At 32.6% G+C, this 72,089-nt stretch overlaps 1 long non-coding RNA gene across 1 annotated transcript; it reads left to right on the top strand.

Annotated features, from left to right (window-relative positions):
* Positions 1–19,842: 19,842 nt before the first annotated feature.
* Positions 19,843–62,813, top strand: LOC149543364 (uncharacterized). The gene is made up of 4 exons (XR_016355232.1): positions 19,843–20,342; positions 20,493–20,587; positions 55,563–55,814; positions 62,522–62,813. It is a non-coding gene; the product is annotated as an uncharacterized LOC149543364 (long non-coding RNA).
* The last annotated feature ends 9,276 nt before the right edge of the window (positions 62,814–72,089 follow it).

Genomic DNA, 72,089 nt, shown 5'->3' with positions numbered 1-72,089 from the left:
AAGAAACCTTGCAGTATCAAAGATGGTATCATTCCACACTGAATCCACACAGAGAAAGAGTGGGGCTTAGGTTCAAGGTTCCAAGTTTGTAAAATATGGATGGAAATGGGTAGATAGGATAGCACAAAAGTATTAAGGTAAACTTGATTTTTACAATTAGGAGGAAGAGCAGAATGCTAGGTAATGGAGAAGTGGATAGGAAAATGGTACAAAGAGTCACACCAAGGAGTAGAGTGATAAGTAGTAGACTCGTGTAAGAAAAATAAAAAAAAGGACTGAGCATAAATCATAGCACGATCGAACCTTTTAAAGACCTTGTCAACTCCCTCTTGAAAGTTGGACCATGTGTACCAGATGCCATCAATCCAGCAGCAATGAATATTGGGATCAAAAAGACCCAACTTGTTATGCATGTAGAACCAGGCTTCTCGCTCACCAGTTGACCATCAAAAAGGTAGAAGGCCCACTTTATCAACAACCAACTCAACCATATTAAAATCCTCGTATAATAACTAGGTGGCACGTGGCAAAGAATTAGCTAGCCACCTCTAAGTGTGAGTGCTCAATTGAATCATTAGAAGCATAGATATTGACAATGCCAAAAGAATTATTTTGAAAAGATAACAAAATCTAAACTACTCTCTGCATGGGGTTAGAACCATGAGAAATAACAAAAGGAGAAAGGCAAAGGGAGAGGAGAGTGACTACACCACCTCAACCAGCTTCATGTTGAGAAGAAAAACTAACACCATTTGACCATATCACATAGAAAGCTAAGTTGAGAAGGAACCCAAAGACTTTAATTTCTTGCAAACACAGAACATCAATATTTCCAAGCCTACGCTTGGTATCACAAACATAATGCTTTCTAGGGAGATATGTTAGACCTCGCACATTCCATTAGACAAAATTCATCATAAACTAGCTTGCATATTCTCCTTGTCCTCAAGTGAGGAAAAACTATTATGCAAGAAAGCAGAGGGTTCAAACAAAGAGTCACCCAAAGTGATGGCTCTTCACTTATTGCCTTTAGGGCTATGCGAGAAAAAAGGAGACAAAGAAGAAATCATAGAAGCTACTTGAGGTGCTTGAACCCAATCAACTTGTACCTTCGACTTAGTTGCCCCTTGCAATGTAGGGTTTGAAATGGGTGGTAGTGGCACACCTAGAGGAGCCTCTAGTACCAAGGGTACAAGACAAGCTACACTAGAACCGGGTTGGCTAGGTTATTGAGAAATAGGGTTTGGCTTAGCAGTGCCCTTGCCTTTCTTGACAACCGTTGTCCACTCATCCTTTTGAATAGCCTGAGCAAGCTTGGGTTCTTGCACCAGAGAATGATTGTGCTCAAGAAGAGGAAAATCCTTGATCTTGTGACTCACAAATTGACAAAAAAAACAAGTATTCAAGAGATTCAAGTACGAAAAATTTTGAGAAAAGGTGGTAGCAACAATTTGAATTTCCACAGTCTCTTTAAGGTCTCTAGAAAGTTTGACCTCAACATAGACCATTCGCTAAGGATAGAGATTAAAAAAATTGTTTGATTCCATGCAAATGAATTTGCCCACAATTTGAGCAATTTCAGTGAGAAAAGAACAACAAGGGATGGGTAACCCAACTAAATCTACCCAAACTATAAGCCTAAGTTTACAGTCATCCAAGATGTAGAAGTCTCAAGACAATCTCTAGAAAACAAGAAAAGACAAGCAAACTATCCATGGCCCATGGCTGAAAATACTCTCATCCTGGAAGGGGTTACCAAAACAAAAAAAGAAAATACCCTTAGTAAGGTTTTTAATCCCTTCAAGATAAACCCCTTGGGGAGACCAGGCTTTCAAAACCTATTCACATAGTGTGCTTTCAGATGGAGTGCAACCCATAAAATACCCAATAAGGGTTTGGGTTTCTAGCCATTGGCAAGAAGATTCAAAAGCAAAAATATTCAAAACCAAGTCAGGAGCGGAATTACCTTGTGAAATACCTTGGGCACAAATTTGCACGAGCATTTGCTTGGCTAGGCCATTATCGCATGTAGCAGCAACTCCAAGACTAGCATTAATTGCTGGGACGGAGAGGGCCAAGGCTATTATAAGCTAAAATAAAACCTCGCACTAAATTCATAATGATAGGTAGTAATGTAGAAAGGGCTAAGATGCAGACCGTACAAGTATGGTTTATAAAATAGATTTTTTCACAAAGCTACAATCCTCATTCCTCATGTAAATAATATTTACTATGTTTAATTTAGAAAAAGTAATATTTATAATATAAGATCAAATTCCCAACAATGTGCATTTTACATTTGAAAGTTGGATAATCAACTAAATTTTGATTTGAAAAAAATTTCCATTACCATGTTCATCACAAATTTGTAAAGTTCTTTGCGGGTCGCCTTCATTCTGGAACTAATTGTGAAACTGGTATTGTAGTTAGTGAAACTAAAATGGGATAGAAACAAAAGAGAAGTATATCTATTTCCCCAAATTTCTGATAGGTTCAATTTATAGCATGAGAAAATGAAAGCATGATCTTTATCTCTTGTTCACCTAAATAGCATCGACCTTCCTCGGTATCTTCAGATCTATGTACTTGTATGAAATTTGTAACTAGTACCAAACCTCCTTCACAAAAGGCCATTGACACCCATCAAAAAGTAATGGAATGTGTTGAACTAATTAAAAACAATAGTATTTCTCTTCTCCATGAAAATTTCTTTACAACCAGCAATTTGGTAATTACAAAACTTTAGATTTGCAAACAAGTCAGAATTTCACATAACAACAAGAATAACATAGCCCATGAATCATAATATGCCCTGATACCATGTTGAACTAATTAAAAACAACAACATAAAGAGTAAAAACAAAGCTAAAAAACAGAGTAGCAAAACAAGACTGAATATATCAAAGATGCACACTTTATTATTAAAGCACTATAATTTTTCTTCATGCACTTACAACTGAGAGGAATGCTCTATTTATAGAGCGTATACATATTTCTAGAGACTTCTTAAGAAGCTTCAAGAAAGGAAGCATTCTAGAGATTTCTAAGAAGGAAGCTTCACGAGATAAGTAGAAAGTTCTAGAGTATGCATTAAATGTATTCCTACCACTGAATAAATAAACATTATTCCAACAGAAGGATATATTTGTGAGATATTACAAATCATTGCAAATGCATGGAAAATGTAGAAGTATTGACAAGGAATATCAATCTATGCAAGGTGAAGACCACAACATAGTTTCATGTATTCTTACCAAACACTAAAATCTTAGATTTAACATTGAGCACATGAGATAAAGAGCAGACCTTGACATGGTAGATCACTACACGTTACCCTATTTCACTCATTATATTTGCATAATTTGAGATGGCCTCACTTGTACGTTGTTATTTACATTATCATTATCTTTAGCTCATCAAACCATATACACAGTTGAAACGTGCCAATCACAAAGAATTATAAAATCATTAGAAAGAACATATCCATGAAAACATTGGCCTCCTCTCCACATGCGCGACTATCTCTAAACTACCAATGGGTGCTACTGTGTAAACAGTGGACAGGAAGATTTCTAGCCTTTCATTGATGTTGTAAACAACATTTTTTAACCCACTTAACCACTCCTCCATAATTACAACATTGCACAGCTCAACTATGTTAGATTTGGTAACTCAAGATTTAAAAAGAAAGGAAATAAAAACCATAATAATGTCACTATCAGTTCTATGGGTGTTATCATAATTAGAGTACTTCTCTGAAGATTGTTTTGATAGCCTGCCATGCCATATCATCCATGTGGTCCAATATTCAGATCCTACTTTTGACTATATGAAAAACTTTGATATTTGTTTCCATGGTAAACATAGGTCTCAAATATTCAACCAGACAAACATTACTAGTCGAAGCTCAAAGAAAGTTTGTGCAAAATTACACTTTATGTTGAATACTCATTAAAGAAATTGGAAGTTACTCAAAGCTAGTGAGGGAGCATAGACATAAAATCAATTCCAAAATCTTAATAGGTAATGATTTCGATAAATGGCTCAGAGTTCATTTGTCTTAAGGATAGAGATTGGATAGGTATGAAATGGTTTTATAAGACTAACTTGTAAATGGAGGATTTGAAATCATTAGAAGTGATCAATTGTAAGTCTTAATCAACCAACTTTATATTGCAGTACTACAACTTGTGGGTATCATCCCCACCCTAGTTTTACTTTATATTTGAAAGGTTTATGGGTCACCATATCTTGTGTCAAAGTGTTATGAATGTTTTATTGCTTTCATTCTTTCATGCATTCAATTAGATAAGAATATTTTATGAAGGATCAATTGGTGATATTAGTTGAACTTTTATTGGTTCTTAATTATCCCCTCCCTCTCAGTAACCTTGCCCACCTCATATTTCCAACACCTTAAGGGTAAATTTGTTGCTTTTCATCTATTTAAGTAATATTTAGCTAGAGTTGAAAAAGAAACATAGAAGAGTTTGAAGTGCTTGAGATCTAACAAAGGTGGTGAATTCATTTCTAATGAGTTCAATACATTTTGTAATGACAAAGGAATCAAAATATAGATGTCAACACCAAGGACCCCTTCCAAGAATGGGATAGCTGAAAGAAGAAACATATCAATAATGGACTGTGCAAGAACATTGATGATGGAGAAGAATGTATCAAAGAAGTATTGAAGAGAAGCTATATGTACTACTGTCTATACCCTGAATAGCGTACAAGTCAAAAGAGGTACAAATGCTACATCTTTTGAACTGTGGTATGGATATTCTCCTAACGTGAAATATTTGAATATCTTTGGAAGTAAATGTTATATATTGAAACATAGTAAGAATGGAAACTTTGATGCAAAGAGTGATGAAGGTATATTCCTAAGGTATTCCACCAAGAGTAAAGCTTATAAGTGTTTAAATTTTAACACTAACAAAGTTGTAGAAAGTGCAAATGTGAAAGTTGATGAGTTTATAGAAAGAAGTGCCATTACATGCAATCAAGAACTTGAAGATTATACTACATTCATCTATGTGGATAACAATGCTCCCAACACTCCAAATAGACTAGAAAACCAAGCTATAGTTTCCCAATAGAAAGGAAATGATGAAGTACAACAAGAAGTTGCTAAGCATTAGATAGTGGGTGTCGTGAAACAATGTGAAGATGTCAAGTCATAGATAGGTAATGCCAATTGTTAGAGAGAGCATGTTGAGTATATTGAACTTGGACCTGAACCTAAACAAGCAAGAGTTAATGAGCTTGAGATTATTTTTCAAGATGAACCTATTGAGGAATAGAGAAGGAAACTGCCTATGCTAGGAAAATTTGTGAGAAGACATTAGAAGCTTGAAAAAATCATTGGTGATGTTGAATCAAGTGTTATGACAAGAAGAAGACTCAAAGATTATACATGCCTACTTTTTGAATTCAAGCCCAAATCACTAAAGGATTCTCTAGACAATGAAGATTGGATTCAAGAAATAATTGAAGAAATTGAAGAAATTGAGAAGAGCAATACTTGGACTCTAGTGCCAAGACCTAAAGACAAAAATATTATTGGAACAAAATGGATTTTTGGAAACAAACTCAATGAAAATGGTAAAGTTATAAGGAACAAGGCAAGACTAGCATGTAATGGATATGCTTAGGAAGAAGGATTTGATTATGGAGAAACTTTTTCTTCTTTGGGAAGCCTTCAAGGGGTTAGAACCCTGCTTTCATATCCATCTGACAAAAATTTCAAGGTATATTAGATGGAAGTTAAATCTACATTTCTAAATGCTATACTTGAGGAAGAAATATCCATTCAACAACTTGAAGGATTTGTGGATCTAGAAAAGAAGAACATGGTATGTAAACTAAACAAATATCTCTATGGATTAAAACAAGCCCCAAGAGCATGGTATGAAAGACTACATAATTATTTGGTGAAGATTGGTTTTGAAAGGACAAATCATAATAGTAACCAATATTTGAAGATGGGTAAATGATGAAGTACTACTATCTGGAATATTTTTTGATGCCATTATATTTGGAGGAAAAAAAGAACTTTGCAAATCATTTTCTAATGAAATGAAGAAGGAATTTGAGATGTTTATGTTTGGTGAAATCAAATTCTTTGTTGGATTGCAAGTATATTAAATGAAGTTTGGTATTTTCATTACTCAATCCAAATACATCAAGGAGATACTAAAGAATTTTGGAATGGAAAAATCAAGACTAGTAAGAACACCTATGTCTATGGGACATAAGTTATCTAAGAATGATGAATCGTCTAATTTGTGAACCAGACATTATATAGATCAATGATTGAAAAATTATAATATGTTGTTCATAGTAGACTTGATATTGCATTAGTAGTTGGGAGAGTTGCTAGATTTTTAGAAAATCTTAACGAAAATCACATGATAGTAGTGAAAATGATATTAAGATTTCTAAAAGGTACAAAAGGCTATAGATTATATTACAAGAGAAGTGATAGATTCAAACTGAAGGTATTCACTAATTTTTGTTGGGTAGGAAATATTGATGACAAAAAAGAAAACTAGTGGAGGTGCATTCTTTCTAGGAAAGAGATTGGTGTCATGGACAAGAAAAAATAGAATTGTATTTCCCAATCAACATCTAAACTTGAGTATGTGTTAGCTGTAGTAAATTGTTCAAACATTATGTGGATCCAACAATTACTGAAAGGAATGAAATAAGAGATTGCATATCTAGTGGTTATCTATTATGCTAACACTGGTCCTATTAACATTTCAAAAAATCCACTGATGCACACTAACACCAAGCACATTGCTATTAGTAACACTACTTGAGGGAGCTAGTTCAAGATAAAGAAGTGAACTTAGAATGTGTGCACATCGAGGAAATTTTTTTTGAAATATTCACTAAAGCCTTATCTAAAGATGCTCATGAATATCTTTAGAGGTAAATTAGTGGTGATTCCCCTAAGATGCTCATGAATATCTTTAGATGTGTATTGCATCAAATGTGCCAATTAGAATATCATACACATTGATATAGATAGTTCTAACCTAGGTGGTGCCTAAGGTAGTGAAGTTAAGAAGAATACTAGCATAACATATCATTCATAGCCAAATGATAGAGAACTCAACCAAACATGCAAATATCTACATAATCTAGATGTATGAATTAATTGAAGGCGAGAATTCTAAATGTCTTTGGCATTTTTGTCAAAGAGGGAGAGATAATTGATACACTAATGAGGGAGAAATTCATTGAAGAAGAGGATAGATATACCAAAAAGGTAGAAATGTACATTAGAGAGGGAGAAAATCAATGATGGGAATTAGAATGAAACTAAGGATAATGAAAATGAAATATTTTGGATTGCATGGTAAGAAAGAGGGAGATTGTTGTAAAAAATGAATTGTAAGATACATTAACCTATTAAGATATTGAGGTGTTTCCATCAATGTGAAAGAGGGATATTTTTGGAAACTTACAATTGGAATAATTGTTATTTTTTATTGATGTCAAATCTACTTATGAGACATGTTGCTATCTGATAAAAATGTCATATCTATTTGATTGATGAACAGGATTTGAGAGATTTCTCATAACAAAAGCACCTAGAGGAAAGGTTTTTGTATGGAAAGGAAGCTACAATAGACATTTGATTAGCTAGACTTTGACAAGACAAAGTGGTTTTATATATTATGAATTTAAAGTTTAACCAAGAAATAGAGTAAAATATTAAGGAATGCTAAGTGATGCTATAGTTAACTAAGTTCCAGTGGGAGCCAAGAAAATCTAGTGTTGACCGAGCATCAATATCCCCCATGTAAGTTAGTTGATTTTAGCCAAGAAGTTCTACATTGACTGAGTGATTAAGTAATGACTGACTGTTAGAAATTAGTGATTCTCAAGTGACAATATTTTAAAAGTGTTTGAGAAATTATGATTTCTAGTTGACTTGGTTAATTTCTTGATATATGTAAATAGTCTTGAAGATAAGATTGATGAGTTGGATGATAAAAATCAAGATAAGGATTAAGTAGAATACTTATGATCAAATTCAATAGATGAGAAGTTTCTAGATGATGATCAAGAAGATTAATCGATATAATGAACCAAATGAACCATATCATAAACCCTAAGATCTATGGTGATCATGGAAAATGGAGAAGTAAGAATTAAATACTTAAGGAGGTATAGAGACAATCTTTGAGGGTATCTACACAAAGAAATGTGAAATAGAGGAGCACAAGTGTGAATAAAAGTGTGTAAGGGTGAGAGTGAAGTAAACTGAATTGCTTGTGCAAATTTTACTGAAGTTGATAACTGAATCTAAGCAGAAGGCTTAAGTTTTTATGTGAAGGAAGATGACTTCTTAAAGATTTGTCAAGCGAGTTAAGAGACAAAGTTGACAAGGGGACTTATTAGTGAATTAGTACATGAATTGAACAATGATCTAAACCTACAAAAGTGAGTTGTAATCATACAAATCAAAACCTTACTTATTTCATTCTAATCACTATAAACATTTTCCTTTAAATATTTTTAATCAAAGGTTGACCTAGAAGTTATTTCAAGGATTTAATAGTCTATGTAATTCCTTTAGCATGGTGACATTCTAAAATGGAATAATCAAAATCCTTTGACAAGGCCACTCCTAATAGGGTGTTTAAATTGTCTAATCAGGTCACATTTAACAGTGTGTATCTAACCTTTAATAGGGTTGGCTCCTAAGAGAGCTCACTTCAAAAGAGAGAAATGTGTAGACATGTTACTAGTGGTTTTCTTCCCAAATTGGGTTTCCATGAAAAATCCTAGTGCCAAAATTTTGTTGAATATTTTATGATGATTTACATCTACATGTTTGCAATTTAGCAAAGTATGTTATGTTTAGGACACTAATTTTTTTATTAGTACAGTAGAGACCGAGCAACAATTGGACAAACAAAATAGTGAATGTTTTCATGTTTAATTGTTCAAATGGTACTTATGGACCTTGATTAATTTATTCACCTCCCCCCTACACCTAGTTATTCTAAACATTTCTAACAAACTAGTGGCATAAATGGTACTATATCCATGCTTGGTGATATATCTACATCTTCATTGTTCTTATTTTAATCACTTGATATCTCTTATATCTTAACTTTAGATCATTTAGATCTGACATTTTTAAAAACATAGGATTAATCAAAAAACATGATAAATGAATTGGAAATGTAATTCCTCTAGTCTTGTATTCATTTGCAATAATTAATTGGCCTTTCCCAATCATTCCCTCACTCAAACGTCCATGTGTTGGTGTTCCATCACTTGTAGTAGAAGTATCTACATTGTGCTTCATGGAGTCTCCTCTAGTTTGAGCATTTGCATCATGAATGTTTTCATTTCTAGTATATTCTCTTTTTCCACTTTATTTTTTTTGAGCCTATTTCCTGATTTCTACATTCATTTGTTGTCCCTCAGTATTCATAGGAATTGTTTCTACAAAAATAATTAAAGAACCAATTGGAATGTCACTTAGATTTTGTTCTTATGGTTTGGGGAATGCTTTGATTTTCTCAATTATTGGAGCAAACATAGGAATATATAACATTTTTGGCTTGATAAGAAAAGTCCTTTCAATGTCCAACTTGATTCATACATTGATATATTTATCCTTCTTTAGTTACTCTAGATGATCCACATATATTAGATCTTCAATTATTACATCATCTTATTTCCCAATAATATCAGTAACCATTTCACATATTGAGTCTACAAAGTCTTGTGGGGTTATGTTGATATAATCATCTTCCTTATTTTCAATTTCAACATCTTTCTTAGCTTTGAGTATCATCAATATCAATAGTTTCAATTGGATCCTTAATATTATAGACTTGTGCCTCCATATTCTCTTTGAATCTTTATCTAACAAGTGCAAATTATTGGACAACAAATAAAAGGCTTTGGCCTTTTACTCTTAGGATATAAAACCTTCAATAAGAGAATGAAGCTCTAATACTAATTGTTGGAATAGTTAGGAGAAATAGGAAGCTGAGAGGGGAGATATGAGGGTGGTAAAGCCATGAATTAGCATCTTGTTAAAACTTGCGGCCTTAAATAATTATAGAACTTGTATTTTCTCGTTTGTAACTCAATAAACCCTAATATTTTATTGTAATACTTTGTAAATGAAAATAAAATAGCTAAATAAACATTTATCAACTCAAACACATAAGATCATGAAACATAACACATAACACATTCATTCAGTATCACAGAAATCATTGGTCAAAGGGAAAATTACATTGGGGATGGTACCCAAAAATTCATCACTATTGCAAGAAGATAATCTACCTTATTAGGGCTACAATTTTTAGTCATTTTTGATAACTTACTCAGTTAGTGTTATACAATAAGACCTGTATGGATCTACCTTTTTCAAGGATTTTACAACACTCTTCAAGTGTGCCCTCGATTAAGAGATTTACATATAAGAATATCAACTCCACCTTTTTAAAGGATTTAGAAAACTACTGCAATGATCAGAAGGTAGAAGTGAGTAGAAATTTACTTTTCTTGATTAGATCCCTCTTTTGTTCCATAGTAATCACCATGTGTGATAGATATGCAATTACTCTTTATTCTCCACAATCTAATCTCTTACCTTTGTTCTGACCTCTAATATATCTTTTTCTCTTCAATACCTTATTTAGTAGCAACAAAGTAATTCTTATTCTCCTTTAAAAACAATAAAACATCAACAATAACAAAAATTGTCTTTGATGTATCCTTTTATAGCTTTTGTTTTGTCATTTTGCTCACTGGCCTGATTAAGGATTTGGAACTTTCTAAAATAGTTCATTAATCACTATCAACATTTGGAATTTTATGTCATTTCATTCTTCTTTCATCCTTTATTGTCATTGGTTGTTCCAACCTTGAAAGTATCAACAATCAATTCGCATTCTTCAAGAAAATCAATTCAAATCTTTACCTCAAACATTATAAATATTTTCTTTTGCTCGATATGATCATGTTGCATTAGAGTTTGTGCCAATTCAAACTTTGATGTAGCCTCTATAATACTTAGGAAATATAGCGTTCTAACATATTGTTTCTTGGCATACACTTTTCTCGGTGTCCTCTTTGTAGCTTAGTAGTCTCTATTTTCTTGGTATTCTCTGAGTAACTCTTCTTCTCGGTACAAGTAGAATCACTTGGTGACTACTTGATCTCGGGTATAACAATACAATTTGTGCATCTCCTCCTTCATTGCTTAGGGAATATGGTAGCTTGGTTTCTATGCACATTTTTTATACTAATTATCAATATGATCACTTGTAGGGGTAACAACTTTATCCTTTCACCAAAAATGTGGTATGAGAAGCAGCTATCTATTATCTAGTTATTTTACTAGTTATCAAGGATTATTCTACCTTGTCTTCTATGATGGAAACAAAGGATACTTCATCCTTGTAATTTTCCCCATCACTGATTGAATCTTTACCCATCACACCTTCTTTTTGTTGTTACCCTTCTAGTTGTTGTTTTCCCTCTAGTCATTTCTCTCTTTACACACAAGCTTTATATATTTGGTAGCACAATGTCCAACCTTTTTATAGTTATAACATTGGATATGAATCAAGTACTATTGTACTTCCATTTTCCTTTATTTATCCTTTTGAAAATAGAGCATCTAGATATTCTTGTTCCACTTCTTAAGTATGTAGGCTCTTTAGTTCCTTCTTGTGTCTAGGTGTGCTTAATTATCCTATTTTCATTAGTGCTACAACTCATGCAACCGGGGATTTGAAGGTAGATTTAGCCTTTAAAGGTTGACTATTGTTAAAGTTGCTAAGTTCAAAAGAAGTGAACTTACCTTTCAAGACAGCAAGCGATGCATCCATCTTGTCTATGCTTATCACTTCTTGAATTAGTTGACACCCTTATGTCATACTTGGGTATGAGGGTTATCATCTTCTTTCTTACATGCTCATCTTTTGATATTACTCCAATACATGCTCATCCCTTGCCCTCTTTCTATAGGATTCAATCTCTTCGCCTACTTACATTCTCATGCCATTAAATTTTCCACTCAAGCTCTCAACTTTTTCCCTCATGATATTCTTATCTCCACCATGTACAAATTTTAGGTTCTCTCACATTTTTTATCTTCTTTCTAGCTACTTGACATCTTTATACTCAGAGTATGATAGGGTTCTCACTAGAGTATCCATTGTCGTCATGTGCATCTTCTTCTTCTTCTCATTTACATTGAGTTCATTAGATTATTCAACATATTTGACCTCTAGATGGGTCTAGTAAGCATCCCCAAGACTATTTAAATACAAATGCATCTTTCTACACCATGAGCTATAGTTTTTCCTAGAAAATATTAGTGCATCCCTTTTAAACATCTTGATGTTTTCCTCAAGCTATAAAAGTCTCATCTTCTTTGAACCTAGCCTCTGATACCAATTGTTGGCCACAACCACAAGTTAGTATACTTTGGAGGGGAGGCAGGGTAGGGACGGGTTAATGTGTCAACCTATTAAGGGATTTTTACAAAGAACTTGTTAGGGTCCACCATCAATAGGATTTGTTTTTTTAAAGGCAAGAAAACAATAAAGAAATAACATAACAATTTATTTCCTAATCATGGCTTTGTTTAGATCCTTTATTAAGTCTCTTGGTTAGTCTAGAATTTTGCTCAGCTTTCTCTAAGCATTGTAAATTCAATCTCTGATCACTTGTGTACTTCTCACTCTCATCTTATGCACAAGATACTCTTTTCATTATTTAGGAACACTCTCCTCTTCTTATCACAATCACTTCATGATGATGATCTCTTTCTGATAACTCTTCTTTACTTTATAATATTCTAATTTAACTCAACTCTTCTCATTCTTTGGATATTGTCTTGATAATATAATCTTGACCCTATCATCCTTGTTTTATTTTATTCTCATTACTATCTTCTCTTGAAATATTCTATCTGAGAATTCAAAATTTTAATTATCACCCTACTCACTAGCTCATACTCTTGTTGCAATTGTGATGCAATATTGTTAGGTTATGGCATGTTCATACATTATTCATGGGTGCCATGTGTTCTCAGTGACTTTCTTTAGTTGGAATTAATTTTACATTTAATTCTTTCAACTATTCCTTGATCTGTTCACTCATCACTATTAAATACAATATTAAGTGCAGTCATTCATAACCTCTGCATGACTAGATAATCATGGGTTTCTTGCTTCATTCTCATCATGCCCACTTGGTTGAATCAACTCACTATTTTGTATGTTTTTCCTTGTGTATTGCTTGGTTTTTCTTACACAAACTTTACTTAGCATGTTTTTTCTAAGTGGACCAACTTTTTCATCACTTGTATTGAGCTTTTATATTTTCTCCACTCTGAGTACCTTATTGAGTTAGAGTCACACATTAGTATTATTTTCTGATAGTCCCTCTCTATTGGTTATGATTCTTTTGTATGTATTTCCAGCAATGACAATACCTTTAGTGACTAAGTCTACCAGTGTATCCATAGGTCTACTTCTTTTTGTAAGTAGAAAATAAAAAAAGAATTGATAATCAATATCAAGAAAATGAAAAAACTCAATTAAATAAGGAGGAAAAGAATGATGTCATTGCAAGGTTTTATATATAGAATAGTTATAGTAAATAATTTTACTATGAACCTATGGCAATGAGAGAAATCAATACACAACATCTTACAAATTTTAAAAAGAGTAAAAGAATAACATCTAACATTATAAGTCTCTAAATTGGGCATTTCTATGAAAGAGGGGTAACAACATAGATGATGCCTAAGGAAAAAGGAAAAAATATGTCTCAAGTAGGAAAGCTGAACTTGGATTGTGTTATGGATGCAAATTTTTTTTTTAAAGGATGAAACAAGTTCATCCAAGTTATTAATACTTTATATGATAGAAAGAATGGTAGGATATATTTGTGAAAGGTTTTGGAAATGAAGGGAAATGGAAGGAATGGTAGAATATAAGAATAAGATTATGTTGTAGGTAGGTTTGGATGAAGGTAAAGAAATGTACGGAGCCCTTTAATATGAAGGAATAATAAGATTAGAAATACTAACACCTACAAGATTGATCTACTACCTATATATGGTTATGGTAGGTGGATCATAATTGGGCACACTAGGTATTAAAAAGTAGGAATAGGAAAGGAAGTCTCAAAAATAGTGATAGATGGATTGAAATATAGATAAATTTCATAATCTCTAAGAGGCTTGATATTATTATCAATTATGTACGAGATAGTATGCCACCACATTAACACTACTCTCATCATTGCAAATTATCTTCCTACGAAAAAAAGAGCACTCAAGATCAAATGAATCCATGTACTTGTCTACAACTCCGAACTAAATATTATAGTTAACACTCAATATGATACAAGTCATGCATAAGAAAAAGAATAATACATAGATCTCTAATGTAGATATGAGATTTGAAAGATAAATTTACAAACACTCATTAACTAAGCACAATTGCACACTTAATGCAAAGAACATCTAGTATCAAATCAAACATGTGAATGTAATTCATAAAAGGGGCCTAAATATGAAGTGGAAATGGAAATTTAATATTTTATCCTCATAAAACATGTACATGACGAAAATGGAAGCAATTCAAAGGGCTATTATATATTAGTCCTCCTTCTCAAACTTGCACACCCAAAAATAATACATTTGAATAGGCTTAAGTAGAACTTAAGTGTTGAATGAGAAAATGATCCTTTGTTAAAATGTGTAAATACTGAAATAAAAATATGTAAAATAAAAATGATACTGCAATTTAGAAATCTAAACAAGAAAATTATAATAGATCTAAAATTTATTGACTTGTAACTAACACTGAGAAGCTAGAAATGACCTAAATCAAGATCTAGACTATTGTACTAGCCTAAGATTTCAGTATGATTTGAATTTAAAAGTTTCATGTATTAGATTTTACAACCCTAATACCTTTCTACAAAAATGTGTGATAGATTTTTCACTTGTTCCTTGCCCAAAAACCCTCATGAACAAATGCATAAATTAATCATATTCATGAAGATGGTTTACAAATGTGTGGCTTAGTGAGAACCACTTCTAGACCTTCAATTGGACATGCTTGGTAATCATATGAAATATAGAAAGGAATCATGTAAATGGAAGGAAGGATATTGTTTCCTAATTTTAATCTCTTTTACTTGGCCTCAGGGGAGAGAATATGACTAGAATGCATAAATTTGGATACTTGAAGAGAGACTAGGTCTTGGACGCTTTCCTTCAAATCTTGAATTCACCTTCAATGCTCTTGAAAAACTAGTTATATAGATATGGTCACATGACTAATGGATTGATTGATGCTAAAACAACTTATAATGGCACCTAAAAACTTTTGACCAAATCTCTCTCTCTCTCTCTCTCTCTCTCTCTCTCTCTCTCTCTCTCTCTCTCTCTCTCTCTCTCTCTCTCTCTCTCTCTCTCTCTCTCCTCAATCCTAAATCCTAAACCATATAATTATAAGTCTTAGAACCTTACACTTTTCTTTCTTTTTCTCCTTCTCCATCTCTCATCTCCTATCTCTTACTCTACTCCTCTATCCTCCATTTTACTTCCTTTATCTCTACCCTTACCACACTCTCCTTCCTCCACTCTCTCTATCTGACTAGTTTCCTTATCTCCATATTCTATACCTCTCCCCTATCTCTCTTCACTAAACCCTAACTAATAGATAAAAACTCCAATCTTCTTTAAATAAGCTAAAAAAAAAAATTATCTCTTATCCCTCTCTCTTTAACTCTCTCTTACAATTTTCCTCTATCCTCCACATCCCTCTACCTATTTCTACTTCTCTTCCTCTTTTTCCCTTCTGCTCACTCTCTCTCATTGCCTTCTCTCTATTTTCCCCACCTATATTAGAAAGACTAAAACCTTTACCCTACCCAATCCCATAAACCTAAATCCTATTAATACACAATTTAAAACTTGTACTGGTCCATAAACCATGAGCCTTAAGCCCATAGCCATAAGACCTGAACAATAAATATGTTTTCTCATTCTCACTCTCTATTACACCATCTCTTAGTCTCTCCATATTTCCCTTCTCTCCTGCTCATCCACCTCATTCATCATTTCCACTCCTACAAGATTTTTTATTTTATCTTTGTCTCTAAATATTAAACCCTATATCCTAACCACTAAGCCCTATACCCATTAGCTCTAAACCATAAATCCTTTATTGCTTCCTTATCTCTCATTTCCCCTCTCTTACACTTTTCATATTTATATTTTCTCCTCCCCCCTTCACCTTCTAGATGTCCCATTCTCCCCATCTCTTAATCTATTATTAGTGGTTATAGGCAGAAGCAAAGATGAGAAATAAAGAAATAAAAAGGATAGAGAGAGGTGGTTAATAAAATAGGGAAGGAGGAAGGGACCTAGGGATATAAAGGCAGAGGGTGGTAGTGAGATATATTATTCTAGAGAATAAATTTTGATTAGAGATATATAATAAGAAAAAGAAAGATATAAAGAGAGAGGGAGATATAATAGCATACAAAGAGGGGTAATAAGGGAAGGCAAGGGAGAGAGGGAGAAGGGCTGTGAAATACTTAGAGAGGGTAGAGAATGGCAGAGAAATGATAGAGATAAGATAGTGACATAGATATATGTATACTTTAGGGTAGATAAATAGAGTGAAATAGACAGAGAAATATAGTACTAATTTGAACATGATAATTATTATAATTTGACCAACGTTAAATTTTTATATCTTCTAAATTCTAAATTATACTAAATTATAACTCGAGACATATGAGACCACTCTCAAAAAATTTCACACTATATACATGAAATATAACTTCAAGTATAAGAAAAGAACAATACATATCAAAATATTAGTTAGACACACTTACACACACATATATCTATAAGTACATAAATATATGTACATATGTGCATACATACATAAATATTCATGATTTGAATTGAATTTTAATAAATTGATCGAAGTGGAATAGAATTAGAGACAAAAGGGAAAAAATGTTTTAAATGCAATATTTGGTATGTGCTAAATATGATGCATGGCATATAAGCTTGGTGTGCCCAAGCCTGAGGTGTAACAAAACAACCCTTTTTGTTACAACAAAAAAGTGAGTCATGACATTTTGGCCCCCATCTTTTGGTTTTACCCACTTGAAAAATTAATGATAATTTGTATGCTTGTTATATATAGCCTCATAGTCTCATGTCCTATTACAATTCAAATTGAATTGTCGTACAATTATGATAGCATGTTAATTTGATCATTAACTTTGAGAACTATTCAGTTTGGAGATTCTTTCTCTTGATTTTTATTTTCATTGTAGTAGATGTAGTGGTCTTACAACTTTTATTTCATGGGTGTAGGTAGACATGAATATATTTTGACAAGTAGTTGTGTGGTTCACTTGGATAGGTGGGACAAAGGTTGCTAATGTGTTCTAACTATGTCATTGTCTACTCCAAAACCATTATTTTAGGAGTTTTGTGTTTGATTTACTTGATGGGATATATATGATTGGCTTGACTAAATGTAGAAACTAAATTAGGGTGTTTGAATCTTTTACAATGGTAGCATACCACAATAAGATATTTTGTTATGGTTTTGAAATTAACTTATGGTTATTCATATTTTGATGATACAAAGAAATAATGGGCATTGTAGATTTTGTTAGTGATGTGACAAGTGCTAAATGATTTCATACCCACTTGGTGAAGAATTATGTTTTAAGCACATCATTCAATTATGAATAGTCATCATTATAGTAAGACTTTGAAAATCACAACCATTTATATACATTGAATCAATAAATACAACTATTTTTTGTGAATAATCTCATTCTATTAATATAAATATAAAGTTACATATTCACAAAAAAGAGACTGGGGGATACACTTAACCATTCATAAAAATAATAATAATGAAAGCAACCCTTGGGCTACAAGAGTTGTGCTACCCGAGGGGGGAGGATCACAATCATCGTGGTCTCATACATCAACAAGGTTGGTGGGGGGTTCAAGAGGAGTCCATCCATCAACAACATCATCATTTTTCTCTTTATCTTTATCTCCCTCTGGCCTGGGAGGCAAGATCGCCAGATCTAATTAGGGGAAAGACCGCTTAGGATTATGGATTAGAGGAAGGCAACACAGGGGTAGGAGGAACAAGGGGAGCCATTGGGGACCAATTAGAAGCATGCCTCAGGGGAGGAGAGTGACCTCCAAAACAAAAATTGGGCGAGCAATGATGAGGCTGTGACTTGGGGATTTGGCAGTAGTGAGTTGAAGAGTTGCAGCCTTGTCAACAACCATGGGGAAGCGACAATCTCTAGAAACAACATCAAGCGGTACCTTGACCATTGTAAAGGGTGCATTCCCCCAATAAGCTAAAAACTCTTGAAGATGGGCCACCTCCAAAACCACTGTATTAGTTTTTACTTGAATCTACATCATTACATTATTGCACATGCAAGCTTTAGTATACATTGAAACATTTATATCAAGAGAGTTGTGAGAAAACACAACATCGTTTCTACCTTTCCATATAGTGAATAAAATCTCTATTCTGAAAGCACGCCAAATTTGAGAGTACTTAGAGGGGAGCCTAGGCAAATCCCCCAACAAGATCATATGCCAAGAAAAAGCTTTTGGATGGAAATGTTTGAAAAAGTCACGAATCCAGTGCCAATATTGTTGGGCACATCTGCAAAATCAAAAAATATGCAAAAATGTTTCAGGTTGCCCACAAAAAGTGCATCAAGGGTCAAGGACACCCAAATGCCAAAGCCAAGGGCCCAAAGGCAACCCCTAGATAAGGACACACCAAGCAAAGTGCGCAATCTTCGGCTTAGTGATTGCTTGCCACACAATGGCGAACGTATGACTCCAAGCCTTATGAGGAGAATGCAAATGTTAGCGCTAGTTGAGCACATCCACCATAGGCAGGTGAGGAGCCAACCAATGATAACCCAACTTGGGTTTATAACTGTCATAGGAATGGCGGGATACCACTTCAAATCCTTCCACCAATGTTTAAAAAACTGAATTCCAAACTTGTGTAACAAATGCGGGGCACTGCAGAAACTAGAAGATCAAACATGTGCCAATCTAGACAGGGAAGATGGAACTTCATCTGCATATCTTCCCATGAGCAAAGGTTCATGGTGACTCTAGAAAAATGATCACAAATAAATTAACACATAATCAACATAATCTAATATTTAATATAATAATACAAGTATTAAATGAATAAATGTAATCCACATCTTCAACTACAGCTACTAAAACTAAGTTTCAAGTACATTAGTACATTTCAAATAACACGTAGGATTGCACAAGGGAGAGGCGTTCAGAGACTTTCGTAATAAGCAAGGGATTCCATCAAAGGAGGATCCCAGACTACAGTTGCGGTGAAACACAGTTGTAAAGATACCTTTCTTGAGAAAATCAATAAGTTTTGTACGCTTCAAAATACTGGAAAACGCCTCGGGCAGGGAGAAAAGTAGTGAGGTACGAGAAGTAACTGATATGAAAGCGAAGATAGTTAATACCAATTAATAATGATCATACGAATTACACATTTATTGACTATTTAATGATTGTTAGGGGTGGCGTTGATATTTAAGCAAGCAGATAGAGAGATAAATGAGTTTTGTTCGGAACGGTATTTGGTCTACTAATAATGATCATACGAATTACACATTTATTGACTATTTAATGATTATTAGGGGTACCGTTGATATTTAATCAAGCAGATAAAGAGATAAATGAGTTTTGTTCGGAACGGTATTTGGTCTACTAAAACATGAAAATGGCTCATGCCGTTTTCGAGGAAGAAATTGATAAACTTCCAGGAGATTATAATACATTTAATGATGCACTCCTGACATATGTGGAGCTCGAGGCGAAGCAAAGGTCGACATGTGTGAGCATTTCACATTTAGGGTTTCACCCAGCCACTAAAGATGTGATTGCAATTTACTAAGTATCTTGAATGAGCGATGTCTTTTCAAATTTCACAGCTTTTCAACTTGTTGTCCGGCGATGGAACGCCGCTGTTGCACGTTTCTGCTTTCATCGAATCAATTTTCTTGCTTTTCGCAAAGATGCGTTGTGATTGTCCTCAGGTGCAGACTGTCAGACCAGACAATGATAATAACGAGGTACAATGAGACCATCTCAAATGATACTGCTGGTGTTATGAAAGAAACAGAGCTGAATGTCAGATTTAGCTCTACCATGTCCATGAAACAGTTTAGAGTGAAACAGATGTCCACCGATCTACCATGTCTTGGTCTGCTCTCTATTTCTCTGTGTTCAATGTCAGATTTTTAGGGTTTGATAAGCATACGTGCGACAGTTGATGTACCTTCTCAATAGACATTTTTTGGGTGTTTGCATCTATTTGTAATGTCTGACAAAAATACCCTTCCATAATGTTTAGGTTTTTCATGGATGTCGGAGGCCCCAGATTTGGCACTGTTTTAGGGTAAATGTCGTGCAAATGCAGAGATCTGAAGAAGCCGCGGAAGGAAAGAGGTAAGATCATCCTTACATTTTCCATGAAATAAAATGAAGCTTTCTGAAATTTAGAGCAACGGAGAGCCTTCTGTTACTGTTTGAAAATATATTTCTTTTCTGTTTCTCTCACTTCTTATAAATAATTTAGTTTCATGGACCATGTCTTTTATTTACCCCATCACATACTGCATTACAAGTTTCAATAGTAGCTCCAGAACGAAGTCCCCAAAATTATGCATGGGTTTTTTAATTTCTTATGAACCTAGTAATGAAAATTTTGTTCATACTGTTAGCATCCAACTCTAAAACGCACCTGTACACTAATAAGAAACTTTGTTGTGTCTGTTAGCATTAAATTGGAAAATTCGCTTGCCTGTCCACCTTTAAAATGCACATGTAATCTCTTAAGAGACTTTGTTGCGTCTCCTCGTATTAGGAATATATTAAAACCATAGTTTATAAAATCACAGTAAAGCTGATTTAATACAACCAGACTATGAGATTCAAACTTTTTCCAAACTAAGTATGACACTGTCTTCATTCCATAAGGACAGAATAATGTAGTATAATTATTTTTCAAAGTAATATATAAGTTTTCTTACATAGATTCCATTTAAATTCTTTAAATTTGTTTTATGAGCTTAATATTGGTCTTTTTATAATTTGCTGGAATGTGAACTTTGAAAGATTATTTGTATAAAAGATGTAGTCAAAATGTAGAATTTTTCTATTGCTTATGTAAAATGTGTCTTTTCCTATAAATCATAATTATCATTAAATCTCTTAAAATAAATATAGAAGTTTGTATCATTAATTTAATCAAATTTATAAAACAATATGATACTGACAATTATTTTTAAGGAAGAAACAATCCAACACACTTTAAAGAGAAAATTATCCTCAATCAATACATGACTTTTTACCTATAGAAGGCATTCACCTATATTTCAATCTAAATTTATGGTGTTTTAAATGGATTATCTAAGAATTAGTGGAGCTCATTAATATAGATAAAGGAAGTTTAAATTGAGTTACACGAAAGCTAGTGAAAAACCCCTTTGTAGATTTTAAGATCGTTAAGTTGTAGTGTTTCAAAGACATTTGAAGACACCTTGTAGTAAAAAAATGAGATGACTATTTTTGGAGGGCACTGTACAATTTCCAATTGTTTAGAGGCTTGCAATACTAACCAACTTCATTCATTGTAATGTTCAACAACTTCATTCATAGTAATGTTCAACACCTTAATATCTAAGTGCATAACTATTAGTAAATGAATTTCAAGGTCTTGGTTGTTTGTCTCTTCATTAATATTATCTTGACTGCTATATTTTATTAACTAATATTTAAATTTTTCCATGATTGAAAAACTATCTCTTTTCACATTGTATTTTCTAATGCTTTGTGTTGGGCATCCATTTCTATAATTTGGATCAATTTTCTCCTATGCGTACTTTTGTTTTTTTGGTTGATATATCTCAATCTCCATGATGGTGTATCGCATCTCCTATAAATCAAATTCTTGTCATCTTTAATTGAACAATATAACAGCTTGCAACATCAATCATCTTGTGGTAGTCCTTAGCATGGTCATGATGACTTGCATTGTAGGTACATCAATGAAATGTTAGAATGAGAGACCTATGATAACCCCATACAAATTTCAAGAAAAGAAGAAAGATTGATCAATTTATGTGTTTGGTGGGTGTTTATTTTATCAATAGACATATTTTATATTACATCTATTCAACAATACACAATTTCAGGCACATAAACTACATGAACCTATTAGTATAACCAAATCCAGGTGTCTTAATAAATATCTACTAAAAGCTTACAAAGCAATAAAAATATAATATTTGTTATATTTTTTAATTCAAACATAATAAGACCCAAGATCATAAGCATTTTGCAGTTGGTAATCTTATGACTAAACACATAAATATTTGATTTTTAGTTAGAGTAATATTAATATAACTAATTTATTATAATATATTATAATTTTTTGTTTAAAAATCTTTCTATCATGAACTACTCTTTAGAATAGTCTTTTTATTATATATTAGGTGATCCTATTTATGTTTTTAATATTTATAATGACATCTATTGATGATGATGATGATATATATATATATATATATAGTTGACTATAAAGATTTCTTTCTATCATGTAGATCTAATTAGACTATATGATTTATAATATAAGGTTAATAATCAATTGTAGTCTTAATCTATATTTTTTAAAAAATCATCCAAGTAAAAGAGTATTATAAAATAAACAAAAATATATATTATATTGGTGGTAGAATATTTTTTATATTAAAAAGAAACCAAAATGAGGGCTGGCCCAAAGACATAAAAGTCAATACCAAATGACTAACTAACTCCCTTTCTTAATATAAAAACCCCCTATAGTAAGATATTTCTATGTTTAAACTTACTATAGGTATCAGCTAACATATTCTCATAATTATTTTTAAAAAATCCCTCTTAGCAGTTTTTAGTTAAAACATATTTTGGTGATTAATTAAAAAATAGCCCCATGAGCCAAGTAGAAAGCAGTTAACATAAACATGAAAAAAAAATGATAAGGGACTAGGAGCTATCTCTTCTTTTTTTGTTCAGGTTCTCTAGTAGTAGTCGTAGCCAATCATCCCCTAAGAAGTAATATGGTGAGCAAGTAGTCTCCATGTCCTTAGTGTCATTGTTTTCCTCATTCCTAGTCTATAGAAGATGGAGCATGGTCATAGTGAAATGCATAACATGGACAAAGAAATTTTCCACCTTGTCAAACTTATCCTCCAAGTCCTCATTCCTTTTTATGATGATGGTAATGAATTCCTCCAATTTGGATAAAACTTGTTTAACAAGGGAATTTTCAATCAGCAGTAGCCTATGACACAATATTCTCCTCCTTTTGATTGTCACCTCTCATAAGCTTATCAATCTAGACCTCCATTTTCTTCTTAGTCCTCTAGTTTTGAGCTTCCAAGTTTAAAATCCTAACATGGGCAATAACCATTCCCTGATCACCCATATTACTCTCCTTCGTAGACTCAGTGATATTGGTCTATGTTTTAAAAGTATCTAACACAAAAAAAGGCATAGGATTGTCCTCACCCTGTTGATGATCTCCTCATTCTTGCCTTCGCTAGTCATCTCCTCCTCTTTTTGATGGTCTTCTCATTTTATAATGTTGAAATGAGATATAATATCTTGTTATTATGATACAATTATTTTTAAATTGCTAATTCAAATGAATATTAATGAGGATGTCAACACTATATTTTCTCTTTCATTTAATTGGTCACATATTAAGCCAAGTTAGCACTTTTAGTTTCAACTAATAGATGCCTTTTGATTTTAGGAACCTAGCCTTAAGTTCTTCTCTTTCAAATACTATATATTAGAAATATTTAATTCAAAACTATATTTGAAAAAAAATTATTCTAGTTATTACTATTGAATTCCTCCACAATCTAATTTTAGGTAGATGATAAGGAAAAACCTTTTAGAAATGTTTAGAGTGTGAGTAGGATGCATTTCTAAAATTCATGAAAGATAAATATACGTAACTCTTAAATGACTACATTTAATGAATCTCATATAAAACTTATCATTGTAAATCTAAAATAAAATATATTTTAGAATAAATTTTCAACTATTATTGAACAAAATTCTTATTCACATACATAGATAGTTAGTTCTATTTGCAATTCACATAAAATATTCCATGAATTACCACTAGTTGATAGTTGTTCTTATATATTCCCCTTGATTTGCTGAAGCGTATTTGAAATAAAGATTAAATATAAAATTTCCTCTATTCACTAAAATCTAAGAGTTAGTCTTATTATTAGGTTTCTCTTATAGTACCTAAGTTATAATAAAATGAAATAATATTATTAAATGAAAAGAAATCATAAAAGATTTTTTTTTTTCATATTATTCTTAATTCAAGACACATAATATATAAAAATGTGTAAAGAAATACACATGAATTGATTACATAAGATAGTTTTGAATAGTAAAATATATTGACTACATTAGTTTTGAATAGTAAAATATATTGACTACATTAAACTAAGGAAGATGAAATATATCTATTGAAAATAAATCAAATCATAAAATAATAAAGAGTTGGGTTAATAAACTTGTTATGCATAATATATTTTCATGTCCATCATGATGTTTGCTACACTTTACAAATTGGCAATTTTAGTTTTAGTAAATTGCTCTAATATGTCTCAGCCTTCATCTCACTATTGTATATTCCTTGGCTAATTAATTTTGTTTTGTACAATAGAATTATATCCCAGTATTTTATATTTCTTAGATAATTAATTTTGTAATATACAATAGAATTATAGCCTTAAGAAAATTACAATGAGGGGAATCAACAAATTAGTTGTGTATAACATATTGCCATGTGCATCATAATGCTTCTTACACTTTTTTCAATATTCTAACTAGTATAGTTATGCATCAAATTGATATTCTTATTTCTCTAAATTTTTATACATGCCTTAACCTTTATCTCACTATTTTTTATGCCTTGGTTAATTAATTTTACATTGTATAATAGAATTATAGCCTTAAAAAATGCACACACATACACGTTAAATCAAGAATTGACATTTAATGTAAGATATTAACCAAATTATAGCTATCTATCTACCATCTCGATAATAAAGGGTTACAAAGATCTTTTATTTTGACTATACAATGGGATATGATGTGTTGCATTGGTATTCAACTTGCCTCAAATTTTATTTATTTATTTTCACTATTCAGACATGTTTTGAGGGACCTCAACTCTTTTGCATCCTTATTGATATTGTAGTCAAGATTCAAATCTCATTTGAGCTATAATATTTTTTTGGGATTATGCTTTCAATTATCTAGTTTCATGCGAGATTATAAAGCATTATGCTATTCATATGAATGATTTCACAAATTTTCAATCCTGTGATAGATCTTTTTTGGTAGGTACGTATGAGTATATATTCTTATTAAGGTAACATGGTCATTGATATAGTAATGTGGTCCCTTGTTTGTAGATTAATTTGAATTTAGACTTGGTCAAAAAAATTCCATAACTCATAAGAAAAAGAAAACATTAAAAAATATTCTTATAGAAAAATATAATAATAAAAGATATGATATTATTTTTCTAATTATAATTATCAAAACATGATTATTAATTTTTTATCATCAAATATTTTTTAAAACTTATTTTAAATGATTTAATTGAAACTATATATTTTTCATGCTTTTGTCAATTCCAATCAATTGATTTGAAAATGTAGACAATCGATATCATATAGGAAACACCTTGGACTTACTAAAAAATGACTATCCATATCCTCCCAATTTCTAGTCAATGGATTCTCTATTAAAGGATTATATATTATTAAAGGATTTGGTGTAAGGAAAATACAAAAAATTGGCATTTTTAGATTGTTAGTGACATGCATAATGAAAAAAGTTGATTTATAATGAAATATAATTTCTATAGTTAACATGTACAAAGAAAATAAAGAGGTTCTTTATTTTTATTTTAAATTTTTATTAACAAAATTTAGCTAAATATTTGGTAAGAATATATAATACAATAGTAAGTTTTAAGCATCTCATTATTTTAATTAATAGTTCTTATAATCAAATTTACTTTCATTTATAGATGATTGGTTAATGTGTAATGATTTTTATATAGAGAGCCATATAATCTTTTGGGGGTTGAGGTACTTACGATCATAAGTTAATCTTGGAGTCATTTGAAAGGATTAAACGAATCCACTTTGTGATATTCTTTTAGGATTTAGCTTTGCAAGTTTATTTTAGTTGAAATTTTATTGACTTATGTTTCATGACTAGTGGTACAGAGAACACATTTCTCATAAGGATGAATAAAACACTTAACAATTTAGGGGATGTTTACTGAGGTGAAGCATGAGACACTACTAATCTAGGTTGAGTGTTTTTAACTTCCTAGTTTCATCCATGGTTAAATCCACTTGGATTTCAACCCTATCTACAAAACTTTATGAAGTGATGTGTCTTATTAACCATTCAATATAAAGCCCCTTAAGCTCATTAATTCATAAGTACGAGATATTTTCCACAACAAGTCAAATTGTGATATTGTTTTTGAATTTAAAAAGCAATAAGAGGGTGCTGACCCAAGGTACAGACAAAACATAGTAGAAACTATTAAACAAGAAATTAGTAGCACTAGTGCAAGACATCTATAGAGACATCAACTAAGCTTTACCTCTATCAAAAACAAAGGTTTGAATGCAAAAAATCCACTAACCATAGTCTGCATTGCTAAGGATCAACATGAGACAAGCCCATGTACTAGTTGCAATCTCAACCCAAAAACAAGAACAAAGGACCTAGATGAGCCCTTTAAAACTAACAGCAACCACCTGATCACTGGAGAAAAAGAAACTAAGAGGGAGAGACAAACTCATCCTCAGAAGGCGTAGAGACAAATTATAGTCAACATGTAGCTTGTTCTTCTTACACCCTTATAGCTATAGGTCCACAGCCAATAGAACCACCAATTCAAGTCATCTGTCTCAAAAATCTTCAATCCCCCCCACAAACTCCCTTCCCACCTCAATAGTGAAGGGGTCCTCCTCAATAGCAGTAGGGGGAGAGAAGATTTTGAATTCAAAGTTGGGGGAGAGAAACTCCCAAACAACTACACTATCTCTAGTAGCCACCTAGGTTCCATACCCTTTAATGAAACTAGCCTCTACCACCAAAAACACCAAAATCAACTCCACCTCTATAAGAGTCAATCTCACAGTCAAGATTGCAGAGGATTGAACTAGCAAACTCTACATCCACTTTGGAGGAACACTCCAAATCCACAAGCAAAGCTTAGAAGAAACAACATATTGTTATTAGGATTCAACTTCATAGTTTTTTTGAATCCACATTAATGTACATATTGTAAATCATTGGAAATTTTAGACTATATATTTGGTTCTTAATTTAATTATTATTTATTTTTATTTTGTATAATTATTATTAGTTGTAATTAAATTTGTTTATTTATTTGTTTTTCAGTTTTAATTAGAAATTTAAAATTTTGAATAATTTACAATTAAATATTTTATTGTGTCTAATTTGATAGTATTATTATTAATTTGACAAATGAATAAATGCTTCACATGTTTACTTGTTTCTATACATTCTTATTTTCTCTTATACTACAAACTCATACTTTCTATTACAACTCCCATATTATATTCTATATGTGTTTCTCTTCAAAAGTTATTCATAATAATATCTAAGATTTTACCCATAAACCCATAATTTAACCTTTTAATAAGGTTGATAATGATTATATTACCCTTAATTTGACCTCACTAATGATTTTAGATTAAATCGGAACTTTATCTAAAATCATGACTTGAACTCATCAAATGATCTTAGATTTACTACCTAAACTTAGAAATCCTTTGATCTGATTCACATCTTTTGATTTTTATAAATTATTTTAAAAACCGTAAACCATCATTAAGGGGAAATGACTGAAATACTGGTTATGGCAACCTTGTACTTGGTTCTTGTAGTAAAATTAATACAATATATTTATGTTTTTTTTATTTAGGCCCATGAACATATTGAAAACTTCATTTCATTCGCCCTCTTTTATATTGTTGACATTTTATCACATTGTGCGAACGGCTTAAACATCACACAGTAAGGCTTGATTCCTAGTGCAAGAGTGTTAAATAATCAAAGTTTGACTTACTTTTCTAGGCTTAATTTCTTCTTTAGTGTGTGATGTTTAAAGCTGCTCCACATCGTGACATCATGCCATCATGCTCACCCATTTCGCTAACTTAAAAAAATGACACAGCATTATAGATTTGTGTTATGTTAAAATGTAGAGCTATGCATGTGGTAGTTAGTTTAAAAGAAGAACTCTTGAAGGTGCTGTGATTATTCAACTCCATCCTTTATGAACTTAAAAAATTCTTTAACAATCGATGAACCTCTATAATTAATGACAGTCGATGAACAACCAATCCACAAGTTCTAACTGCTAGAGCTCAATGAAGACTCCAACTAAAAGTGCGTTTTTGTTCGCTACACAGCTGTCTTACCAGAGAGCCCAGAGTTTGAATTATGGAGGGAAATTGACACTTTTAAGACGTTTAAAGTTTAGCAAGAATTCTGCAACTCGTCATGTTTCGAGCTTTTCCCCACTTTGAGCAGTAAAATGAAACCTTTTCTTGTTTTAAAAGTTTACCCAGAACTCTTTCAGGCATGATTTTTGTTTGATCTACGGGTTCATTTATTCTGACCACTTTTGAAAGAGAAATATATCTTATAAGTAAATTTCCAAAATTTATGATTCATGTATATGTTTGTTAGGATATTATCGAGTTGTAATTTTTTGTTATTAATATGTCTGATCATATTCAATTATCCATCAATAGAATGAAAGAGTGTCATGATACAAAATCATATTCAATGATCCATTTTCTATCCTAACTTTCTTTCATCCTAATGATACATCATTGAATAGTTCATGACAAAAAAATGCCTCACAATCATACTCAAACCAATATATACGTATATCTTATTTTATTTTCATATATCTGTTCTTCCATTGTTCCCTTTCTACTCAATTATGGCACCTTTGGTGGAGTGCTTGGAATTGCTCTTGTAGGCATGCTTCCTCTTTGCTTGAGTTTTGAGCTCATTTGGGCAATGCTCCCTCCAAGTCTTCTCCTCTACATGCTACTTGGATTGCTGGCCTATCTTTCATTCTTTGGCATATCTGGCTAGAGAAGAACTATCCAATCTTCCAAGATGTTGAGATTGGTGTTATGCATCGTTTATGAAAGATCTTACATTCTCTTCAGGAAACTATTCAAGTCAAGTGTGCACTAGATGGGGGTATGGATCTGGCTGATCTTGCTATATGCAATCGCCTCAGTTTTTCATCTTCGAGATGGGGTTGCGGCTCAATGGTATCCAAGAATGCCCAATCATCCTCGACAACAAGGGAAAGGACGGGTGAATCAAGAGAGGCATTGGACTTCTCTTCCTCGTGGAGTTTTGAAAATTAATGGTTCTTCCCAAGGGAATCCAGGCCTTGCTGGGTATTTGGTGAGTGGCTCGTTGTAGTTCTGGTGAAGTTAAAATTTTTTTTGAGTGCATAAGGATGACCATACTAACAATCTCATGGAGGCTCAAGCTATTTTATATGTTGTGGAATATTGTTGTTTGTGAGGATGGTGCAAGATTATCTGTGAGTCTGACTCTCAAGTGGTGGTGAACTTGCTTTCCTTGTAGTAGTTTGAGGATGTTAGTTGGCAGCTGGCCACTATTGTTAATCAAATTCTTTTCTTTTGTACCTCTCTTGACTTCATTAAGTTTACTTACATTCTTCATGAATGGAATAGAGTGCTGATTGTTTGGTCAAATGGGCTTCTAGTCATGCTCTAGGCTAGAATATTATGGATAGGAGGCAACTTCCCCTTGACTTGTTATAAGAATTTTATGAGCCTTTTGCTCAGGATAAAAGATCCTTGTTGAGCTCTCCTTGTTGTAATCTTTTTTGTTTTAATAAATTTTCATGCATGCTAATAATCTTAGAATAATAAAAACGAGATTAGGATAATCTCCATCCAAAATGCACTAAAGACTAAACAAAGCCAAACTATTTTTTTTTAATGATTTTTTTTCAATTTTTTTGTTGTTTTTTACGACAAACTATACAAATCATGAAAATCAAATGTTGAAATTTTTAGGAAAAAATATATGATATTTTTTATTTTTAAAAAATTGATCAACTATATAATTTGAATGGAGAATAACCGCATCCATTTTATTATGTTATGCTGTTTGCTTCCTCTCAGGATTTCTTACTGGCTTTTATCCATTATAAATGATACCCTCGTAACTTCTCCATAATTATTTATTAACATCTCAGTTTGCAATTCAGTGCTACACTTTAACTCAACTCATTGATGCTGTACAGATGTCTTCCTGGCCACCCAAAACCAGAGGAAGTCAAATAACCTTTGTACGCTTCAACATAACTTGAAAGTGCACCGTAAATGTCCTCGGGTGGCGATAAAATTTTTCCAGGTACGCAAATCAAACTATTTGATCTGAAAGCGGCGAGGATAAATAATCAAAATCACATCTAGTACGGATATATAGCTGTTATGATGGTCATTGTTCATGCGTGTTCCGGGCAAAATTTAAAGATTATGGTACGATAATTTAAGAACGCACTCCAAAATTATAATGCATTTAAGAATGCACTCTGACATAACGTGTAGTCCAATAATTAGCAAAGATCAACATGTGTGACTATTTAACATGTCCTTCGCCAGTTTTCGAAGTCACGGAGAGTATTTTAAACAAGAGCTCTGTGAGCGCTTGAGTCCCTGTTTTTTGATCAATGTTGAGATTACTAATAAACTTGTCACAGCATTAAAGATGGACGTCAAATGCACACAATTTAATTGGAAAGTTTTTTTTTGTAGCATTTGAACTTTGTATGTTGATCATAATAGATTTCTAGTAGAATAACCCCTTATATTCTTGAAATAGGTAAAGGTTGTAAGAGTTTGGAAACAATGTTGTTGTAATTCATAAGAGTTTGAGGTTCTTAACTCTTTATCTTTCTCATCCATAATTTTAATGTACTTAATTTTTTCCTTACATTTAATTTATATAATCTAAAATATGATGTTCAATATTTGTTAGTCTATAATTATGATGATCATATTATGCTGAATTATATAATAGATAATAAAGTATTATAATAAAAGAAATATAGAAAAAATACAATCATAATTATATATTTTTATAATAAATAAATAAAATCTATGCATAAATTTATTTATTTATTTTCAATAAAATTAAATAAATAAATTCATGCTATATATTAATGTGCTTTACGTAATGTATGTAATTTTTACCATTTGATATTTTGGTAGGCTCAATTCTAAAGGATATAAGAGCTCACACAATTATGATAAAATTAGTTTATTATATTATTGAATTAAGCTAGGAAAACTTAGATTTATATGTTTCTTTTATAATGATATTTATTTAAAAATAGCAATTATTAAACGTCTTGCATATGACACTTGTTGCAAATCTTGTAGATAATATATCAATAATAATATTTTAATTTTTAAAATTTTATAATAATGTGAAATTTAAGCCAATGAGAAAAGAGGAGAGAGTTTGAAACATGATCTACAATAAAAATCTATTAAATTTTAAAATTTAAAAATATGTATGACATGAGTCATATTTATATTTTAAGAATCTAGTAAAAATTCTAAATATGTAATATTCATTTAGATAATTTCAATTGTGTATAAGCAAAATTTAAACAATTGAAATAAAATTGTCCATTTTTGCAATTTTGAAATGTCATTTCCTCTATCATATTTTTCTTTTTTCTTTTGCACCATAATAAGAAAGGATTTTGTTTTGTATTTCGAAAGGAAAATAACTGTGTTTTAGTTCCTTAAATTTGTCGTACTAGGGATCTAGACCGTTACTCATAGGACTGGAGATTGCACAAACAAAATCTTGGTAAAATGGACAACTTGAATGCAAACATCTACATTTACCAGAGGTACAGGTGACGTGAGCTTCATGATGACAGTAATATCATGATTACTATCCTACTCATTGGCAGCACGTAGACAACAAACTAGAAGGTTTTATCCAAACAACTTGGATGGGTAATCTCGATCGGAAATGGCCGTCAAATTCCCTTATTTTGCGCTCGTTGCCCACTGTCTTTTATTTAGAAAAATAGATTTAAGGCACGATGCCCTTTCTTCATGCTAGAATAGCCTTGGGTCGGTGGAGAGAAGCTACTCCAGAAACTTCCTCAGAGCACCGCCTTTTAATTTCCAGATTTTATGTTTGTCAAAAATCATATTAAACCCCAGGAAATTGCCATGAGACGGAAAATTAGAATTAGTATATGATAATATAATTTTTTTAATTAAACCTTATAAACTTTGAAATATGTCATTTGTCTCTCGCCATAAAATTAATTGAGGGGGGCAAATGAGAAGAGTTCCCTGCCTTATAATAAGCATTGTCCTTTCCTTCTCTATCTTTTCAAATAGCTAGATTTAATACAGAGACAATCGTTTGACCTGGAGATTTTGAACTGCTTTCACGGAATGAAATTTCTTGGTTATTCGTGATTATGCTCTTTTAATGTTATTTTAATTCATTGTGACTGTCCTGGTACAACCTGTAGAACTGTTCAGACGAAATAATGATGGTGAAAATAAGGAGGTACAATCTCAAATGAAAGAAATACAGCAGCAGAGCATGTCTAGTTAAATATCAGATTTTTAAGATTTGATAAGAATAGTTGATATGCCTTGTCAATGCTTGCACATTTTTAATGTATTTAATTATCTGTAATGTCTGACGAAAATACCCTTCCATCATGTTTCCAATGGATGTCGATGCCTTTTTCGAAGACGTTTGGTTTGGCACTGGCTGGATTAATTCCATTTTCAGGAGTAATTCCAAGGAAAGAGGATTTGCAGGAGTAAAGAGGTAAGATCATCCTTCCGTTGAAACATTCAAAAATTTAATGAAACAGAGGGTTTTCTTTTACAGTTTGAAAATATACTTCTTTTCTGCTTCTGTCATATTATGAAATCAGTTTCATACACTTAGGCTTTTACTCACCCAATCACTATCTGCCTGACCAGTTTCACAAGTAGTTCCAGAACAATAGAAACACCCAAAATTATGTGTGAATTTGTAAATTTGGGATGAACCTGGCAGTGGAAATTTTGTTCAGATTTACGCTCATACAGTTAGCATCCAACTTTAATACGCACCTGTAATCTTATTTGTTATAACCAAACTATGATATTCCATGTTGCAATTCCATCTGCCTTGTCGCCTTGTACCAAGCCTTAATCGCGTAATACGTCCAACGAATATAAAATGAAATGCACACACATCGCCAAATTTATTATAACAAAAAGTGAACATATACAACTAAAATCTGTTTCAAGGCAGTTGAGTAAAACTATATAAATGGTTATGTGATTAAACTGTCGGAAAACTACTTCTTAAATAAAAAATAAATTAAAGATGATTTCAAATGATTAGTTAGCATTCTCCCTTTAATCTAAAGGGATGTTTGTATACCAAGTAACATTCGGAATTGTTCAAATTTAAAATGTCTCAATGCCTTAGTAAAAATATCAGCAATGTCTTTCAGCTGTATAGTTTTGGCCTTGGTTCGATCATGAAATTTAGGATTCTTGGCCAATTGTATTCCAAAATTATTATCAACAAATAAAGTTGTTGAAGTTATCTGTTTTCATCAAGAATTTTTCTAAGTCGCACGATTTCTTTTGTAGCTTGAGCTGCTGCTACATATTTCACTTCAGTTGTAGAGTCAGCAGAATTGTTTGTTTCTTTGATCTCTAAGTAATAATAGTTGATCCTAGAGTCATCAAATAATCAGAAGTAGATAACCCATTCTCTTTGTCACTATCAAAATATGAGTCAGAATAGCCCATAAGATTGAAGTCTGAAACTTTCGAATATTTTATGCCAAGAGTTTGAGTTTCTTTTAGATATTTCAAAACTCATTCTGCTACACTCCAATGCCCTTCACATAGTTTATGCATAAATTTGGACAAAATTCCTACTACAAAGGTAATGTCAAGACGAGTAGTGGTGAGATAAATCAAACTTTTAACAAGCTGTCTATAATTGGTTGGATCTTCAAAAGCATCTCCTTCATTGGATGAAATCTTCAAATTTTGCTCCATTGGAGTGGAAACAAAATTACAATCTTTCATGCCAAATCTGCATAATAACTCTCCAACATGTTTTTTCTTAGAAATAAAAAAGAACTTAGGATTTTAAATAACTTCAATACCGAAGAATAATGAAGTAGTCCCAAGTCAGTCATATCAAAACACATTTTCAACTCTCTTAATGGATTCTATATAATCATCATTATTGTCTATGATGAGAAGATCTTCAACATACAAACCAAATATACAGTTAATCTAACAATTTTCTTGACAAAAAGAGTTGCATCATCTAGACAAAAATGCTTGCAGTCTAATTTGAGGAGGTGCTCAGTTAATTTTTCATACCAAGCACGTGGTTCTTGCTTCAAACCATATGAATATTTTACCAATTTACATACCTTTTGTTCCTAACCTTTGATAACAAAACCTTGAGGTTGCAACATATAGAGATCTTCTTTCAAATCTCCACTCAAAAAGGCTATTTTAACATCCATATGATGTATATTCCATCCTTTTTGTGTTGCCAAAGAAAATAATGCCCTAATAGTTCCCCACTTTGTCATAGGAGCAAAAGTTTCGGTGTAGTCAACACCTTCTCTTTGAGCATATTATTTTGCTACAAGTCTCGCTTCATGTTTGTCAAGTGAACCATTAGTGTTATATTTTTTCTTATATACCCACTTGCAGTCAATAGGTTTGGTTCCAATTGGAGGGTCCACTAACCTCCAAGTCCCATTATTTATGAGACCATCATACTCTCTTTGCATTGCATGTCTCCATGCATCACTTGTTACTTCTTGAAATGAAGAAGGTTCATGAACAACAACAAAATTTAATTCAAAATCTTCATACCTTTTTGAAAGTTTCTTGGTTTGCATTGATCTATAGATTGATTGCTTTGATGTTTTCTCAATCTCAAGAGACTTTGAATTATATTCTTCATAAGTTGGTTTATATTCATTTTCAATAGGTTCTTTACAAACAATTTCAGATTTTTTTAAACTTTTGTCTTCTCTTTCAATAGTTTTTTCATAAACTATTTCATTCTCTTCTCTTTCAAAAGGTTCTTCACAAACTATTTCAGATTCTTTAGAATTATTCTTTTTCATATTGTTTTCATTCTTTCTGTAATTTCCAAAGATTGACCCAGAAAGGGAATCCCCCTTCAAGAGTTGGAAGTTCATTATCTCATTCGTGATAGAATTTTTTATATTGAAATCTATCAAGATGAGAAAGTTGTTTGTCAATACTATGTGCACCTTTTTCAAATTCAAGAAATATAACATCTCTAGAAATAACAAATCTTTTGTTCTCCTTGTCATATAGACCATAAGCTTTAGAAGTAGCAGAATATCCCCAAAAAATGCATTTTCTACTCCTGACTTACAATTTATTTCTTATTCAACAAGGAATTAAAGCATAACACGTGGAAGTAAAAACCCTAAATGCTTGGCACTTAGAAGATGACCATGCCACATTTCATAGGGAGTTTCACTTTGTAGTACAACAAAAGGACTTTTGTTCTTTATATAGACAACACAGAGAACTACTTCTCCCCAAAATATTAATATACCATTTTAAAAAATTATCATAGATCTTACCGTATTTAGGAGTGTTCTATTCATACATTCTACCACACCATTCTATTGTGGATTACAAGGAACAACTATTGTATGCTTAATACCATTTTCTTGCAAATATTTCTGAAAATCTTTAAAAGTGTACTCACCACCATATCCCTTCTTGGGGTTCCAATATTGATTTGAGTCTCATTTTTAATCTACAAATGGAAATTTTTGAAGGTATCAAAAGCTTGAAATTTTTCTTTTAATAAATAAACCCAACACATCCTGGTATAGTCTTCAACAAAAGTCATTATGTATTTGTTTCCATTTGCTGATGGAAAAGAAATAGGCCCACACAAATGTGAGTGAATGAGACCTAGCTTTCTAGAAGCTCAAAACATAGAATCATGAAAATATTGTTGACTATTTTTCCCTAAAATGAAGCATCAGATTGAGCAATTTGTTTTTTGATAGTGGGAAGTCCTTGAATTCCATTTTGGAGGAAAAATTACCACCATGCTATGAAAAATTTGCATAATTCTGAGAACTTGATGAAGTACCTTTCAAATGTACAACTTTATCATCTTCCACTCTAGTCATTAAAATCACATGATCACCATCTCTTTGAATCTCAATAATACAATCAAACATATGTATTGAATGACCTTGTTGTCTAATATGCATAAGTCATATTAAATTTCTCTTCAATTGTGGAAGATAAAGAACATTAGAAAGTATGTAATAAAAAAGACATGGTAATTTAAATCTAATAGATCCAACGCTTGAAGGTTTTAACTTAGACTTATCAGCAAACTATACTACTCCATCCACTTGATCATTCAATGTCTCAAAAAAATCTCTTCTAAATGTCATAATATGACATGTGGCTCCAGTATCTAACAACTAAGTATCATTCAACGTAGAATTTGAAGTACTAAAAACTTCTTCAATCCCAACATTACAATGTGCTATAACATAATGTACGAATTCAGGAGGGTTACCTCTATCTAATGGCTTCTCATTCTTGTCAGAAATCTTTTCCCATGGAGTTCAACAAAGATTGGCACTATGACCTATTTTTTTACATCTATAGCATTGTATAGATTGTCTCTCTTTTTGTTGATAATCTCTATGCCAGTGTGTATGCATTTCATTTCATTTTATATGCATCACTTGTTGTTGCTTCTTGAAATGAAGAGGATTCAACAACAACAGAAAAATTTAATTCAAAATCTTCTTACATTTTGAAATTTTCTTGGTCCACATTTATCTGTGGATTGATTAATTTGATACCATTATAACAGGCCCAAAGAATATAAAATGAAATGTACACACACCACCAAATTTATTATAACAAGTGAATATATACAACCTAAAAATTATTTAGGAAGTTGAGTAAAACTATATAAATAGTTACATAATTAAACTAACAAAAAATTACTTTCTAAATAAAATAAATAAATTAAAGATGATCTCAAAGGATTAGTTAGGAAATAGAATAATTATTGTCCTATGAGGGAGCCAAGATTAGATCATCCTTTCTTATTTTTGACAAACACTCTTCCCTCTGATTGTAACTTCTAAAAATAGTCCTCTTAATTTGTTGAAATGGACAAATTTGATGGATCTCTCAAAATTGTTTTTCTGAGAAAATTTCAATAGTGGTATCACAATCTATTAAGTAATTACACTAGGTGTCCTTGATTACTTGAATAAAATGCAGCCAACTTATTATTTAAAATCAATGGAGGCATACCTTTCCAAGAATCTTTGGATATAATTTGACATTCTGCTCGTTATTGACTTCCCAAGATACAAATTTTTATCTTGGGTTTCCTCTCTACTTTCTTCCTTATAATTCTTTCCCTTTTTAAATCTTAGTCTCTTAGACCTCCTTTCACTAAAGTTGGTCTCTAAATGGTACACTTGAGCTTTCAAATTCTTGTCACTGCATTCCCCATCAAAATCCTCAGAATCCTATTTATCCACCTCAATAAACTCTCTAAGGATTTTACTTTTCTTAGGGGCACCAATAGGGCTCGGTTTGGTGTCATTTTTTAGTTTAACTTGATTTCCAAGAGAAAGGATTCTAGGGTGTTCTGGAGAGCTCTCTTTACTAGTAAGATACCTACCTAAATCTAGGTAATGGGAAAACACATGGTGGTAAAGAACCGAAATCAAACCCTAGTGAATGGGGGATTATACCTATTTTGAATACTATTGGTCAAAGAGGAGAATAAAAAGAAAGGAGTGAATCTTTTCACCATGTCTTAACATGTTCAAGAGTGGGAAGTGGTAGCTGTAATAAGTGGTAAACTGCCCTTCTAAGGTAAAATAACACATAACCCAAAGGCAAAAAATTGCAAAGAGATGAGGGAGAGAAATGTAATCATACCCATAACCAGACTTAATTCTTACCGGCTATTTGGTACCTTCAAAAAACTTGTGCTTGAATTTTTTATAATCTAATGTCCCTTTCCTTTCCACCTTCTCAAACCTATTGCCTTGCCAATCAGTTGGGAAGTCACCACAAACTTAATACTACCTATGGTACCATCACCTTTGTACCAAGAATTTGGAAACTTTATAGAAACCATGATGTCATGACCTTTCATCACTATAATGTGACTGTTTAGCCCCACCTTCACTAGGTAATTCCATATTTCCTCATTCTACAATAAGTCCTTGCAAATTCTTGGATTGACCCATTTCGGAGGACCACCTATAATAAAATCATTTTCAAAAACTTGGTCTTCTTCAACAATAGTAGTATTAAACCTAACAATTTCCTAACTTTCAATGTCTTTCTATATTTTAATTCTCCTCCTCAAACCTCCTAATACTAGGCAATAATAGTTAATGATAATAGAGAGATGAAGAAAAAAATGACAAGTGCTACAAAATTTAACTCTTTAATCACTTTTTGAAAGGAAAGTACTTTCCAAAAAAGCTACCACATTAATCGACAAAGCCCCAACATAAAAACTTTTAACAACTTTCAAACCTATGAAATGGTAAGGGTCATTATGATGCATTAAATTACATTCCCCATTCCATAAATAGGTGTTGTACTTTTGATGATTAATCAAGATCTCCTTAGCTTTATAAATGATTATAATATCATGTATCAGTGTCTAATTTATTATAGCATTTTGCCACAAAAGTTTCATTATTAAAATGCAAAAGGTGTCACCACTAGATTTAGCATTACAATTTTAAAAAAGCTTGGTAGTTTGAAAAAAATCTTTTCGACTTTTCGACTCACAATTCTATTTGGCCTTCTAACTATGTTCCACTTCCTCTAGAAATCAAAAAACTGATTGAAGACACTAAATCATTTTTCCTCCTCAATATTGTTATTTATGGGGAAAGAGTACGCTTTTCCATTCATTTTGTTTCTAGAATTGAGCATATCTTTGATCATTTAACACTATAGTTTTTAACTACTCATGACATTTAGTATCAGAAAGATGTCTCCACTTTTGAAAAAGAAGTCCCCAATTAGCCATAAAATCACCAACTTTGTTTCCTTCTCTTAAGGTATGTCTTGTTCTAACATTTTGGAAGGATTAGAGATGACTTTTACAGTCATTCATAAGACTCTAAATGCACCAGAAGCACTTAGCTTTATTAAGTAAGATATATGCTATAAGTTTTGAGTCTACTTCCAACTCTATATTTTCAACTTCATATTCATGTAAGAGTGTAACTCCATACCACATAGCAATTCCCTTAGCAAAACTGTTAGAGTTAACTAGTCAGAATTTGATGGGAATAGGAAAATATACCTGTTAAAATTTAGAAATTCAATGTTTGGTTGTAAACGTGAAAAGTGTAATTTGAATTTATTGATTATAATTTTATCCCAAAATGAGCATAGCAAAATTCCTACTTAAAAGGTGGAATAGGAATAACCTATCCCAATTTCATTTTTTAAAACCAAATTTTATATCTCACGGAGTCTGACCCTAGTTGCATAAGCCAAATTATTGGAGGGAGGGTATTTTTTGGTGAAATATTGTGAGACAAGAAACGACAGAGGCATAGTCTGGGAGTTTGAGCAATTTTTTCTCAAATGTATGGAGCAATCACAACTCTGAAAAGACTCATTAATGTCGTTTGATGCTCAAATTATTAAAATTTACAAAAACTTATTCCAATTCCAATTTCAATTCTTGCAACCAAACATAGAATATACATCTTTCAACTCCTCTTCTAGTTCAACCAAATAGGTTCAAATGATATTCCACAAACTATTTTTGTATGTGTGAATTCTAGAAGTGGGCTTATTCTAGCATTACTGAATGTCACATTCGACAATTCCTGCAACCAGATGGACCCTAATGTTCTTAGCATACCCCATGACAAGAAGACCATTGTTATTTCTTATGGTACCACTTGCTCATGCCATGTCCAAATTTCCTTTAGAATAGCCATCCATGTTGCACTTAAACCAATTTTCTTTAGGATGAATATATTTACATTGCATTATTTTTCAAATATTATTCTAGTTTAAATTGATCAAGATTTGTATGACATTTCACTTTGTTTGATTTTATTATCTAACTTGTTGGTGTAAATACATATTTATTATTTATAGTTTACTTAAGTTTACTTAGGTTAATGCATTATTTTCTTATTTTGCATTATTTTATTATTTATTTTGTGAGACACTTAGGAGTTTGCGTACCTTTATGAGTTGTCATGTTGACAACACAGAAGTGCATAACTCTAATTCAGCACATGGTGTCTACAACACTAGAGTTTGTATCATTCACAGAGTTGTCATGTAGACAACACAGTTATTCGAACTCCTAATTTAGCACATGGTGTCTACAACATTAATTTATGTGCTACACCATTGTAGGCTTATCCTCTCATCATTACACTTACTTCCATGCTTAATGGAGGATAACCCATATCTGGTGGACACGTGCTTGGTTGTATGACTTATCATGATGCTAATTCTTAGGCATTCTAGATGCATCTTAGAGGCCTTTATATATAGACACTCCTAGTGTACTTTCATTAATACTGAATTGAATACATATTGATATTCTAATCATACTCTTCCTGATCTACAATTGTGTTTGTGTTTGAGTTCTTAGTTCTTGAGTGAATTTTCCCTAAGGAAAATTCTTACATGGTATCAAAGATTGGAGAATCTCTCTTCAAATAGTCATTCGAGACCATTGTTGCTTTAGCATCTCGACTTAGATCTAGAGTATCGTAGAAATTAAGAGCATCTAGAGCCAAAATGGACCTCGCCATTGCATTCGGAACAATGATTCGGTGAAAATTAGTTATAAATTTGGCTACCCTAGGCCAAAGTGAATTTTGAGGACATTTTTTTGCAAATCAGCATTCGAAGGCCTTGATTTGCAAGTTTGGGTATGATCTTTTAGATTTGCAATTTTAATTTTCAGATCTGATTATTTCTTTGTATTTTTGAATTTCACATTTTTTGAAAAACATTTTAGCTAGGTAGCCCTATAAAGCAAATTTTTTTGTACAGGTACCAAGCAGTCACACCCCGACTTTGTGCAGAATATTTTGCAGGAATATTCTATTTCATTTGGCACATAACACTAAAAAGTAAACTGGCTTCCATTGATTGGTGGGCACCAGCGGCTTACATTTCTGACCACACACATAATAACTGGTGACCGAGCAAACCCACACTCAACAGGTGGCTTGTTTACAGTGCTGTTGCCAGCGTTTTCTTTTATATAACAAAGTATTATTATTTCCCATTGATGTGGGATAATACTTATTAACTTTGGCTGAGCTCCAGACCGTTCTCCTTTTTTAGCCCTTGACAATACACCTCCAACTTGGCGACTGTTGTAGAATTTTTGGTGATGGTAAGGTTTTGAGGCATCACAATATGCTATTTTCCAGTGATGGAAACCTACACTTCTTTGGTGCAGTCCCTGTTTGACATCCTGGCCACACGACAGTTATAGATTTGATCGACCAACATACAGACATCCACGGGACCATCTACAGATGTCCACGCAGATGTAGACCCTGCATGCCACACGTCACCTACATTCCTTGACTAAAGCAACCTCTTTCACCATGCAGACCCATCCAACGCATCTACCACATGTCCCTATTGACACCTTAATCACCAGCTTCTAGCTAGCACAACAAGGACACCTTAGTTGCCATGCAGACCTTGCTAACTGCCACATGCTCAGACACGTTAGACTACCACCTAAGCCATCATGCAGGTTGACTCAAATTTTTTGTACATACAACATTTTCCATGTGTCATGTCCGTAATATCTGTCCTGTCCAGTCAGGTGCCACATCATCCTGACAGGCTATTTTTTGTTGATGTTAGTCGAACATGAGGTTAAATTTGATGGCTATCTCACTATCATTCCTAGTCATTTTTCAACTTATGCAATAGTTGTTTGACCATCAAATTTAAGCTAGCAGTTTCTTGCCCAAACCCCTATTTAGATGCATTTTGATTTGCTAGCCTAACTTTGAGAGGCCATAATTGGGTCATTTGGACTCCATTTTAGGTGCAATTTTTTAAAATTTTGGTTAAAATTTTCTGAAATTTTTAGTGGTGGTGTTCTTTTCTAGTTTTGGTTCAAGGATTTGTTAGAAATTGCATTTTTTGTTGATTGTACCTATTCAATCCTGCATTTCACAACTTCAAACGCTCCGTACGGGCTCATCTGGACACAAAAATAGGTTCCATTTTTTTTTTAAGTATATTATTTTTTGTCTACTTTTCAGATCTATAGTCAGATTCTAAGGTTGTGTGGACAAAAATCTCACTTTCAGAATTAGAGCTTTTTCTACATTGTATTGCTTTGATTACTTTTTAGAATTATTGTACATCTGAGCAATAATGCTTAGTGATAGATTTGGGCCTCAAAAGGCAAATGTAAAAAGAAAAATCAATAGTTCATTTTGTACATTTTGACAAGAGGGGAGGGGGGGGGGGGGGGGGGGGAGGTGTATTGTATTCTGTGTCTCTCTTGTGTGCTCTTTTCATTTTCTGCATCATGGGTTCACCTAAAGCTCCACGTCTAACTTCACACAATTATTGTACATGGAAAGATATTGTATGGAGTAGATTAATGGAAAAAGGTCTAAATCTTTATGTTGATGGTACAATTCCAAAACCCACTGATCCTAAAGAACTCATTGATTAGAAATTTATAGACAATCGAGCTTTAGGAATTATCAAGAGTTGTGTACATAGAGATCTCTTCTTCCACATTGCCAGTTTCATGGAAGCCAAATCTGCATGGGACAAACTTGAATCATTGTATGGTAAGGTGGATGAGGAAAATGATTTTCAGATTGAGGATGATCTACTTCTATTGGATCCAAAGAACTTTGACACAATTCAAGATTACATTAGCAAAGCCAATGAGTATAGGGCACTACTAAAAGATTTTGGAAATCCCATGAATGATGAAAAGTTGATTCATCACATCCTAAAGAGGCTACATTTAGAGTATGCCTCCTTTGTTTCAAGTTATAGTACTCATAGGTTAACCATGGGAAGTGCTTTCCAGAAGCCTACATTTGATGCTTTTGCAGAGATGTTGATTGTTGAACAATCTCGCTTGATAGATTTGGGACTTCTCACGACATCAAAGACAAAAAGAATTGGTGGCTAGTGATGAGAAACAATCAAGTCAAGGAGGAAGAAGTTCTAGCAACAAGAAGAAGAAGTAGTGCAAGCAGAAATCACAATCTGAGACACAACAATCCTCCTCATAGCAAGGTGGATCTTCTTCCACCAAGAAGGGAAATAGTGAAAAGAAGGACAAGCTTTTTTGTGCATATTGCAAAAGGCCAAATCATGATGAGCATCATTGCAAGACTAATAGAATTGATGAGTTGGAAAACCTACTCAAGAAGAACAAAATCCAAGTGTCAAGTACTTCCAAGGATTCAACTCCAACCTCTTCAAAGGGAAAAGGGCAAGCATTTATGGCAAATATAAGTTCTTCATCAGAGTGGAATCTTGACTCAGGTGCCTCCTATCACATGGGTTTTTTAGAGGGAGACTTTTCTTCATTGAAGCAGTCACAGGTACCACACATCTTTGTGGGAGATGATACTAAAATGGAAGTTGAAGGGAAAGGACATGTGGAAATGGAAAATGGGGAACTCAAAGATGTTCTCTATGTTTCAAACCTAAGCTCTAATCTCCTCTGAATCTACCAAATCACTCACTTTGGAGATGGCAACAAAGTTGAGTTCCTTCCAGATTCAGTAATGGTGCAAAGTCTAAAAGATGATTCATTAGTTGCAGTGGGGAAAGTCAATCATGACAAGAGGCTTTATTCCTTCTCCCACTTTGTGCTTAAGTCTCCTTCACATGCCTTGTCAACTCAATCAAATTCACAAATCAAACTATGGCATAAATGGTTTGGTCATCTTGCCTTCTGCCATCTTTAGCAACTTTGCTTGAAACATATGGTCAAAAGTCTACCTAACATCAATTTTTCTAAGGGCGAGTGTTCATCATGCTCAATGGCTATGCATCTTGAGGAGAAGTATGATAAAGGGAAGTCCTTTAGAGCACCAATTGTTCTTCAGTTAGTTCACATGGTTTTAGTAGGATCCTTTGAAGTGACATCAGTCAGCCAAGGCCGCTACATCCTTACTTTCATTGATGACTTTTAACACTTCACATGGGTCTACTTCCTTCATCACAAAATTGAAGTGGTTGATAAGCTTCAAGCCTTCAAGAGTCATATTGAGCAGAAATCAAGGAAAGTCATCAAGGTTCTACGGATAGACAACGAAAGCAAATATATGGATAGAAGACATAAAGACTTTGGCAAACTTGAGGGAATTGATCTTCAAAATCCAACAACATTCAGTCTACACAAGACAGATGTTGCAGCATTGAGGATTAAAACTCTTAAATCTGTGAGAAGTTGCATGATACAAGCCAAGTCTCTTGATCCAACACTCGAAGTCGAAGCCATTAGCAGTGCCACTAACATACTTAACAGATCTCCTCATAATGCCTTAGATAGCAAGACTCCTTTTGAGGTATGGTGCGACAGAAAACTAGTTGTGAGTCACTCTAGAGTCTTCAATTGTCCAACATGGGCAAACCTATCTTCTAGGGGATGCAAGGCACTAGCACCTGGGCCTTGTATTTTCATCGGTTATGAAGACAGTGCTAAGGGATACAGAGTTATGGATCGTAAGACTCATGAGATCTTTATGGAGAAGGATGTTCACTTTGAGGAAAGTTCACCTAGCTTATCCTCTACTCCTCTCCACACTTCATACATAGTGGAAACTAATAGTGACACTAGCGATAGTGCTTCAACAGATTCAAAAATGTGGGGTACTATCAATAGTTGCAATGAGAGCTCATGACATCAGTATAGTCCACATGCATACATTGCCACAGTGATAGGTCCAACAAAGAAGGGTACAACTCATCTTCCAGTTACAACATCAGTTGATGACTACATAGCAGCCATTTCAAGTTTTTTCGTGGAGTCACACACCATAGATTTGGGAGACAACCTTGATGATTTACATCTTCTCTTTGATGAAGATGATCCTTCTACAGTTGTTGTGAGGGCTCACTCTAACCCTCATGTCCATTTTCTACATGATCGATCTTTATAGGTTGACGTGATTGTGGATCCTTATGAACAGTAGTTCTTATAGGTCTCTTTATAGGTTCTACAAACATCCTTGCCAGATCTGCATTCATTCTTTTCAACATTGTTGGAAGGGGCAATCATTAGCATCGACACAGGGACAATCAGTAGTAGGTTTTAGGGCCACTATACATCTTTGGGATTGTACCTTTGCCTTTGTTTCTTCCAAAGGGGAGGAACATCATTTTGCACTCATGGACCGGCTTCTTCCTTGGAGCAGCAATCACGAGTTGGCATTCTTCACTCGATGGGGGGGGACTACCTTGTCTCTCTTCTTCTTTCTTATGGGGGGGACTTTTTCCTATTATGAGGTTTGTTCTTCTCATTCTTCACTATTGTATATACTGGATGTATGTCATAATGGGTGGGTCTTGATTACTCCATCCATCCATGCATCTTGTTTTTTTATCAATCTTTTTGGGGGAGGGTTTGTCCCATGAGGTTTTCCCTCTTTCTCCGCTTTATGAGAGATTGCATTTTCATTATGTAAATGGGTACCTAACATGGCCTAGTAGCCAGAACCCATCATGTATTTCATTCTAGTTTTTGTAAGCTTAAAGGCATTCTCCTATGTTGCATTTAAGGGGAGTGTTGGTGTAAATACGTATTTACTATTTACAATTTACTTAAGCTTACTTAGGTTAACGCATTATTTTCTTATTTTGAATTATTTTATTATTTATTTTGTGAGACACTTAGGAGTTCACATACCTTTATGAGTTGTCATGTTGACAACACATAAGTACACAACTATAATTTAGCACATGGTGTCTACAACATTAATTTGCGTGCTACACCATTGTAGGCTTATCCTCTCATCATCACACTTACTTCCATTCTTAATGGAGGATAATCCATATCTAGCAGACATGTTCTTGGTTGTATGACTTATCATGATTCTGATTCTTAGGCATTCTAGATGCATCTCAGATTCCTTTATATACAGGCACTCCTAGTGTACTTTCATTGATATTGAATTGAATGCATATCGATATTCTGATCATACTCTTCCTAGTCTACAATTGTGCTTGTGTTTGAGTTCTTAATTCTTGGGTGAATTTTTCCCTAAGGCAAATTCTTATATAAATTAATCTAGATAGAACACCCCTTTAGAGAAGTGGGCATTATTGATGCTCTCCCTAATATAATTCTCTTAGGGCCCATTTCGCTACAAGAATTGCCAAATGCATCATTCATTTATGCTAGAATAATCTCTTTTCTAGTATTAGTGCATTCTTAAAATAAGTTTTGGAATATCATTTGGACTTAATTGGTTGACATGGAGGAGGAGTCGAAAAATGCATATTCTATGTTTGGTTGCAATAATTGAAAGAGGAATTGGAATAAGTTTTGATTTAAGATTTTAATAATTAAAATATTATTTAATTTTTTAAAAACTTTTTTACTCTTTTAATGCGCTAGGTAAACTTTTTTAACGTGACCGATAACACTGGCGTGACACGCCCACCGATACCACGGGGACGGGGGAGACTAGAACCCGTGACCAACCCCCCTGCAACAGGGAAGATTTAGCCAACCAAGCTAGGGCCCCCGGCCTAAAAATATTATTTTTATTTTGGTAAAATTTTAAATAAACAATATTTTTTATTTATTAAAAATGGTCTTTTATTAATTTTTTAAGAAGCCAAATTATTTTAATTAGACTTTTGAAAAAAAAATTGACTTTATAAGTGAGAGATATACCACAACCTTTGAAATTCATTGAAATTCAAAGGACATATTATATTATATATTTAATCATAAATTAAATCAAATTATTTTAATGAATATAAGATCAAAACTAAATGCATTTTATCTTTAAATATATTAAAGAAAACAAAAAATATAAATAAGTTGAGATCTTTAATAATATATTTAAATGATCTTGCAACATAGTTTTAATTGTAAGACTAAACACAAGATTTATTTGTAAAGATTTTATGAAAGTTTATAAAAGATATCAAATATGATATTAGTCTTTCTTGTCATTTTTAAAAAAAAATATTAAACTTTGAAAAATGTTGACATTGTTTATATCTTATGATGAACAAAGAAAATAGTCCAAAAATGCATTTGTGTGGCAAAATATAATCAAATGGAAAAGTCACAGATCCAACAACCCATCAAATTGAGTTTATTAAAAACTGTAGCAAGAATAAGCTATTCTTATTCCATTCTTTTTTAGGAATTCTGCTATGCTCATTTTGGGGTCAAATAAGGATAGACAATTTCTAATTCTAATTTTGTATTTTGCAAACAAATGTCAAATTGGTGAATGCGGGTATTTAGATTTTCCTACTCCCAATTTTTGCAACCAAACAAGGCCATAGTACTATAGAAAATAAGAAGAATTTCCTTTTTCTCTTCTTTGAAGATTTTGTTGTTTTCACTTTCCATATAGACCAACCAATAGTGGGGGGAATAAGAAGCCATAGGTTGTTAAGGACAAGATAAAATTTAGAATCTTTGCTCGATCATGCTATATGAAGATTGATTAATCTCGACATCACTATATTAATTATTGTTTCCTATAGCACAAGGCTCCATATATCTCTAGTAAAGGAACAATGAATAAATAAATGATCGATAGTTTCAGCGTCATTCTAACATAAAACACATATGTTAGCAAAGTTGAAACCTTTTTTGTTGAGATTATCTAAAGTTAAGATTTTCTCATGAGAAACCACCCACCAGAAGTAATTAATTTTAGGGGGAAGGTTAGAGATCCAAATCTCTTTCCAAACAATAGAGTCTTCTCCCATCATCTCCATCATAGCATAAGTAGACTTGATCGAGAAGATACTAGTTATGTTATGTTTCCAAATCTATTTATTTAGCGTATTAAACCCAACCTTTAAGAATGCACACTTCCTCCCTTCCAATGCATGCAATTCTCCTTGATTCCCTTTGGCTTAGCCATATGCTATTGAGGTCAATCCAGGGATAACTTTAAGAAACCCCCTTTGGAAAAATATATAAAGTCATGACAAATCCAACATTATTTTAGAGGAAAAAAATAAATTTGAATTGGAAATTTTATTTTTCAAAATAGGAAAAAATTAATTTCATTGTGTGAAAATTTTGTAAAACCATGGCAGATCTTTAATTATTTCAAAAAATTGCGACCAAAAGTAAAACTATATAGAAACCATAAATTTATATCATCCAATATACAATAACCCTTTTTAATGACCAGTAGATGATCCTAAATCAAAGGTCTAAATCCCATTTTGGGCTAAAAAGTTAAAGTGCAACAAGTTTTAGAGAAAGTTTCTAAAATAATGACACTTGTCCATAGTATAATCTATTTCGGGCCAAAGATTAGAAGGATAAAAAGTTTCTTAGAAAGTCTCTAGAATAGAGACACTTGTCAAATATATGTAATTTACATATAACCTGACTTAAAGTTTTCCATAGATTGGTGAATGTGACCATCTATCAAGACATGCCTCAAAAATTGTGGGCAAAAACGTTCAATTTACCACATGGAAAGATTAGATTACATTGGTGAAGTCATTATCAAATTAAATATGATTAGATATCAGTATCAGCAATTGGTTTGAGCATGCGACCCAACTTTCATAAATTCCAAGCGACGTTGCTACCCCAAAAGTGCCAAAAAAATTGCCAAATCTAGGGTCCCTGATGAGTGAGATTAGCCATTTGGTGAGTATTCACCACTAAAGTGAACTCTGGGTCAATCCATTAAGCCTTTTCAATCCTCCAAACAAAAATTCTTTCCACTTTGATACCAATAGTAGATGAGAGCCAATTTTTAAAGTATTAGTTAATAGTTATCTCTTGGAATGGGATATTAGTAGCCCAGGATTTGTTCCAAAATAAAGTGTTTCTTTCATTCCCAATAATTTTTTTGCATTTCTTTCTTAAAAATACCTCTAACTTTCATTAAGTTCTTCGATAGAGCAGAATTCCCATTAGTAGAGTTTGTCATTAGAATAAGGTGAAGGCTTCAGCTACCTTAGTTGACATAAGGAAGAATGTCATAAAGTAAACTAGAACACTTTGTAAGCAAGCTTTAAGAAGCAAAATTTTCCCACCTAGACTTAGAAGTTTTCCTTTCCGTATTGCTAATTTTCTTTGGAATTTCTCAATAATACTATTTCAATAAGACTGGCATGATTTAACTTGGGACAATGGGAGACCAAGGTAAGTATCTGATATAGAAGCAACCGTATGCTAGAAGTCTCAAGATGCTTAGCTAGACATCATTTCTAGTGAAGAAGAAGAATAATTTACTTTTATTGAAGTTAATATTTTGTCCCAAGATCACAACATAGTCATTAAGCAAGGTTTTCCAAGCTAAAGCTTCTAATAGCACTACTTCTCTTAAGGGAACTATATCATCCACAAACAATTTGTGAGTAGCCCGAGGGATTACAGAGGTTGCTTTAACACCAGAGATATCACGAGTATAACAAAGTCTAGTAAAGTTCCTACCCAAAACTTTAACAACCAATATAGGAAGATAAAGCAATAGGGGATCTCCTTGCCTCAACCCTTTCCCTATAGAGAAGAATCTTGTAGGCTCACCATTAATTGAGACAACATATTTGGTAGTGGTCACACAACTTATGATCATTTTATGGAATTCTCCTTTTAGCTCGAGTCTAGTAAGAACCTTATCAAGGAATGCCCACTTGACTCTATCATGAACTTTGGAAATGTCCAAGTTAAGTACCATCCTAGCTTTCTTGTTAGCATTCGTAGAATTAATTAGTTTGTGAGCAGTTATAACAACACCCATAATATTCCTACCTCCCACAAATCCTTTTTGGTTTTTTGAGACCATTTTATCTAGAAAAGGTTTCATTCTTTTCACCATGACCTCAAAAATAATCTTATAAGTAATGTTACCAAGGATCATTTGTTTGAAGTCACTCATGTAAGAGGGGTCTCTAGTTTTAGGAATGAGGGTTATATAGGTTAACTCCACTACGACACCCATTCTAAATCTAACTAACAATCAACCTTGAAAATATCTTCCCCAACAACCTCCCAATTCTCCTATAAGAAAGGAGGAAACACATCTAGACCTGGGGATTTAAAAGCCTAAAAAAGAAAATGTGACATCTATAACCTCTTCTCTACTACCTCTGGAAATAAGTTTTTTTCTTCTAACAACAAAAGGGGGAAAAACCCTCAAAGATTATTGAGATCATCCAAGCCATGATCTATACATCCATTATGAGTAGAAAAATTTAAAACTATAGTATTGATATCTTCTTCTTCTTTTAACTCCACTCCATTAGCCCACATTAAAGATCTAATATAGTTTCTATTTCTATAATTTAGAGTAGTTTCGTGGAAAAACCTAGTGTTTTTATCACCATCCTTTAGCCATTACATATAAGATTTTTGTTTCCAAAAGTCTCTTCTTAGATGGACAAGGAGATCCATTGGTCTCTAAGGGACCTTTCCTCCATGCACGCGATAGGGTCAGAATAGTTATTTTAGAAGCCCTTGGACCTCCACCAATTTGTTCTCTAATGACCTTTTAGTATCAAAGATGTTTCTAAATGAGACCTTATTCCAATTTCTTACTTTGTCCCTAACTACTCTAAAATTCATCTCAATATTAATCATAGGGGAAAATTTAGCAGTCCTATTCCACAAAGATTGTATCTAGTCTCTTAGGTTATGATGAGAAATCGACATATTCTCAAATCTGAATGGGCCAACTACCATTTTTCCAATTTTCCTCTCAAGGAGAAGAGAATTATGATCCGATCCAGTTCAAGGTTTAGCTTCCAACATAAAATCATCCATATTAGTCTAGTTAGAAGAAAGAGGTTCCCTATCAAGTCTAACTTGGATAAGACTGGATCCTTGTCTTCTATTAGTCTAAGTAAAATTATCCCCCCTTAGATCTATATGAATGAGGCTAAAGTCTATAAAGAAATTCCCTAAGTTTACCATACTTCCTTAGAAGTCTTCAATACCCCCCACTTTCTTAGAAGGGTGAAGAGGGGAGTTGAAATCACCCATAACCATCCGTTTAGAATTGACATTATTAATAAAATTGGCTAGTTTGTTCAAAAGAAGTTTCCTTTGACCTTGGTTATTTAAGGCATAAACATTAACTATATTCCAAGAGCTACTAGACATGGGGACTTGGAAATTAGAAATAATAAAGTTACTCGAAGACATTATGAGAGTACTTGACATCTCGTTCGTATTCCAAATGATTGCTAGACCACCTGAAGCACCTTGAGAGTCCTAGGAACACCAAGACAGGTTAGGCCACACAAATTTCATTCTTTTTTCCATATTATCTCTGTTCATTTTAGTTTCCTAAATGAGGATAATATCCACTTTTAGATCTTGAAGAGCACTCTTCAATATATGTTGTTTCAAGTGACTATTCAACCCTCTAAGATTCTAAGAAAGTATTTTGAACATTATAAGTTTTGATATAGGACCAAAAAAGTGTATTCTTCAACTCACTCCCTCTGAATAGATTAAACTTTGATCTCCACAAAGGGACATCCATTAATAGTAGAGTTGACGAGGCTAGCCATCAATTATACTTTGGGTAGCGGGTCAATTACCTTGCATAGTAGAAAGTCATTTTCATCTTCTCCAACATCAATTTTAAAATTTCTTTTATTCTTCATATAAATCTTAGTCCATTTACTCTTCTCGATAAAGATAATTTCTAATACTATGCTAGCATCCCCATGATTAGAAAGGATATTAGATCTTGAAGGTCCATTAAGAAATTATTTACTAACTTCCCCAGCCATAGATTTAGAGAAAACCAAAATATCTGTACTAAAATCAACAAGGGGGAGGGGAAATGGGTGGGCAAGCTTCTATATTCAACGAAGTCAAGGGTTTAGCTAAGCAAGACCTGACAAATTTATCCAAGTTTTTTTGCTAAGTAGGAGTGAGAAGAGGGATTGTCTTAGGAGGAGGGAGTAATGTGGCTATAGATCCCTCTTCACCCAACTTGGAAGAAGGTACCCTACTATCTAGAGGGATCTCCAAGTCAACATGGGATTACAAAGGTGAGAGAAGGGGCTTCATTGATTCCTTGGGATCCACTATAGAACATGGGCAAGATGAAGGATAAGAAAGGTCAACATGGCCAAAATAATTATGTTTCCCACAAAATAGATCTTCCTTTTCAAAAACTAGTAGTGGAACATAGGATCATAGCTTAGAGTCTAGGATGACCATTATAGGAAAACTCTTTTGCTTTGATATGCTAACACAAGTTGTAGCAAACAAAAAGAAAGATTTTATTTGGGTAACTTTCTCAACTAATTAAAGGCAAGAAAAGGCTTCTACTATACCTCTAAAAACCCTAGTATTCAAGAATTCCAAAGGCAACCCTAGCAGTCTGATCCACATTGGTGCAAAGCTCCCAGGTCAAAAACTAGGTCCAATTTAGGTTTCCACTAGCAAACATTAAGAATGCTTTTCTTGTTTGACCCAATATACCAAGGCCCATTAGTAAGACTACAAATCAAATCATCCTTAACTTTAAAGGAAAAGACAAATAGTCCATTAAGGAGAGTATCAATCTTCACACTTTTCTTAAGAGACCAAGTTGAATCTCCCATTTCCCTAGGTGATTAATAGATGGCCTAAGGATCATGAAATGACCCATGAGGGATACTTCTAGAGAAGACACTGAGTCATCAATAATATCATCTAGAAATAGGATAGTGCTACCTTTAATTGTGTAGGAGAAGAATGATTTGGGAGGAGAATAACACTTTCTAGAAACACCCACAACCTTATTAAAAAAGGAGCAACCACTAGGTTGAGTAACCAAAGACAGTCTTTCCCTATCCGCCATAGCCAATATTGAGAGAGCACCAGGAGCTAACAAGGGATCAGAACTTCCAATAGAGAGTGGCATGGATGCCTGGAACCATCAATGCCCAGCCAAGAGCGGCATTAGTGGAGTACTAAAAGGAAAAATTAGAAAAGGAAAGCCAAAGCAAGGACCATGACAAAGGTCTAGGAGCAGGGGGAGAAAAGGGGTAGGTAGTACAAGTTATTTATTCAATTTTCCAATGAATATTAACTGGGAAACCCTTGATCAGAGAGAAACCGCTAGTGGGGATGGTACCTACAAAATGATGTACTAATATAGAAGTTTCTTGTGCAATGATGGATCCTATTAAGAGTCAATGAAATACATTCAATATATACCATCCCTATTAGAAGATTTTGAATCCTTGTTAGTACACCTTTAAATATACTATAAAATCTTTCATTTTCCACACGTTCTGTTGATGAAGGAGATTTAGTCTTAGGTTGAAGATTAAAGAGATTCTATTCCATAGGTTCGAGTATTCAGTTGGTGATGAACTCAATTAACTTTTATCTCTACAATTTTGTAATCACGATGGCATCGATGGTCATTTTTTCTTCCAAAATAATTACACAAACAGTGAACAACAGTTCCAAGATTTAAACAAAACCTACATGGACTATTCAATTCCTTCCAATATATAGATTCAGACGAAAGTTTCTCTTATCTTCCATTGTGTTTTAGATTGAATGTGGAATTGAAAACTAAACAAGGAACTCTACAAAAAATGAAAGAAGGAATTCGATAATCGACGGTTGCCAAGCCATTTTCCTATCTCGCTCCCCAATCTTCCTGCTTTCCTATCACCCTGAATTTTCCCCGTTGTTTTCCTCAAGATTCATAGAGATATTTAAAAAGAAAACCCCCAATCCATGGCCATCCCACTTTCCTTATCTGATCCAAATGATGTATCAATTCATTTCTAACTATTATGTCATTAAAGAAATAAATATGATGTATCAATTCACTTCTAACTATTATGCCATTAAAGAAATAAATAAGGTGGTTAATTGAATAAATTTTCTTATAATTTCATGTGGAAAAACATTTTTCCATTTTCTCTTAAGCTCATCAATTGATAAGTAGGAGATATTTTTCATAATAAGTCAAATTGTGATATTGCTATTAGAATTCAACTTTGTAGTTTTTTATTTGAATCAACATTAATGTACAGATTTTGTAAAGCAGTGAAAATTTTAGACGATTTTCTTGGTTCTTGATTTAATTATTTAATTTTTTAAGTTTTAATAATAATTATTTGTTTGTTTTAATTAGAAATTTAAAATCTTAATGATTTGAATAATCTACAATTAAATCTTTTATTTTTTCTTAAACTTAATTTTATTATTTTTCATTTGACAAATGAATATATGCTTCTTATCTTTACTTGTTTCTATACATTATTATTTCGTCCTATATTACAAATCCATACTTCCTATTACAACTCCCATTCTATATTCTATATTTGTTTCTCTTCAAAAATTATTCATAATAATATCTAGGATATTATTCATGAACCCTAGATTTGACCTTACAAAGTTGATAATGATTATTTTACCATAATTTAACCTTACTAATGATTTTAGATTCATGACTTAAAACTCAACAAATGATTTTAGTTGAACTTGCTAAACTTATAAAGCCCTTGATCGTATTCACTCGGTACCCCTTTTTTGCTTTGATAAATTATTTTAAAATCCCAAAACCCTAGTTAAGGGGAAATGACTCAAATATTTCGTTATGGCAACCATGTATATTTATATGGTTATTTAGTAAAATTAATACAATATATTTATGTAGTTTTACACCAGGCCCATGAACTTACTGAAAACATCATTTCATTCGGCCCTCTTTTATATTGTTGACATTATTTCACATCGTGACATCATGCCATCATGCGCACCCGTTTCACTAATTTTAAATAAGCATTGTACCTTTCCTTCGCTGTCTATTCAAATAACTAGATTCATTACAGAGATATTCATTTGATCTGAAGATTTTAACTGTTTTCACGCAATAAAATTTCCTGGTTTATTTGTGAATATGCTCTTTTTAATGTTATTTTAATTCATTGTAATTGTCCTGTTACAACCTGTACAGATGGTCAGACGAGATAATGATGGTAAAAATAACGAGGTACAGCGAGAGCATCTCAAATGAGAAAAATACAGCAACAGAGTAATGTCTAAGTTAAATGTCAGATTTTTATGGTTTCATAAGAATAATTGATATGCCTTGTCAATGCTTCCACATAACAATGTATTAAATGAGCTGTAATGTCTGACAAAAATACCCTTCCATTGTGTTTTCATGGATGTCGATAATGGATGGAAGATTTGCAGGAGTAAAGAGGTAAGATCGTCCATCCGTTGAAGCTTTCAGAAATTTAATGAAACAGAGGGTTTTCTTTTACAGTTTGAAAATACACTTCTTTTCTGCTTCTCTCATATTATGAAATCAGTTTCATACACTTTTAGGCTTTTACTTACCCAATCACTATCTGCCTTACCAGTTCCACAATAGGAACACCCAAAGGATGAACCTGGCAGTGGAAATTTTGTTCAGATTTACGCTCATACAGTTAGCATCCAAATTTAATACGCGCTTCTAATCTTATTTGGTATAACAAAACTATGATATTTCATGTTGCAATTCCAAACTATAATTATTGTAGATAGTAGTTTTCCACAATTTATTAGAATTTTTGGCTGTATTTTCTGGACAGATTGTGTTAGAATTTTTTTGTATTAATGTTACTGTGATCTGAAACGTTGATGCAAAAAAATTCTAACACAATCTATCCAGAAAACACAGCAAAGAAGAATAATTATTATTTTATGCTGAAGCCGACATTAGATCATACTTTTTATTATTTTTGAAAAAAAATCTTTTCACTTATTGTAACTTCTGAAAATAGTCCTACTCTGCTGAAATGGACAGATTTGATGGATCTCTCGAGACTGTTTCCCTGAGAAAATTTCAACAGTAGTAACATAATCTCTTAAGTAATTACACCAGCAGTCCTTGATTACTTGAATAAAATTCGGCCAAATTATTTTTTAAAATCAATGGAGGCATACCTTGACAAGAATCTTTGAATATAATTTTACATTCTCCCCGTTATTGACTTTCCAAGATACAAATTTTGTTATCACCTCTGAAATGGTTACAGCTTTCATTGGATCATTCGAGCCTAAGTACTCTTCTTACATAATTTGACACCATTTAGTTTCTGACTTCTTATAGATTTTTCAAATAATTTTTCCCCAAAAGCTATATTTCTATGTTATCGTATTCTCCTCATATGTTTATCATTAGCCATATCTTTTTAAAAATCAAAGTATATTTTCTATTAAAATTTTCAAGGTCACTAGGTTCCATTTTCACATCTAAAATATCAGTTATCAAAAGATTATTCTGTTGAATATTTTCTTTAGGCTAAAGAGAATTAGAACAATGTTCAGGATTAACTTCTTCTCTAAAGTCTTTTTTTCTTGTTGTGATGAAAAGAGGAAAAATCATCATATGTATTTGAAAAAAGGAAAAAAATCTAAAAAAAGTTCTCATTGGGTCATTTGAGGTCAAACAATTTTTTTCAATAATTTGACATCATTTATTTTCTCCTCCCCCATCTTTTCCATTAGGGACATCTTTCAAAGAAATCAAAAAAAAAAATCTATCTTCTATTATATTTGTATTCTAGAAAAAATATTTAATTTCAATCTCAATTATTTCCTCCAGAAATACTTCAATCTATATATCTTGACATTCTTTTATTTGTTGGAGCTAACAAAATATCTTATTATAAAATTATTGAAAACCTATCATAGAGAGGATAAGAAGTAAAACTTCTTCATGGAATATAAGAAGTAAAACCTCTTCATGGAATGTCCCTGGGTTATCTTTATCTGGAATGGTTTTTTTAATCAAGTTAGTTTTGTCTTCCATTCCAAATTACTATATGGTGGTACTCAAAGCCCATGAAGGTATAGAATCATATTTAACAACAATTTGGTCTACGGCACTATGAAGGAAAGAACGAAAGAGTCTAAGTTTTAAGGTAGCGATTCTGAATTATTCTAAGCAATTTATCCCATATAGTTCTTAGAAAAGAGATAGACATTTAGTCCCAAAAAAAAAATGAGGACATAACCAACAAACCAGCAGCTAGAAGCCGACAAACAAAAACTAGAAACCACAGAAACCTAACTAGCAAAAAAAAGAAGGAATATAAACAAAAAAATCAAAATCAAAAGACCAACACTAACAAGATGTCATGAATCAAGCCATCTCCATAGCTGTACAGCAAGCTCCTCCATGAATTTCTTCATCTTGCGAGTTGCATTCTTAATCTCCATCATGTCCAGAGGAGGATCGGTCTCCTGCTTTTTCTTTGTGCTCGATCATGTAGATTTTTTTGGGCTAGCAACTTGCTCTGCAACATGACACATCCAAATGTAGAACCGCCATTGCACTTGCCCCTTGATCCACTTTACCCACCGGTCCGTTCAAGCAATCCACCGATGCTGACATTTATTAATAACAGCTCTCAAAGAGCTTTCCATTTTGTCCATTCTAGCCTTCAACTCCTCAAACCGATGTCATGTTTTTTTAAATTCACCTCCTCCGCCTTCTTATTCCCTTCCGTCACATTGCCGTGAAAATCTTCTAGCTTGGCATATAAGGCCCTATAATTCAGATTAGACTAAGCATATGCACCCGAAGTACAAGAAAAAAAAATGGGTTATCCATCCTACAAAGTCTTGTCTTTTCTACAACGAAAACGAGCAAATACCCTATCATATTGCTCCCTTAAAAAATTCCTTAATCCATTATTGTTGGTGGATAGTAATTTTTCCACCTACCCACCAAACAAACAGACTACATGCAACATGTGCAGCCGCCTACCACTGTCTATAGCCGCCTACAGCCATCCAAGCACTGGCCAACATACCAGCCTCACCGTCCAACATTAATTATATTGTCAACTCCTTCTTACAACATTAAATATACATTTGCTTATAAATAGAATTAAGCTAGGCTTGTGATCAGCAGAGCCCACTTTGGATTTCTCATTGTGGATAGAATGTTGTAACATTCTAAGAACTTGTAATAGATTTTCATTATATATGAAGTGATATAACGCATTGTGATAAGTCTCTGTATTTTACATATTGAACTAAATGCTTATCTTTTAGTTGGTGTTTGTCTTTGATCCACTCCATCCACCTCGTTCAAGTGATATCAGAGCTAATGGGGGATGATCCTAGAGATCATGGAGAGCTCGATGAGTTTAGAATTGGTGAAGAGTGTTGTGGCATCGTAGCCCAACAGGCAATGGCATTTGAAGTTATCCTCTACAAGAATAAAGAGATGAACAAATCAAGAGACTGCTATGAGAAATAGAGAAGTCATGAAAAGAAGGAAGTCAAAGTTGAAGTGTGTTTGAGTTAGTGTTGTATGATGCTATCATTCATAGATTAAAAACATTTGGAGCATCTCTCTACAAGCGGGAGTGCCAGAGAATGCATACACATGGCATGGAAGATATTGATCATGGAAATGTTTATTATGTCTTTGTGTTTGAAGTATGTGTTTGATGTTATAGAATAGTTATTGAAGTTAGTTGTGGTTGCAGTAAGTGCAAGTAGGTTGTCATGATTCAAAGGAATTCTAAGGTCTATGATGTTGCAAATGTCTATGTGTGTGTTGATTGAAGTGTTGGGATTGGAAGTGAGAATTTGCTGGTCTAATTGTGAAGGATATGATGTTTTTGATAATGGTCATGTAATAGAAGTTGGTTGCATTGATATCCCCCAACCAAGTGATGATTGTTAATAGACTATGTGAATGTATGGGGTGCATTATCGGTTGTGCTCGACACCCTAAAGATTTTTGGTTTGACATATTGATGAACCATGTATGTGAAAAGGATTCCCATAGAACTAGCGAGTACAGCGGCTGGGCACCCATGTATCTTGGTAGATGGATTTCTTTTTATATGGACTCAATAACCAGTTTGATGCAGGTCAAGAAGGAGAAAAGCCAAAGTGATGATACTTTTCCCATCGTGTGAGTTTTTGGTAATCTGAAACCATTTTTGTAATGTTTGGTGGTCTATTGTAACCACTATTATGTGAGGTTCGTGGTTAGCCAAAACCATTCAAATGAAAAGTTTTTAGTCAGCTAGAAACCATTTTTATTACAATGTTTAAGGGTTAAGTCTAAAACTTGAAGTAATTATGACAAGGGAAAACAATATAAATGTAGTAGCATTAGTGGAAGAAATTAAGGGGGAATGTTGGTGGATAGTAATTTCTCCACCTACCCACCAAACAAATAGACTACATGCAACATGTGTAGCCGCCTACCACTGTCCATAGCCACCTATAGCTATCCAAGCACCGACTAACATACTAGCCTCACCGTCCAACATTAATTATATTGTCAACTCCTTCCTACAACATTAAATATGCATTTTCTTATAAATAGAATAAGCTAGGCTTGTGATCAGTAGAGCTCATTTTGGGTTTCTCATTGTGGATAGAATGTTGTAACATTCTAAGGACTTGTAATATATTTTGATTATGTATGAAGTGTTGTAGCACATTGTGATAAGTCTCTGTATTTTACATATTGAACTAAATGCTTATCTTTTAGTTGGTGTTTGTCTTTGATCCACTCCATCCACCTCCTTCAATTATACATCTTAGAAATATAGTATTAGCATTGCTCAAAGATTATCGTCCTATGTATCTATGGACAAGGGATAATGGTAAGGGCTACATTTAGAGAACCGAAATACTCTCTATAATACACTTCTCATAAAACAACAAATCTTATCGTTACCTTGTGTCGTTCCAATAAACTTTACCCAACAAAACTGGAATAAAGTATCTTTGTTTTATGCAATTCTTTTTGGGTGGCTAGAGGCAAAATAGAATTGATTGCAATAATGTGTTGTGTTATAATAAAACATATATTTTTTCATTCACCGTGCTACATAATAAATTGATGACATAATGTCTTTAATAGGTAACTTATAATATTCTGGATCTATAAATTTCTAATATTTAGCTAACAATATTTTGGAAACTATTATATCTGACATACAAAAGACTGTAAAATAATATTTCTAGAAACATCTAAATGATGGACGTATGATAGTAGAGATTAATATTTTTAACACTTCCCCTAATTTCTACTATCAATGATTACAAATTACATTAATATTTACAATCTCGAGAACATCTTTCAAAAAAGTTGTTCCTTGATAGATTAGTCTAACTAACTCTCTAATGAAGTGATACCTGGTGTCAATGCACTTTGTCCTCTTGTAAAATACATGATTCTTTTAAAGTGCAATTGCAATCACAATAGATCGTAGTAGATCCCTCTTGAATTTGCATTAAATCCTTCAAAACTCTAACTCTCTTGAATTTGCATTAAATCCTTCAAAACTTTGATGCACACATATTGCTTGACATGTTGCTTTCTCTTTCCTGCTTGCCAATGTGAATTCTATTCAAACCCACTTCATACATAATATCTGGTCTAGTTGTTAGATGCATCAAATTACGAACTAATTTTTATTATCTTCTGTTTTGTGCCTACTAACACAAGTGTAGCAATTTATCACTCTTAATCTTTTCAAAATATCTTTTACATATTTATTTTGACAAATGCCCTTATCATTTTCAATAACTTCAATGCCAAAAAAATATTTCAACCTCAAATCTATCATATCAAATTCCTTTTGCTTTGCAGATTTAACAAATAGAATACCTTCTTAACTAATAAACTTTATCCTCAAATCCTTTTATTTCATAATCTAGTAATTGCTGTACATAGACTTCCTTTTCCAAATATCTATTCAAGAATGCTGATTTGGCATCCATTTAATAAACTATTTATTATTTTGAACTTCAATAACTAGAACCATTCTAATAGTATCAAAAGTACAAATATCTCATTATAGCCAACCAACTATTCTTGTGCCAATCCCTTAACAACCAGCCTTGTCTTATATTTTTCTACATCTCCATTTGCAACTTAGTCTTATAAACCCATTTCACACCTATCCAATCTCTATCCTTAAGACAAACGAACTCTGAGCTATTTATCGAAATCATTACCTGTTAAGATTTTGGAAATGATTTTATGTCTGTACTCCCCCCGGTAGCTTTGAGTAACTTCTGATTTCTTTAATGAGTATTCAACATAAAGTCTAATTTTCCACAGACTTTCTTTGAGCATCGACCAGTGGTGTTTGTCCGGTTGAATATTTGAGACCTGTGTTTACCATGGAAACCAATATCAAAGTTTTTCATACAGTCAAAAGTAGGATCTGAATATTGAACTACATGGATGATATGGCATGGCAGGCTATCGAAATAATATTTAGAGAAGTACTGTGATTACGATAACACCCATAGAACCGATAGTGCATTATTAGGGTTTTTATTTCCTTTCTTTTTAAATCTTGTGTTACCAAATTTAACATGGTTGAGCTGTGTAATGCTACAATTATGGAGGACTGGTCGGGTGGTTTAGAAAATGTTGTTTACAACATCAATGAAAGGCTAGAAATCCCCGTCCACTGTTTACACAGAAGCACCCATTGGTAGTTTAGAGATAGTCACCCATGTGGAGAGGAGGCTGATGTTTTCGTGGATATGCTCTTTCTAATGCTTTTATAATTCTTTGTGATTGTCACGTTTCAACCGTGCATATGGTCTGACGAGCTAAAGATAATGATAATGTAAATAACAAGGTACAAGTGAGGACATCTCAAATTATGCGAATGTAATGAGTGAAACAGGGTAACGTCCAGCGATCTACCATGTCAAGGTCTGCTCTTTATATCATGTGCTCAATGTTAAATCTGAAATTTTAGGGTTTGGTAAGAATACGTGAAACTACGTTGTGGTCTTCGCCATGCACAGTTTGATATGCCTTGTCAATACTTCCACATTTTCCATGTATTTGCAATGATTTGTAATATCTCACAAATATATCCTTCCATTACGTTTTGATGGGTGTCAATGCCCTTTGTGAAGGAGGTTTGGTGCTGGTTGCAAATGTCATACAAGTACAGAGATCTGAAGATACCGAGGAAGGATGCTATTTAGGTGAACAAGAGATAAAGATCATGCTTTCATCTTCTCATGCTGTAAATTGAACGTTTCACAAATTTGGGGAAACAGATATACTTCTCTTCTGTTTCTGTCCCATTTTAGTTTCACTGACTGCAATACCAGTTTCACAAGTAGTTCCAGAACGAAGGCGACCCGCAAAGAAATTTACAAATTTGTGATGAACATGGTAATGGAATTTTTTTTCAGATCAAAATTTACTTGATTATCCAACTTTCAAATGTAAAATGCACATTGTTAGGGAATTTGATCTTATATTATAAATGTTACTTTTTCTAAATTAAACGTGGTAAATATTATTTACATGAGGAATGAGGATTGTAGCTTTTTGAAAAATTCTATTTTATAAACCATACTTTAATCCTACTCCATTGTTATATTTATGAAGTAAAAATTATTATGATAAAGATAATAGAAAAATATTATATAGTAAAACAATAAAATCATTATTTTACTAATATTTTTATTATATATAATAAATATATAATTAAATTTACTATCAAAATTAGAACTACTAAGCCACTAAGTGGTACTTGTTTATGTTCGCCATAGGCAATATACTATTGCAATCACTTCTATCTAGAATAATCCTCTTTATTTCAACCAATCAAATTTGATTATTTCTATTTTAAATTTTAATGTTTCATATTTTTCAATGCATATATGTGAAATTTTGTAATTCTTCAAATCAATACAATCATTTGCTTCTATTTGATTGGCTCATTTATTTGAGGTGTGAATGATAATTTCTACAATTTAATAAATTTTAAATCTTTAATAAAATAATGAATAAATTATATCAAATACTATTACCAAATTAGAATTATTAACTTTAATGTACTATCTATCTAATTAACTATAATATTAAGTTCAATGTATTATCTATCTAATTAAATTATAATTATTAAGTTTAATGTAATAATAAAATATTTATTATATTATATTAAATATTATTACCAAAATATAATATTTAAGTTTTGTGTACTATTATGATCAAATTATGATTATAATTACCGTACTATATATCTAATTTAACTATATTTATTAAATTTAATTACTATTATTTAATTAAACTATTATAACTATGGCAAATACAAGCCACTATGTGGCACTTGTCTATCATTTTCATTCATCGCCCTTTCATTGTCATCTGCATAGTCTTATTTAGAATTTTAATATTTATGATGGTAAGTTTTAGATTAAGGGTTAAAACAAGTATATTTTTAGGGACCCAAAACTCCAAAAGTTTCACAATAAAATATTTAAAAGTGAACCATAGTCCAAAAATGTTCTAAAATAACTAGCACCCCACCACTAACCCTATGAAAAAAGAAGTTAAACTAAAGCACAAAATACTCCCAAGGGTTTCCTTTATGTACTTAAGTTCTCTAAATCAAACATTAGTAGATTATCAAAATTGTGATCAACTTTGTCTTGCATCTTGTTGATACATTCAATGGTTGCTTCTAAAATCCCCTAAATTATTCTTATCATCTCATTCAATGTGAAATCCAACTTCTCAATTATTTTAGTTAATGCCCAAATATTGTTGTCCTTTTTGATGAGCTCCCATAACATTTATTTCTTTGCACTCTCCTTCATTTTTCTTAGGATGTAATCCCTTTTAGCATTAAGGGCTCTTTAATTAATATTGAGGAGTTTTATAGCATTGAAAGATGATTTCTCCATTTTAAAAGTATATGTGAAAATGGCTTTCATGGTTTGTAGGATACCTAGAGGGGTTCAACACTAAGATCCTTGAGGTCATCTTCTAGAAGCTTCACATTAACTTCTTCCAAATCAACAGTCTTTCACATTAACTTCTTCCACATTAACACTATGATCTTTTCTCTCCCTATAATCATCATCATTTTACTATTTCTCAGCCAAGATGTTTGGACATTTTTTTTTCTATAAAATCATCCAAATAGAGTGCCTCTTAACAAAAACCCTCTTGATTCTTGTCTTTATTAATGACTTCTTTTTTATCCAACCATTCATTCTTAGGAAGACCCTATTTTTCTTGAGAATGTGACAAAATAGGGGAAGGGCAATTTCTCGCAAGCCTATACATTTTATCCACCCCACTAGAAAATATTGGTCATTACAAGTAATCCAAATGCTCTTAAGCTTTCTATGATTCTTTAACTTCAATTCCCAAATCACTCACCCAAAACCTATGTTAGAAAATGATCTACGAACCCTCTAATAAAGAGTCATAACCCTAATTACGGTTTCTATTCCCTAATTTTTAAAAATTCATTTACTTTATTAAAATATAGATATTTTAATATTTTAATTCTTTCATTCTTAGTTAAAACCCTTTTAAATTAAAATATTCTTTTTATTTTCTTTTCTCCACTAAATTATAGATGGAATCCACTTTTAAAAGTATAATTTATTATTTGAATTTATCATAATTAAAGTCCATTATTTAAATACAACTCTAATTTTAATTATTAATAATTAAATGATTATAATGAATCTATATTTAATTATTAATAGTTTATTACTCTATTGACATAATTTTGCAATTTAGACTTTTAAATTAAAGCGCAGATTTACTTAATTTCTAATTAATTAAATGTCATCATATTTAAACAATTCCATTTCTAAATCAAATAATATTTAATCATTCAAACATCATAAGATCAATCAAAATATCATATTTAAATTATTTATCAAACAAATTGCATAGTCCGACCACCATGAAAAAAACATAAGTAAAATCAACCAAAGTCAAAATCAACCAACACACAAATAAAAACTCATAGGTGGTAAAAAAGGTAGGTAGTGAGATACATGTCCTCCTTATCAAGACAAGTAATCAAACCTTGGTTGGGATTGGACCTGAACATTGAATCTCCATTCTTACCACCAAGTCCTTGGAATAAGGAACACTCGTCTTGAAAATTTAGGCAAATGAACACTCGGTACCTGTAGCTTGCATAAAAGGAAAAAATGCAGAGAGAGAGAGAGAGAGAGAGAGAGAGAGAGAGAGAGAGAGAGAGAGAGAGAGTATGTAAGAGTTGGATTTTGTACATCATCTAGATTACGACTTGTAGGTGACTATGATTCCCTCCCTCAACCACATGAAGTACATCAGATAGAAATATAAAATAGACATCCACACTATACACATGCAAGTATAATTAATAAATCATGAGGATAAATGCTATCATATTGTAATATTTACAACTCATCATGATTTTTAAAGGTATATCATATGACATCATTATGGAAGCAATTATATTTACTAATGAAGAGTAATTTATGAAGGTAATCATAATGATTGCATATATGCATGAAAGTATCATTATTGAAAGTAAGCAACCACTACTATTTGGTATAATATATTACCCTATATATCAAAAGATCCTATTTCAAATATTAGTAAAGGACTAACATGTCCACAGAACTATCAAATATAACTTTAATAATAAAGTGTACACTGGTAGTAAAGGAGGGGTATTACATCCCTTCCTCCATCCTCGTCGCCCCTCCTTAAATAGGCTTACTCTTGGAAGCTAACTATCACTACTAAGATACTCAAAGTCAAAACTAATATCCACAATATCATACAAAAGGGTAAAGTAAGAAATTAATATAATCCAAATTACTTAGTTTACACATCCAACTACTAAGAGCAATATGACTTTTCTTTAAGCACAACCCAAAAACCACAATTATCAAACATCCTTTCTATAACGATTGTTTAAATAGGTTTGAATTCCCATTGAATGAGCATCATAAAAGACATAAAAAATTTAACATTATATTTGAATAATAAGTTGACAATCCTATGTAATCCTCGTTAATACAACATTCACCCATTCATAATCAATATGGAACTATTGAAACCTATATGATCCAAATAGCTTTCCTTTTGACATGAATTCAAAATGCAATTTCATAGTATCCTTCATTATATGCAATATCAAAGGTTCGTAATGAACATGATAGAAACAATGCTATTCACATAATAGGGATAAAAATACCAAACATTTAGATGGTCACTCTAGAATATAAAAGAAAGACCTAAGTGGATGATACTAGGTTCAACTATAAATAAAAATACCACTACAGTCATCTTCAATAGTAAATCAAGTGTGACTAGTGCCACAAAATATATAGTTAAGAGATAGTGAGTTGATTAATCTAGGCATGAGAAAGTTGAGAAATTCAATGCTAATCATAGGATGCCAAATAAAAGCTATTTAATAAAGATATATACAAAATTTGAATAGAATTCTCCAGGATAAAAATATCAATGAAAATGAGACAACTGCATAAGTGAATATCCAACATCTACCAATATGAGGGGGACCCAAATAGTAAAAAGTCACCACCTTCTAAATATGCGGTCACCTAATCACGCTCCCACTCCCACCATGCAAGAAAGACAATGCATGATCCACATACATATTAGGCTAATAGGAACCAACTCTAATAATTGTTTGGGCTAGTGTCATGTCATTTGTGTGAGATCCGCAAAAGCCTTCATGTACCTCAACTAATGTGCATTTGGACTCTTCAGGTTCTAGAAACCTAAGGATGGTACCGTCCAAACTACTTCTATACAAGTCATTATCTATGATGGCATACCATGAATAATTCTTGATGAGGTAAAGTTTATTGATTCTAGGTTAGAGTTTTTGGAAGAGTTGGGTCACTTAGGTATGAGTAGATGTGGTGGTAGCATGATGAATCTTTTTCTATCATAGAACAAATCATCTAGGAGTTACAAGAGTCATAAGAAAGGTAGTGTAATTTTTCCACCAGGAAGTTGTGTCTGAAGCCATTGTCTAACATCTTGACCATGGAAGCCAGACTACCCATGGCATTTTCTACCTTGTTGTCTACATAGGGAATATGTTGAAACATGACATATGAAAAGTACTTCAAGTTATCTACCATCCGTTTTTAGTGCACCAATTTCTCATCATTTGTCTAATAGACGTCATTGATGTGATTGATTAACAACTCTAAGTCTCAAAAGATATTTGATTTATCCACCCTCCATTTGGTGTCAATTTTATCCCATTGATTATGACTTCATATTCAACAATGTCATTTCTAGAAGGGAATAAGATCTTGTATGCCTTGGGTAGACAATATTTCGCAGGTATGATGAAAAATGTTCCTACACCTGATCCTTTTTGAGTAAATGAACCATTGAAGAACATGGTTCATGTTTATTGCAATAGAACTAGTATGGGCTCATTAGAAAACTCAATCCTCATGGGTTAGTGATCTTGCAATGGTGTCTCTACTAGCTAATCCATAGTTTGTTGCTCTTTGATAGCTTTGCTTTCAACATATTGAATAGTGAACTCACTTAGTATTACAACCCATTTTCTCTCTCTCTCTCTCTCTCTCTCTCTCTCTCTCTCTCTCTCTCTCTCTCTCTCTCTCTCTCTCTCTCTCTCTCTCTCTCTCTCTCCCTTTTGATCTTCTTCAGCTAGTACGATTCCCAACGATGTATCAGTTATAGAGATGTAAAATATGAGAATATTGGTGAATTGACAAGAAAATATTTGATCTAGGTCAAACTTTTATTAGACTCTTTTTCAATTTATAGGTGACACCCTTATCAAAAGTCTCGGTAAATCATTATGACTAATATTCTAGATGTGAGATAAAATGGTGAATGGACTAGAGTCTCCCTTGTAGTCCTCTCATCTGCCTGATATTTCAAGGTGGAGGCATGTCCATGATAGTATAAACTTTCTTAGGATCCACTTGTACCCTTTTTCCCAAAATAATATATGCTAGTAGTTTATTTGATGTTACTCAAAATGCACACTTCTTAGGATTTTGTCTGAAACTAAATTTTTCCATGCAGTCCAATGTTCGGCCCAACTCTTTAACATGCATTTTCCTTTCCATGATTTTAGCTAGAGTATCATCAACATAATATTTCATAGTTTTGTGCATCATGTAATGAAATATTGTTATTACAACTCACTTATATGTTGCTCAAACATTCTTTAAGATGAATGGTATTATGCTCCAGTAGAATGTACCATAACCATAAGTGAAATCTATCTATTCTTCATCCTCTACTGCAATTTTAATTTGGTTGTACCTAGAGAAACTATCCATCAATGAACAGATCTCATACCCAACTATCATATCCACTACTATGTCAATTTTAGGAAGTGGAAAGTCATCCTTCAGGCATTCTTTGTTTAAGTCCTAGAAATTAGTGTAGACTCTTATGGATTTATCATGTTTAGAAACAAGAACTATGTTAGAGATATATTCAACATAGTCGATGGCTCGAATGAATCCATCTTTAGGTAGTTTCTCTATTTCAATGTTGACCAAGAGTACCACACATTGATACATATTTGAGAGTTTCTATTTTATAAGATTCACGCCTACTGCAGTGGACAAGTGATACATTATGAGATCATGGTCTAAACCCAACATATGACAGTACATCCATGCAAACTTTATTTTCTTTTCTTGAAAGAAGGTAGTAAACTCTTCTTTCTCTTTAGCTGACAAGGAGTGTGTAAGGTGTATGCTATGCATTTTTTTTAGTGCCCAAATTTATTAGTTGCATTAGTTTTATTAGAAGAGATGACTTTTTTGGAAATGATGCATCAAATATCTTATTTTCAGACGTCTCAAAGAGGTTTTCATCTTTAGATGCACCTTTTCTTTTTACTATTTTAGGCTTAGATATTGCGATAACATGGTTTTTACTATCAAAGTTCTTGTTGTTTTATTTTTAATTGTGTGACTGGGATATTTGATGTCATTTTCACACATGTTTACACTATGTTCACTAGTGGAAGATATTACAGGTTAGACGATGTTTAGTAGTAGGCAAGAGCATAGTCATTTTGGAACATCAGGACTTCACTTAATGTAAAATTGGAGTTTCAATCTTTGAGCTTGGGATAGATAAGTGGAAGAAAATTGTCTAGTTCTAGTGCGTTCATGACATAATCACTAAAAACATGTACTAGTAAGTCAACGCCTAAAGCAATCTCATCTAGAGAAGTGTTTGAATCCCTCTGATACGTAACAATGTTAATAAAAGAAAAATCAACATTAGTATAATTGGACTCGTCACACTTGATTCTAGAAATATCTCCTCTTTGAGTTAGTTTTCATATGTATGGACCATGTCAACATCTTTATTATAAGTTTCATTTGAGAGATAATTAAACTCATACTCATGAGAATTAGTGCTATATGGAAGTAGAGTAAAGTATTCTCTAATATTCAAGGGTATTCAATCTCTTCTTTCATCATCTCTTTGATCTTGTTCAAATTTTTTAATGGTTATAGTGTGATTAGATTTTCCTTATTCTAGGTATTTTAAAGTGGAGTCGTAGTAGTAGTTTTATTAGAATCACTATCAGTTCTAGCAATAGTGACTCATTGGACAAAATCATTAGGATTTGCAAATAGTGTATCGAGCTCTATAGGAATGGGAAAAGGAAAGGTATCCCCATCATCTTAGTTTTCTTCCTAATTTTTAGGGTCTAATTGATATTTAGGTTTAGGTGGACTATCAGGTTATGGCACAAATCTATTTAGTCCTAGATGAAAGGTTATTTTCCTGAAGCCTGGACCTATTGTATTATGAGGTCATCTATATGTAGCTTTAATCAAATCAATCAAGCCTTTGTTGTTATTTCCTAGAGGACCATTCCACTTATAGATAAGTTTTTTTATTAGCTTGAGCCCTTGTCCAAATCTTGCTAGGGTTATTTCACAAGTTTGAATTTTAGTATTAGTCGTGTCCTCTCCTCTACATAGCCAAGAAAAATGGCTGTATCCTCATTCTCATATTCTAGAGGCACAATTGCTTGTACAAAATTGTCATTGTAGATAGTTTTGGGTTGTACAATATAGGGTTTCTTCTCTTCAAAAGGTCAACCATATTATCAAGGAGATAGTGGGAGAGATTTTAGAGATAGTACCGATTCTCCCATGCCAATATATTTTAGTTTGAGAGACTTTCCCATGTCCTTCATTTTTTTGACATGGTATTTAGTAGACTCTCAGTTGGTTCATACAAAGGTATGAACAAATTGTTTGAGTGTGTTGTAGGTGTATCTACCATTGGCAGGTATATCCACTTTCACTCCTTCAAAAGGGAACTTTATGCATTTGTGGTACAAGGGAGGAAGTACATGTATCTCATTTATCCAAAGCCTACCCAATAGCATGGTGTAAGAAAAAGGTATATCAACAACCTGATATATGAGATCTTTCTTTGTAGGTCCCACTGTGATAGGTAGAACAACAAGATCGTTGGATTTTATTTCTTCTTTGTCATATGCATTTATGGTAATTTTTCTGTGATGATCAACTGACTCCTCATCATAACATAGAGGAGATAAAAGAATTGTAGAATAGATATTAAGATGAGAACCATTATCTATTAGCATACAAAAAATGCATTTTTTGATGGATCTTGACCTTGATATACAACAATTGGTTATGAAGATGACTTAGAGAGTGATCATACTCCTTAGAGAATGATATATAGTGTGGTAAAGTCAAACAATCCACCATGGATTAAAACTGATTGAGATCTAAAACTTTAGGTATCTACACTCAACATGAGCTTTGTCAAGAATCTTCCTATGAGTATGTGATATTTTTGGTAGTTCAAGGATAGTGATCTAAGAATTAGTTCTTTTTAAATTGTTCTAGAATGCTATAGTTTGCAATGGTAGAGTATGTTTCTAGTTGTTATTGTTGGTAGTGCCAATAGTGGATTTCTCTTTAGTCTATTCCAACTCAGATGTAGAAGGTTTAGAATCTCTGAGAACCATTTTTGCATGGGATTCTGTGATGATGTTTACACAAAACTAAGATTGTCATTGATAAGGTTCAAGAGATACAACTCCTTAAAGGAAAAATGGCATTGTTGGATTCACCATGTTTTCATTCTTTCCCTTTATTATTATGATGTTATAGTATTCACATTCAAATTTTCATCATTGGTATATGTATTGTTGACCTTGCTGTTATTATTTGGCTTAGAGGTCTCTCCCTTTTTATGTGAAGGGAATGGTTCCTTGAATGGTTTATGATCCAATTTTTTGTTATGTCCTCCCACAACTACATCACCGTCATCAATAAGATCCTAGATTTTTTGTCTTGGTGTAATTTCCCCTTTCACGACCCATCAAGCTTAATGTATTTAAATCAATTATAATATTCATAATAGTCATTTTAGTTATCAAATGATGTTATTATTTAGAATGATCAAAGGATACACATTTTATCCAAGTTGTCCAGACACTATCTATTGAATCCCTCAAGTATATAGGTTGAATATTATTTCACAAAAATTTACTAGAAACTAACCCCTGCCCTTTATTGGGAAAAGATCTACTAGATTTTGATTTAAACAAGCCCCTCGTTGGTAGCATTTTATCCTTTTTATAATAAATTGAATAATAATATTAGAGATAGTTTGATAATTAAGTATGATGAT

This window comes from Cupressus sempervirens, chromosome 8, assembly GCF_028749045.1.
Source record: "Cupressus sempervirens isolate cs-2001-9-10 chromosome 8, ASM2874904v1, whole genome shotgun sequence".
NCBI lineage: Eukaryota > Viridiplantae > Streptophyta > Pinopsida > Cupressales > Cupressaceae > Cupressus > Cupressus sempervirens.
The sequence above is the reverse complement of the archived record's forward strand: the minus strand, read 5'-3'. Positions and strand labels throughout refer to the sequence as shown.